The sequence below is a fragment of the Coenobita brevimanus genome, chromosome 101 (genome assembly GCF_032717465.1).
Source record: "Coenobita brevimanus isolate Jiangsu-jjx chromosome 101, ASM3271746v2, whole genome shotgun sequence".
Lineage (NCBI taxonomy): Eukaryota > Metazoa > Arthropoda > Malacostraca > Decapoda > Coenobitidae > Coenobita > Coenobita brevimanus.
The window spans coordinates 59,236,603-59,308,691 of NC_137054.1; the positions used below are offsets into that span (position 1 = coordinate 59,236,603).

The following is a 72,089-nucleotide window of genomic DNA, read 5'->3' on the forward strand; positions in this document are numbered from 1 at the left end:
CCTGTAGGCCAAAGGAAGAGGAAAGAATGAAGTAAAGAAAGACAGAAGAGGCAGGAAGGAAGAAAGGAAAGGGCTGATACCCATAGTAGCACTACACCAAGTAAGTGAATAAAAAAGAATAAGTTGTTCGACAGCTTCAGGAAAAATATATTGGTAGGAGAAGGGATCTTTATTTTGTTTTCGTTGATTTGGAAAAGGCCTTGGACAGAGTCCCTCGAGAGGTGGTGAAGTGGACAATGAGAAAGCTTGGCTTGGAGGAGTGGCTGGTTTGGGTGGTTATGGCTATGTATGTGGGTGCTCACACCCAGGTAAGAGTGAATGGAGATTTGAGTGATGAGTTGTCCGTGAATGTTGGTATGCATCAGGGGTCAGTCTTGAGTCCCATGTTGTTTATCATGGTACCTGAAGCCCTTTCACGTGACTTTAGAAACGGACTCCCGTGGGAGTTGTTGTATGCTGATGATTTGGTGTTGATTGCAGAGAATGAAAAGGAGGCGGAGGAAAGGTTTAGGAAGTGGAGAGATGGTATGAGGCACAGGGGTTTAAGGGTAAATGCAGATAAAACAAAAGTGATGATATCTAGGGTTGGTGGTGGTACTGTCAAAGACGAGGGAGAGTGGCCATGTGCAGTTTGCCACAAGGGCGTGGGAAGTAATTCCATCTTGTGCGGTGTTTGTGATAAATGGGTGCATAAGAGACGTAGTGGTATCAGAGGTAGACTGCGAGATAATGCTGATTTTATGTGCATGGAGTGTCGGGGTGAGCAGGTGGAGATTGTCACGCGTGAAAGGATTGAACTTTCTGGTGAATCTCTTGAGTGTGTGGAAGAGTTTTGTTATTTGGGAGACATGCTGTGTGCTGGAGGTGGGGCTGGAGCTAGCTCTGTGGCTAGGGTGAGAAGTGTTTGGAAGAAGTTCAGGGAGCTCTTGCCTCTCCTGACATTGAGAGGACTCTCCCTACGTGCTAAGGGGTCTTTGTATGCAGCATGTGTTAGGAGTGTAATGCTGTATGGTAGTGAGACCTGGGCAGTGAAGGAGGAAGATATTCGCCGACTCAGACGTACAGAAATGACAATGATTAGGTGGATGTGCAGTGCGTCCCTGCATCCAAGGCCTGGAGGGGCTGGGTTTACGATGGAAGAGTTGAGAGGTAGGATGGGACTGGAGTGTATTGGTGTTGTGATGAGGAGAGGTAGATTGAGATGGTTTGGACATGTGGAGAGGATGGGGGATGATAATTGGGTGAGGAAGGTGAGAAGTGTTAATATTGGGGGTGGGGTTATGAAGGGTAGACCGAGAAAGACATGGGACGAGGTCATTAAGTGTGACCTCAGGGTTAAGGGACTGAACAGGGAGGCTGCAATGGATCGTGCAGTGTGGAGAGCTGCCATTAGGTGACCAAGGCCAACACATGCAAGCATGTTGGAGCCTTTAAAAATGAAAACGAAAACGAAAGTTAGGCTTCTTCAAAATATTAAAGAAGCAAGGAAAATGTTAAAAAGTATATGAGATAAGTAAGGAAGAGGAGGGAAAAAAGAAAAAAAAAGTATGACAAAAAAAAGGAGCAGAACAAGGAAGGTAAGGAAAAGTGCGGAGTGTATAGGCAAAAGTGAGGAAGGTATTGAAGAAGGACAGCATGGGTGAAAACAAGGGAAATATGGAAGATATAAGGGAATGTATGGAAGAAGAAAAACATGGTTGAGAGTGTGCAAGTTACGGAAGAGAGTCAGGAAGGTATGATGTGTTAAAAAAGCATGGTTGAGGGTGAAGAAAAAATGGAATAGTTAGGAAGGTATGAATGAAAAGAAGCACAGCTGAGAGAGAGAGACATGAAACAAAGTTATGAAGATATGGAAGAGAGTAATTATCCTCATCAAACCCAAGCAATCACTGGTCCTCCAGATCCTTGGCTCCATGCTTCAAGATGCGTGTGAATTCCACATAATCGAACATGGAGTTCTTGATTGGCGCTTCCCGATACATCTCATCAACCTATAATGCAAACATCTAGTTAACTCATTTTTCAAAGCAAACACGGGGATATAATGTGACAAATGGAAAGCAAGTTGGAAAAAAAAAAAAAACTATTTGAAAAAGCCCAACCCACCTGGGCTTCTTCTTGTTCTCCTTTTCACAAAATAACCTCCCCCCCAAAAAATAAATCAAAGTTTACCATAGCTTAAACAAGTAATGTTTATACCTAATTATTGACAGTTCAATTAAATTATAATTTTACACAATGAGCTGCATGAGGGGGATGATCATGTTTTGACTTGTCTGTCTGTTACCCCTGGGCTGCTTGCTACAATGTAACACATGTTTCAACATAAAAGCACACCAGGAGTTGACAGAGATCAGTACACACTACATAGTAGTAAGAGAAGCACTAATTTCCTTTGCTGCTACAACACAGTAGTAGAAGACGAGCTCATTGCCTTTGCTGCTACAAGTTTCCTTTGGTAATTTTACACTTATATTTCCCATTTCTCTTATAAGTGAAATATCACTGGTCAGTTTTTGGTAAATTACATAACTCGATTTCAGAACAAAAAATATTTTTTCTGCTTGATGTTAGTATAATTTGCTTCATTTTTGTAGGAAATCACTTGTTTTGGAGAAAGGCCTACCCAATAATATCTCCAAAACAAGTGAACTCCAACAAAAAATGAAGGAAAAAAACTCATCAAACTAAAACAACCAGAAAACCACATTAAACTAACCTAACCTAACCTTACCTTACCTTAAATGTTGTCAGAGTCCCTCATCCAGGACCCTCACAACAGCAGGAAGAGGCCGATGGGGATACTGAATCCTCTGACAATGACATTTAAGGTAAGGTTAGGTTAGGTTAGGTTGGAAATGTGGTTTTCTTATTATTTTAATGTGATCTGAGTGTTTTTGCCTTAATTTTTGTTGGAATTCACTTGTTTTGGCAATGGTCTTTTTTTTTTTTTTTTTTTTTTTTTTTTTTTTTGTCCGACTCTGGGCATAGGCTTCACAGCCTGCTATCAAGGCCCAGGAGTTCTCCTACATACCATACACCTCTACATGTCACCACTTCGGCGCTAACACCCACTGTGCATATTGAATACATGCTAGGGCTGTCTCATACAGGACTGGTGTATTGGTATTAGCGGGGGTATTTTTACATGTCGGCGGGGCTTCTGGTAGATCAGTAAAGCCTTGGGTAGGCCCACCTCCAAAACGAGTGATTTCCAACAAAAATGAAGCTCTAATTCATTAAAATCACACTAAAATCAACCAGAAAAAATATTTTTTGCTCTGAAATTGAGTGATGTGAACTACCGGCATGTTATTCCTAAAAAAGACGAGTGATGGCCTCGTGTTCCATCAGAGCACACCCACTACAAGAGGAAGCCACCGTGCAACTGACTGAAGTATGGGATATTTTAAATTTGAAGATGTGCAAACAGTGTCAACAATTTGATTGGCCCACATTTTGGCTGATATTAAGCTCGTTGGCTGTGAGGTTAAAGCATGCGCGGTAGTCATGTGACGTCACACCTGAAAGCGGCTTGTGGCAGGGCGAAAGAGCTCCATGTAATTTGAAATTGAGGGGAGATCCGAGGTAATTACAGGCATACCCCAGTTAAACGATGTACTGTAATTGGTTAGGTAAAACCCCATCGTAAGATGGGGTATCGTATATCAGGGTACTTTTAACACGTAATGTGAAACATTAACCAGCCTTGGGTTTCCCCCCAAACCAAGCCCAAAACCCACCCAAATGAGCCCAAAAACAAGTTTAAAACCACTCTAAATGGCCTAGCAGCTGTCAAGGAAGCTAACCTAAGCTTAACACCTGTAAATAACTCACTAAAACCAACAAATAAAATCTGAAAATCATCAAATATAAGTCCGGAAAAAATCAAGCTTAGTAAAAATGTACCCCAAAATGACAATGTTCATCCCACCTATGGCTAAAACACACTAATCTAAGTCTAAAAACAGTTTATAGATCAGCCTAAACACACAATTTTAGTCTATCATAAAAATAATTTTTAAAAAATCAAATCCCATCATTAAACCAGAGTTTGGCCATTGTTAGGCAGGGCATGGTGGTACTTCTACCCCCATCGTTAAGCCGGGGTATCACATCCAGGGGTATCGTATATCGAGGTATTACTGTATAGGATTTTCACGTTAAATATACATTTCCGAAAACAAATTTATAGCGGAAAAGATTCAAAATAAGGTGGCTTACTATGTGGTTGTATCAGATTTCCTGGAACGGCTGATGTGATTTACCAAAAATTGGCCAAATCACCTCCCTGTAAAACAATTAACTCTAAGCCCTTGGCCACCCCGTCTGGGATACATGGCGTCTGGCAATGAATGAATGAATGAAACTTCCAGAAGGGAATGTACATATAATCAAATGTACACACCATCTTAACAGTAATAACTGCCTTGGAGTAACAAATCTAAGTCTATCAAATAGACCTTTATTAGAAAAGTATTATTGTGATTTGGTAACATATGAGACAACCTAACCTGGCACAGGCCTAGCTTAAGTACTGGTTGTATAACAAATTAACCCAAATCCTTAACCCGCCCCGTCCCGACCATTTTTCGACATTTTTTTTTTTTTTTGCTAAAACTTTCGCTTTTGGTCAGAAACAATGGTCAGTGGCAAAGAAATTGGTCCCCAGGGTCCATAATTACCCTAACCAGGTATGCCTTGGTCCCACCTGGCCCCGTGTTCTCCGTAGGCGGTCTGAGCCTCTAACGTTTTCTGTGGTATTATAAGTCTGGGAAACCAATGAAAGTAAGTAGATATGTATTTATTACAAACATAAAAACATGTGATAAAAGAGTATATTGGATTTTATACAAAAATAGAGCAGAAATAAGCATTGTACCATCGTGCGAAACGAGCAAAATCGGCCAACTTGGTCACGATGAATCGCTAACATTCTAAAATCATGATACATATCATTTTTTTTACTTACATAATACTTCTACAATAACATTATACCATTTTACATTTTATTGAACTGTTTTTACGTATTCACAGGCCTTTTGATGACATTTAGCGTAATGTTAGCGCTTATTTACGTAGTGAGTGAACTCGCTGTGACTGTTTCAACTCGTATTGTGTTTTTTATACTTACATAATACTTTTCTAATATTATTATACACTTTTCAACTTTATAGAACTGTTTTGAGATTATTTCAGGCCTTACGTAAATATACAGCGTAATAATAGCGCATAATAACACACATGGTGAAGTCGCTATGACAACTATTTCAACTTACAACCTATTTTTGTACTTATATAATAATTCTCCACTAACATTGCACATGTTTACACTGAATATAATTGATATCACATAATTTCAGAACTTACGATGGAACTGAGCATCATATTAGCGTGTACTTACACAGGGAGTGTTATCGCGATATCATTTGTTTCATCTTACACTAGTATTCAACTTATAAAATATCTTACTACTAACATTACAACAAATTTCACTTTATATAATTCCTATCACATACTTACTGACCAGAATGTGGGTGTACTCGTGACATCAATTATTACAACTTACACTATTGTTCAACTTATACGTTTTATTCATGCTAACATTACACCCGTTTCCACTTTATTTCCTTGCTATCGCATATTTACTGACCAGAGTGTTATACTGAGCGTCATATTTTCGCAGATTTACACAGTGGGTGTAGTTTTGATATCAATTCTTTCAACTTACACTAATTCTCAACTTATACATTACTTTTCTGAAAAAATAACACCCGTTTCAACTTTATATTTGACTTAGCACCTACTGACTGGCCTTACCATTATAATGAGCGTCATTTCGCCTTCCCACACAGTTTCAGTAGTGTAGGAAATTATGATACTCCTTGAAACAAGGCTGAAGGCACAAAGCAACATTGCACTCGACACACTCGTACCTTGTGTCTTTTTCTCTGAGTGGATGGCCTGACTGTCGAGTGCTTACATACATGGCAGCGACGCTGGGGTTTACGACGGTTTGGGTCGGAAGGGATTGCGCTGGGATAGTGGCGTCCTGCAAGACGTAGGGGAGTCTGAGCAGCCATGGGGGTGCGGGTGCGGTGTGTGGGTCTTTCCTGGGCATGCTTGGCGATTATTTCACGTGCCAGCTCCCTCACAAACCCCTCAAAGGTCTCAGATACTCCGGTGGTCATTGCGTGCAGGTAGTGGGCGTTCAGGACCGTGATGTCGAGCAAGTGGAAAAAGAGTTTCTTGTACCACTTCATCGTGGTCCTGGCACAGTCAACACTTGAAATCATCGAGTCTGACTGATCAACTTGCCTCATGTTCAGATTATAGTCCAGTACAGACTCGGGTTTCCATACGTTGCGCCTCCTCTCGCTACGGTGATCCACGGAGTCTGTGCGCTGCATCAGGGGGCTGTGAACAGTTGATAGGAGGCAAACTTCCCTGTTGTGGTTCCACAGGGTGGCAAGGATGTTATTGGCCTAGAAGAAAACCACCTCGTTCTTGTCAAGTTTCCTCCCTATCTTGACCATATGGCGACGGTTTCTCTTGACTGTACCACAGACTCCGGTGTCGTGTTGGTGGAGGAACCTAGCGAGAAGAGGGCTAGTGTACCAGATGTCCAGGTACAACACATGACCACGATGAAGGTACTCTTCTATCATTGTCTTCACCACGGCCCCAGAGAGTCCTATACTCCGATCTTCTGTTATATCTGTCTGTGCGCCCGTGTACAAGACTATGTCTTGCACATAACCAGTCTTACAGTCACACATAACAAAGATCTTGAACCCGAAACGGTGTCTCTTGCTGGGTATGTACTGCCTAAAGGAAATATTGCCTCTCCACAACACAAGACTCTCGTCTATGACGAGGTCTCTGTAGGGATAAAATGAGGAGCGGAACATTTCCCGTAAATGATCAAATACCAGCCTAATTCTCCTCATTTTATCTGTGTTATTGGCATTGGCTGGATCTTCTGCATCAAAAAAGTGGAGGCGGCCGAGAATATACTGAAATCGGTTACGACTCATCACCTTTCCAAAGAAAGGTGTGAGGATGATTGGGTCAGTTGTCCAGTAGGCAGGAATTTGGTTTTTCCTTACCACACCCATCAAGAGAACCAGGGCCAAAAATAGGAACATCTCTGAAATTGTAACGGGATAGTCATACTGTTGGGAATGCCTGCTCGTGGTTCCCAAACGTTCACTTTCACGGCGCTGTGATTGTGAAAAGATATTAGTTTGTTCAACTATGCGCCCCACAAATGCCTCACCAAAGAACAAGTGGAAAAAATCCACCCTAGACGAACCTGCATTCACACCTGGAGCCGTGCAACCAGACCGCCACTCCTCAGTGAAAGGGTGAATGATGGGAGTAAAATTACTCCCATCTTCCCAGTTCCACGTGACACCACCGTCTCCAGCCACGTCCCCATCGTCCCCTTCGTCAGGGTGGGGAGGTGAGGGTGGTGGGGGAGGTTGGGGAGGTGGAGAGCGGCGCCTCTCATCACTCGCACTTCTCTTCCCTCTCCCTTTTCCTTTACCCTTTCCCTTCCCTTTCTTTCCTTTCCCCACATCCTGGGGCTGTGGGGAGGAAGTTTGGGAATATTCTGGGGCGAAAGAAGTGCTGGGGAGTGACTCCACCTCCTCTCCCCTAGGCCTACGTGCACCACGTGCTCGTGCTGCCTCCCTCACACTACTTGCCCCTTCACCCCGCACTACCCCCACACCACTCTCACTTTCACCCCACGCTGCCGCCACAACACTTTCCCTTTCACCCAGCAATCCCACCACACCACTTTCCACTTCCCCAGACAAAAGACTTTCACCTTACCTTATATGTCTTCTCGCCCCACCTTCTGATCCTCGTGGTGATATTTTTTCTTTTCCCAACCACGAGGCGATATCACGTCCTAAGCCGCCGTCATCCTCATCGTCCTCATCAGATTCGGGATGGAGAGATAGCCATGCACGTGGTTGGGGAGCAGGCTGGCCTTCCCTTGCTTTACGGTATGTCACATACCGCGTTTTTCGGGGCGAAGGGACCTCCTCATCACTGCTACTTATTTCTTCCTCTGGCTGGACGTAATCGCGATCTACCACATCATCGTCGAGTGGAGAATCACTATCTCCAGTGAAGGCTTCCAGGGCGGATGCAATTTCCTCGTCTGAGAGACCTTTCCGCGCCATGTCTGACCTGGGTCACTACTAGCAGGTGAGTGACCGAGACAAGGGCGGGTGCGGGTCACGCGGGGTCTAGGATGCTGCCCGCCTGGCGGCAGGTAGGGGAGGCTTGGGTACGTGGGCGAATTGAAAATCTCGCGCGAATTTTGAAAATTGTGGAAATTATGAACCTTGCAATTGCAGGACGTTGAAGTACGTCGACGGGATTAGCTGTGACATAACGTGAGGACGTGGAAGTACGTCGACAGGACGCCGCGGGTTAACCCCTTAAACGCGGATCGTCGCGTTTGCGACACTCGGCCAAAAGGACATGACGGCGGGTCGTCGCGTTTGCGATTCTAGTAAATTTTGAATAACCGCGGGCAAGCAGGTTCCAGCTGGTATTGTCTATCAGTACCACCACCCTCTAGCTACAACTAGCATACTTTACCTTTGTACTACTGACCTCAGTTGTTGCCAAATATCGCGTTTTCCCCCTGTCCCCCCCACACCACGGCCCGGCCAGCCTGGCTGTGATACATGGCAGCGCTCTGAGCGATCAGAACTGTAAATCTGCGCTGTCCTCTCACAAGCAGTTTATGCTACTAGGAAACGCTTGTTTCCCCAGTTGTAACACTAGCTTTTTTTCTCACGGTTTGCCCCTGTTTAGCGTCAGTTTACTGCAGGCTTTCAAAGTGACATTATGGCGAGTTCTAGCTCTTCCCAGTCAGTGCAAGCGGCCAACAGGAACGAGAATAAAGTGGCGGACGTAAGGCAGAATAAAAAGCGCGCCGTGGTGATCTTTTGGGAAGTAATATGATTGAAAATAATGTAGTATACATGTTTTTAGCTGTGAAAATGGAAATGTTTGTTGAGTGACGGGAAGACCGCCGCCACAGTGCATGTCGGCCGTACGCTCCGTTGATTTTAGCCTTATTTTCAGTGCTTATTGTACAAATATGGATTCCTAACTACCTTTACGTTGTAGTATAAAGTTTACTGTGACAGAATGAGGCTGTGGTAGAGGGGAAACCGGGTTGCTGGAGGTGTGAAAGTGAAGATTTGGTTACCCAACTTTGCAAGCCTCCACAAGTCCTTGGGTAGTCCAAGAAGGCTCAACACCTGTCTCTGGAGAAAGCTGAATGTGAGTACTATCTGCCATACCAAGTATAATGTTCTAGGGTTAATCTCTGATTTTTGGCGAATATTTTCCTACAGGTACTCAGACCGCGATAAAACCCCGCCACTCGGGGGGGAACGACTGTACACAGCCGTGTTTAAGGGGTTAATAACCAAATGCCACATCTATCAAAAACAAACTTACTGGTAATCCTAAAACGTTACAAAATTAGCTAACGCTGAATATATACAAAATTTAAGCTCTGGTTGTGTGTGTTATAAGTTTCTATGATAATGACTCAAATTACACTGAATCTGTGATTAAATACATTATTTTGAAAAAAATAAAAAATAAATAAAGTGAGTAAAATAATGGGTTCTTTCAAATGGCTTTTATTGAAAAAACTCATGACAAAACCGGGCCACCCACTTTGGTGCCAACCCTGATGAAAGGGAAAGTATGATGAAAATTGAGTATAGTAAACTTTATCTGTCGTTGCAATATCCAGCATTGCTGGCTTGACTCTATTAAAGTAGTATCCTGTATCGAAACGGGACATAACCAGCGTTTCTATGCAACATCTGGCACTGAGGTGTATCAACTGGCTCATAAAGGGTAGCCAACCGGCACTGTATTACCATAAGGTATCATTATTTTATGCTTAATTTTTATCTTTTACCCATGGGAAAGTTGTTTGGGTAGAGGTTCAAGATGAACAGCATTGCAAAATCCGTCTCGACACCGAATATTGAGCTGATGAAGGGTACTATGCAATATCCGGTACTTTGCTTTACGTGACGTAGGGCTTGGCTAAATTATGCCGAATAACTGATAATTTACAGTATTCACTTTTACTTAAAACAGTACTCCAAACTCGGGGACACTGGAAATTTAGCTTTACACGCAGCAGGGAAGGGCAGATGGATATGGTGGCGTGGGTGTGCTGTTAAGGAAAAATGGGTGAAATGTGTCATGAATGTAATGGGTGTGACTGAAGTGATTATAGAAGTGAAAATTTTGTGGTAGGCTCCCATTTTCATTTATAATGGCATATGCTCCACAGGCTGGCTTGGATGATGTAGAAAAAGATAGATTCTGGGATGACTTATATGTGTGGTAAGTGGTATGGGGGATGATGAGGTTGTAGTATTGGGAGGGGACTTAAATGGTCATGTAGATGGTGCAGCTCAAGGATATGAAGGGGTGCATGGGGGATGCACATATGGTACAAGAAATGAGGAAGTAGAATGGATACTTGAGTTTGGGAAGACAATGAACATGATTGTGTGCACCACTCATTTTAGGAAAAGAGAGTGTAGTTTGATTAAATGCGAGTCTAGGGGAAATAGTAGCCAGATAGTCATTTTAGGAAAAGAGAGTGTAGTTTGATTAAATGCGAGTCTAGGGGAAATAGTAGCCAGATAGACTATTTCCTGGTCAGGAGGGCTGATAGGAAGTTTGTGAGGGATGCTGAAGTTATAGGAAGCAAAGAGTGTGTGCAGCAACACAAATTACTATGTGACATTGTGCTTAACCCCCACGTGCCGGGTGACAGCATAGGCCGACACAAAAGGGGTGGACAACCGCCGGGAGAGGAAGGAGCCCCAAATGCAATCCCGCCACAGTTTCAACTGGCTGCCATTTGATCTCATCACCAAAGGGTAGGGAAAGACTCTGCCACCCGACGCATGCATACCTCAGTCTTCGCTGTCACTTAGGTAGGTGCTGAACGATGTTTTCTGAAACCTCTTCGTCTCATTGGACCCCTTGTCTCATCCACCCCTGCCAAGCCTCTACCCAAGGATGCTAGGAAAGAGCTCAGTGAAAGTGCCATAGGGCGTGCCTTGGATGCCACTGTGTCTAGTTTATCTAGTATTGGAGAAGTTATCATGTTGAGTGCAAAGCCAAAGCCAGGGCCGTGCACACAAGCACAAAGACGTCGTGCTTCAAGTGCTAAAAATTACTCATCATCTTCACATCCTTACTCATTAACCTGCAGACCTGGGGATACTTTCATTCGCAAGAAGAAGAGTTGTTGAGTAATATGGTCGTTAATTTGTTTCCCTAACTGCTATATTTTCCCCTGACATGAAGGTTTGAAAAATGGCTATTTTGGGAAATATTGCTGTGGGGAGAGGGAGGCCACGCCAAAAACATTTCCAGCAACTAAGGGTTAGGGAGCAGGTGATGAAGACCTATGCATCTGGGAGGAAAATATGGAAGTTGAAAAATCAAGCACTAGGGAATGCCTTCTATAGCAAGATGAGTAGAGTGGTGGCTGAACAGCGAACTATTGACAGAAGTGTTAACGAACGGTACAGTGCTCTCAGAAACACTCTCCTGAGAGTTGCTGATTCAGTGTGTGGATGAAAAGGGGGCACCCTGTGATATAAGTAGCATGGTAATGGGATGAGAGTTTAGAAGCTGCAGATAAGGAGAAAAGGTTTTTCTGGGAATGGAAATGGGGTGGTAACCAAGAGAAATACTGTACAGGTAGACCCTGAATTACGATACCCCTAGATGCAATACCCTGGAATAGTGATGGGGGTAGAAATACCAACCTGCTCCACCTATCGTAGGTCTACCCCCAGTTTTGTGAATTTTTTTGTCTTTTTCTCTACTGAGTTTGATGATGATGATGACCATCATCATCATCATCCAATCCTACACTGCCCCAGGAGGAGCATAGGAACCCAGAGCTAGGCATGTTGGTCCAGACATTTAAGATGAGAGTGACCAGCCTCACTCATCCCTGAGTGGTAGTACGTGAGCAATGAACCCCAACCACCCTTTGGATAAAAACCTTCACTGGTTCAATCCGATAGGAGTGCCGTAATTACCCACCAAACCATCAGGTGCCAAAATTTGGTTATATGGTTATCACTCAGCGTGGTAAATGGTTTCCTGGTGTACAGGAAACCATTTGGCTTGTCACTCAGTGTCGAGTCACCCACAGGCAGAAGGAAAAGGAGAGAATGAAGCAAAGAAAGATGGAAGAGAGAGTGGAAAGTCACCTGTAGGCAGTAGGACAAGGAAAGAATGAAGTAAAGAAAGACAGAAGAGGATGGAGGGAAAGAAGGATGAAGGAGAGGAATAGGCAGACACCCGAGAGCAGCAATACATCGAGTGAGTAAGTATTTTACACTAAATTTTGTGTTTAGGCTGATTTATCAACTGTTTTTAGACTTACATTAATGTGTTTTAGTCATAGGTGGAGTGAACACTACCATTTGGGGTATGGATTCTCGCCCATCAGATGGGCTACAAAACAGTGTGGACAACTAGGTGACTCAACAAGGAATATTTCGTGTTTGACCACTGAACATCTAACCTATCATGGAATACATAATAATAATTTTAAATAAACATTAATAATTATGAAAGCCTTAAAGAGTAAACATTTTATGCACTGATGAAAACTGTGACATTGATAAATCATGTGCTTACATTTGGACTGTTCAAGGAAGTTGAAAATACAAAGGAATTTCTAAGTAAATGTTGGAAAGTAAGAGAGAAGAAAATAAAGAAGCTCAGCAACCAGAACAGTAGCTACAACAATATAAAGAAGGGCCATTGAAAAGGCTATCCCATTCGCATCATCAATCAATATACCACGTGTTTATAATCGGACTGTTTAAGGGAAAACGCTTTGAAAATACAAAGGAATTTCTAAGTAAATGTTGGAATATAAGAGGGAAGAAAATAAAGGAGCTCAGCAACCAGAACAGTGGCTAAAAGGACATAAAGAGGGGATGTTGAAAGGGCTATCCCGATCACATCATTGATCACATTCCGCGTCCAAACATAAACGATTCTCTGTCAAGACGATTTGCACCTTTGACTATGCTGCGTCATTCATACTTTATTATTATGCATAACAGATGTTTATTTAACTGTCCTGGGACTGTCTGATGGTGAGATTGGATACAGTGCTGCTGCTTCTCTACCGAGTTTGAATACGAGTTGGAGATCGCATTCTCCAGTGACCTTGACTGGGTAAGTGAGAGGGGCACTGGTTTTAGGTTTAGGTTAGCTTCTTTTACAGCTGTTGAGCCACGTAGACTGGCTTTAAACTTTTGGGGGGACTCATTTGGGTGGGTTTAGAACTTGGCTGGAGGGGAAACCCAAGACAAAAACGCATCCCTATACTTTACATGTTAAATCTACCCGGGATACGATACTCCGCCTAACGATGGGTTTTTCCTTAACTGCATTGTTAAACCAGGGTTTGCCTGTACTTAGCTGCCAAGCATAGGGCTAGAAAAGAGGTACAGAGGACAAAATCTGAGTCTCAGAGACTTTTACTGGATAACCTAAATAGTGTTGAAAGGATGACTATGATATTTAAGGTGGCAAATAAGATGGGGAGGGAAAACAGGGATACCATAGTTGAGCAGTGTGTGAAGAATTATGCAGGAAAAGTACAGTAGTGGTAACGAGGACAATAAAGACACCTGGAGCGAGCATTAACCCATTCACTGCATCAGTGTTTGTTTACATGTACATCCAGTGTGCTGCAGTTTTCAAATATTTAGGAAAAAAACACTAGAAAAAAAATAATATTGTCAAAAGATTGTGAAAAAAATCCTGAGTTCAATGGCATATAACACAATATAGCCAACAAAAAAAATTATCTCTAAGACAGGTACGTGAAGTACTAAATATTCCCTGTGCAGTGGTGCCAGGCAAACGATGTGTTATGGTTGCACTGTGTCGTCAGTGTCAATCTTGCAATCAGATAAGGTGTAAATCATCATCTGAACCATCACTGTCATCATCTAACAACGTATCACTATCATCACTACGCTCATCCAGAGATTTCATCCAATATTTGCTTGGGCTACTCCTGGCGGCAGCATGGAGAAGATTTCGTACCATTACCTTCGGCAATTTGTAGGTAACGGAGCTGAGCTCTGCTCCTCATAAAAATGCATAATCTATGTATGGCAATATTCTATAGGGTGCCATGAGTTGCTAGCTGATTTATTTCGTGCCATTTCTGATGGCGGATTTTTTGAAAGCAGGAAATCATATATGATACAGCCGCAGTCAGAGCCATTTAGACTCATATATCATATATGATACAGCCGGAATCAATGGATTAAAACCAGTAGCTGCATGAGGAGTCTGATTGGAATAAGAAAGGTTTGGAGTTGGCAGATCCAGTGTTTGGCCCATGGTCTTTGACTGGTGCTGCTACGGTGAGCAGGGCAATAGGCAGGATGCAGGTGGGGAAGGCAGCAGGTGTGTCTGGGTTGACAGCTGAAATGCTGAAGGCCTCAGGAGATTGTGGGGTTAGTTACTGATTTGATAAAATATGATTATACACGAGTGTGTTCTCCTAGATGATTGGCTGAAGTGTGATTTTAAATGGGTACATAAGAGGAATGTTCTGTTATACACTCGCTCACCACTTCGAAACAGTAAATGTAAGACAAGTGGTAGCAAAGCAGTAGCCTACATTCATCTATCTGATAACTGTGTGAGAAGGATGGGGACAGAAGAGGGAGCGATAGGAACTATAAACTCCCCCAGCCTTCCTCCTCCCTTAACCTGTCCCCTCCCACACAGTGGTACCAGACACTTGAGTGTCTGGCTCCTGCTTCACTAATGGTTGTCTCATGCATAAAGGCGTATAAGGCTGAACTGTCCTCGGGTGTACAAGGGGAAGGGCGATGCCCTGGAAAGAGGAAAAGAAGTTTTGGACCAGATAATGAAGGTAATGGAGAGTGTTCTAGAAGGAATGATAAGAGAAAGCAAGAATATTGGTGAGATGCAGTTTGGGTTTATGCCAGGCAAAGGGAACACTGATGTCATATTCTTTGTTCAACAGCTTCAGGAAAATTATATAGGAAAGGGATCTGTGGAGATGACCTTTGACAGGGTCCCTATGGAGGTGGTGACGTGGGCAATAAGAAAGCTTGGAATTGAGGAATGGCTGGTTAGAGTGGTTCAGGCTGTGTATGTGGGTGCTCGCACCCAGGTGAGAGTGAATGGAGATTTGAGTGATGAGTTTTCCATGAATGTTGGTGTGCATCAGGGGTCATTCTTGAGCCCCCTGTTGTTTATCATGGTGCTCGAAGCCCTCTCACAGGACTTAAGAAATGGACTCCTGTGGGAGATGTTGTATGCCAATGATTTGGTGTTGATTGCAGAGAATGAAAGGGGGGTGGGGGAAAGATTTAAGAAGTGGAGAGATGGTATGGGGCAGATGGGCTTGAGAGTAAATGCAGATAAAACAAAGGTGATGGTGCCTTGGGTTGGTGGAAGTACTGTCAAAGATGAGGGAAAGCGGTCAAAAGCGGTTTGCCACAAGGGAATGGGAAAAATTTCCATCTTGTGCCGTGTTTGTGGTAAGTGGGTGTGTAAGACATTTAGTGATTGAGGCAGACTGCGAGATAATGATGATTTCATGTGTGCAGTGTGTTGGGGACAGCATGTGTTGATTCTCAAGTGTGAAAGGGCTGATCTTGCTGGTCAGTCTTTCAAGTGTATGGAAGAGTTTTGATATCAAGTGGGTGCAGCTAGCTCTGTGGCTAGAGTGAGGAGTGGCTGGAAAAAGTTCAGGGAGCTGCAGCTTCTCCTGACAATGAGAGGGCTCTCCCTCTGTGTTAAGGGATCTTTGAATGCACCATGTGTTAGGAATGCAATGCTGTATAGTAAGGAGACCTGGGCATTAAAAGAATGGACATTTGCAGGATCAAATGTACAAAAATGATAATGATTAGGTGGAAGTGCAGTGCATCCTTGAATGCAAGACCAGGGGAATCTAGGTTCATGATGGAAGAGTTAAGAGGAAGGATGGGAATGGAGTGAATTATTGTTGTGATCAGGAGAGGTAGATTGAGATTTTTTTTTTTTTTTTTTTTTTTTTTTAATACGAGGAAGAAGGAACCAAAGGCCATGAGCCCACAGTAACAGTTCCCTCCAAGAGAAAAACAAAATACAATAGAGAGCCAAATTCAAGATCCGATCATTTTGAGATGCCTGGACACATTGCGTTTGAAAGACTGGAGATCATAGGCAGAAGGAAATACAGACAGAGGGAGACAGTTCCAGAGCTGACCTGTTGCATAAATGAAAGACTGGGAGTAACGGTTAACTCTTGCATTAGAGAGTTGGAGAGAAAAGGGATGAGAGTTTGCTGCCAGACGGGTGCTACGCGCCCGTCGTAGAGGTGAAGGAATACAACCAGACAGTTCAGAGGAGCAGTGACCATTAAAGTAGCAATAGAAAAAGAGATAAAGATGCAACAGAGCGGCGAAGAGACAGAGGTTGAAGGGAGTCAGTAAGAGGAGGAGAGTTAATGAGACGAAAAGCCTTTGACTCCACCCTATTGAGAAGAGCTGTATGTGGGGAGCCTCCCCACACATGAGAGTTGTACTCCACACAGGGGCGGATAAAACCCCTGTATAGAGTCAACAACTGTGCAGGGGTAAAGAAAGAGCGGAGTCGGCTTAGCACACCCAATCTCTTGGAAGCAGATTTTACAAGAGATGTAATATGATCTTTCCAAGATAAGTCCCGAGTAAATGAAACCCCAAGCATGTTCAAGGATGATGCAGGATTAAGCTGAATATTATTAAACATTAGTGGGTATACCTGTGGAAGATTTTGTCGCGTTGATGATGTAAGAACTGAGTCTTAGATGCCTTAAAGACAACCATATTTTTACCCCAGTCAGAGATACGAGCCAAGTCAGACATTAGGTGTGCCATAGCCTCATCCCTTGTTTGTTAAAGTAACTGTTGAGATGGGCGTTGCGGGAACCGAATGGAAAGGTGAAGGGTGGAGTCATCAGCGTATGAGTGGATAGGGTTAGATGTACAGCTTAGAAGATCATTGATGAATAAAAGGAAGAGAGTTGGTGATAGGACAGAGCCCTGAGGAACACCACTGTTGATAGATCTAGGAGAAAAAAGATGGCCGTCTACAACAGCGGCTATAGAACGACCAGAAAGGAAACTAGCGATGAAGGCACAGATAGAAGGATAGAAACCGTAGGAGGGCAGTTTGGAAATTAAAGATTTATGCCAGACTCGATCGAAAGCCTTTGAGATGTCAAGTGCAATGGCAAAGCTTTCGCCAAAGTCCCGAAAGGAGGATGACCAGGAGTCTGAAAGGTAGGTGAGAAGATCGCCAGTGGAGCGTCCCTGACGGAACCCATACTGACGATCGGAAAGAAGGTTGTGATAGGAAAGATGCCTTAAAATTTTTCTAATAAGAATTGACTCGAAAACTTTTGAAATACAGGACGTTAAAGCAATTGGACGATAGTTGGAGGGTTGGGAGTGGTCACCCTTCTTTGGGACTGGCTGAATGAGAGCAAACTTCCAGCAAGAAGGAAAGGTACAAGTTGACAGACAAAGGCAAAAGAGTTTGCCTAGGCAGGGTGTAAGCACAGAAGCACAGTTCTTGAGAACAACAGGAGGGACCCCATCAGGCCCATATGCCTTGTTAGTACTGAGGCCAGTGATGGCAGAAAATACATCAACTGAAGAAATTTTAATGTCAGCCATGAGGAAGTCAGAGGGGGGAAGTGATGGAGGAACAGCACTGGAATCGTCTAAGGTGGAATTGGAGGAGAAAGTCTGTGCGAAGAGATCTGCTTTATCAGTAGAAGAAATAGCTACAGAACCATCAGAGTAGAAAGGAGGAGGGAAGGATGATGAGGTAAAGTTGTTAGAAAGATTTTTGGCAAGGTGCCAGAATGAGCGGGAAGAATTCGAGTTGGAGAGTTGAGAGCATTTAGTATGGATGAAATTATTTTTAGTAGAGCGAAGAACAGACAGGTTTGGGCATGTGAAGAGGATGGAGAATGACAAATGGGTGCAGACAGTGACAAGTGTTAACACTGGGGGTAGAGTTGTGACAGGCAGACCAAAAAAGGCCTCGGACGAGGTCATAGACTGTGACCTCAGGGATAAGGGGCTGAATAGAGAGGCTGCCAGAGTTCGAGCAGCATGGAGAGCCGCCATTAGGTGACCAAGGCCGATGCATGCAAGCATGTTGGAGCCTTTACAAACGAAACAAAATGAATGGAACTTTAATGGGTAATTTTTCTGTAATCAACCATACATTTAAACTCTTGACTCTGAGGATTTATTATTCTTTTTTTGTTATTCTTGCTGCAAGTATATACAGTACCCTCGCGTCCAACACGCGTTAATCCAGCACGATTCACGTCCAGCATGGAGAGCAAATAATTAGTATTATTTAATATGATTTAATTACTACAACACAAGTGTGTTAGCATAACACGCACAGAGCTCCGAGAAGTGGGCGAAATCCGCAGAGTTCACCTCTAGCACGATCACCCCCGGTCCAACGCGGTCATACTGGACATTCCCATGATGATGATAGCCAATGAAAACTTCTGATCAAGTAGCCTTCCCCGCCCGCTATTGTGACGTGATCGTGATGCCGCTCAATTAAAAATGCTTCTGCTGTCACGTGATGTTTTGTTTAAATTTCTCCCGCCACAGCGCCACTCAGTCGCATAATTCGCATTGGAAGGTGCTTTATTCTTGCTGTATTTTCTGCCCTTGTTACTGCATTTTACCCTGCTCACGATGCCTAGGAAGCCTTCTGAGAACCCCAAGAAGCGTCGGCACCTCGATGCTAGAAAGCATCGAGAGGAAGAAAGGGGAGAGGAAAGTTGACATTGCCAAGGCCTACGACATGAATGAAGCCAACGTGAGGACCATAATAAAAAACCAAGACAAGATCCTGGCAGCCGAAGGCTATCACACAGCACTTCATACCAGGTTTGCCGAGGATATGATGGTAAATCGGAACGGTAACGTGGTAAAATTGCCGACGATACCGCGGGCATTTGGAATTCATCTGGATGGATTCCTGCCGAGGATACGATGGGCAAAAGAGTGTGACCAAAACCCAGGCGACTCGACAGAGAATGTATCGTACTACAGCACTGAACATTTGGCCTGACACTGAATACATATTAATATTTTATAATAAATATCAATTGTTTTGAAACCCTTCTCATCGGCATGTGTACCAGTTTATAAACAAAGTTGCTTCTCCTTATTCTCTACCGAGTCAGCGACAGCAATCACTTTCCACAGTCACGAGACGGGGCTCTGGCAACAGTGTGAGAAGCATGCCCTTTGCCGAGGATACAAGGAACGTGTGTGATAACGTCCAAGTTTTGTTCCACTTAAATCTTCCTTGGCCGTTCCTGATACGAGGTACTGTGTGATACCTTACAGAGTGCTAAGACAGGCAGAAGCAGGACCTTCCATGGCTGTGGACGAAGATAGTGATTCTGAGTGTGACTTCGAAGGATTTATGAGGGAGGTTGAGGAGAAGCAGCAGACATTACCCGCTAGTGATGCCAGCAGCCATCCTCCGGGGACCCAGTAGGACTACCTACAGCCTTGGATACCACCTTCCATTCCCAGCAAGCCCACCAACACTATCCTAAAAGGTTAGTTATCATTCATAGCACAGTACCATTTATTATAATTACAATAGTACCAATATATGTATAGGTATATGGTAGGTATTTAGGGTGACTTTTCCTAGGGTTGCTGACATAATTCATTTTTCCCCATAAGCTCTATTGTTTGTCCAACACATTTTTGGTCCAACACGTGACCCATGCATGACAATATTACCGTGTTGGACGCGAGGGTACTGTAATTGTATTAGCCTTAGAAGAGATTGAATATACACTAGTCAATATTTACCTCTTCAGTGGAAGAGGTCTTTCCTAAGATGAATAAAATTGTCTGGAGGTAGCATGAAGAATATTTAATTTAGAAAAAGTCACTGGAAGGAGGGAGATAACAGCATTAAAAAAAAAAAAAAAAGCACTTAATTTTTGTGCAATGACAGAAACTGCACGACTACACAAAAATGACTGGCTCAGACACAAAGGCATAACTCTGCCCCATTCCAGTTCTCCCCGGTTCTACCTAATTCAACTTGATCCCTTCAATCCTTGGTTGATTTGCTACCTTCAAAGAAAAAAAATAACATGCAAGATATCTTGTAATAAACAGACTGAGGAATGTTGTATTTAACCTCTATACTCCAAGAAGACCTAAGCTAAATAAAATTGCTTAATGGTAAGAATAAATACTGGTAAATGGAACTGCATTACAGTATCAGAGGGTTTAAAAAAATAAATTCATTTACCACACAGCAAATTTACACAGTTGATAATAAGTTGCTCCTAAAATGTCTCCAATGTAAAGGCATCCACATACAATATACCAACTCAGTTTTTTTTATTGAGGTGAAGATGCACTTGATAGGTTGGTGACGACTGGCTAAATGCAACATGTCCGAATAACATATACTAACTCAAATTTCTCCATTAGATATATGTTGTCAATTAATAATAAAGAGATTATGAAGTAATGTTGCATTCAGCCAATCATCACCAATCTGTCATGTGCAAAAAAAAAAATGGAGTATAAAACCAGTTTCCCTTCCATCACTAAAACTTACTAGCACAATGTATGGACAGATGATCTTTACTAGGGGTGAATACCTTTGTTTTATGTACCAAGCAAAGGTGACCAAAATGGCCAAATTGTTTTGGCATTGGTCTGCTAAGGGTTGATGGAATGGTATGATGAAGAATAATGAAGAAGGTATGTCCAGTAGCAAAATGTTTGGTACCACTAAGTGGGAATGCCCACTATCAACTCACTTGGTGTACTGCTACCTACAGGTGACCTTGTTCTAAAAAACAAGCTAAATGGTTTCCTAAACACTAATGGTCTATGATCTGAGAACAATGTGTATTTACATAACTCCAAATTTTGGCCAAAACATGTCACCATGCTGTCAAAGCGAATAGAGACATAATAATGGATCTTTTGTTGCTGTAAAACCAAAAATAAAACAAAAAAAATTAATAAGATCTAAAATTAAGGAACAAGAGCTTACGCACATCTTCATCAGTGAAGCGGTCACCCATGGATACAAGGAGGTCTCGCAGGTAGTCCTCGTTGATGTAACCCTGGTTGTTCTCATCGAAGCACCCAAATGCATTCTTTATCACATCTTCTGGGTCTGTGCCCTGTAATGGATAGTGGCAGATGACGAGAATAAAACAGTGCAGCGTCATTTAGAAATCAGTGATAAAAAAAAATTCTGAAAGATTAAGGGACACACAAATACCACATCCAACTCAAAGGTCTAAAAACTTATTAATGGAAAAAAAAAAAAAAAAAAAAAAAGATTCAGTAGTGCTGGACCAAATTACAAAAATCATCAGTAGCATCCAAACCATGATTCCTACATGTAAAAAAAAAAAAAAAAAAAAAAAACCTAATCTGTGTTTCCCCATGAGCAGCATAGGAGCCCAGGGCTAGACTAGTTGGTCCTGACATTTAAGGTGAGAGTGACCAGCCTCACTCATCCCTGAGTGGTATTATGTGAGCAATAAACCCCAGCCATCCCTTGGATATAAACCTGCACCAGCTCAATCCGACCAGAGCACCTTAATTACCTACTAAACCACCAGGTGCCATAATTTGGTTATATGGTTACCACTCAGCATAGTAAATGCTTTCCTGGTGTACAGGAAACCATTTGGCTTGTCACTCTGTGTAAAGTCACCTGTAGACAGAAGGAAGAGGAAAGAAGGAAGGAAGAGAGGAAAGGGCAGGCACCCGAGGGCTGCACTACATCAAGTGAATGGGTCATGAGTGTCCCCACATACCACCTAAAAAAAAAAGGGGGGGGGGGATATAACTACCAAACTGCATAACCCGGTGAAATGAGGCACACAGTCATTCACACATCATCTACGCCTAAAACCTAGGTTCCACCTCACAAGCAAATGCATTTGCATCTGCATACATATACAGTACCATATTTCTTTCTTTGTTGATGCATTTAACATACACCTCCAGTATAGAGTTATTCCACTAACTGCCGTGTCATAAAAAGAACACAACCTTTGTCATATGCATCTCTGTACATTCTTCATCCATCCACTCTGATCCCTTACCAATTCCACAGATTCCTCAACCTCCTTACCACAAGTCTTCACATACCATTACTCATTTATCATAATCATCCAACTTCCTAGTGATCTATGCATCCTCACACTTTCAAACTTACATACATACACCTGACACCTCAGCTATAAATGTCCTCACTGAAATTTTCAACTTTTCCAGGACTCTTGGGCAATCCCACAAATTTAAAAGGTAGGTAATCATAATCCCAAAATACCCAACAGTTCATTATTACACACATCAATATACTGTATCTGCAATGAACACCATCAACAACCATGTAAAGTGGTACCCCTTAACATTTCTTGGGAAAGATGCTGCAAATGGCATCATATCTGTGTTGGACTGAAGTGTAACCGATGACGCAATTTGGGTCATTTAGGACAAAAAATATTCACCAAAAAATTAGTTTGGCATTAAGTGCATCAAACTTAGGTAGATTACAGGGGAAGGTATGTATACATAATTTACATACACATGTATAATTTGCATATATGTTAGTTACAGGTTTAATATTCATACAAGATAAACAAATCACACATATTAGGCATTTTTTTTAGTTTTTGTCGATTTACTCAAAAACTATTGGTCATATTGAAATTCCAAAAACACTACACGAAAGCTCGTGAATTCTGTACCTAGACACACGCTTTGTTCTTGCACAGTGCGCGCAAAATTTTGCACTAGGATGTTGGGAAGTTGCTTGAAACTATTTTTACTCTTGAACAAGTTTATTCTCCCTGCATTTCTGTACTTTTACTCATCAGTTTTGTGTGTTTTTATTAGCTTGTTGTATAAACACCAGCAAAGATGATGGTATACAATTTATACCAATACCTGTATAACCAATTTCCAACAAACCTGGACATGGAAATGTTTTTCTTTGAGCACACAGAAGCAGCCATTGCTGGATTTTCTGCTCTGTTCATGTCCCAGAAACTTACTGAAAACTTGTGGTTCCAGAGAAGGTAAAGAATATCACCTTCCAAATATTCCTTTATCTAAATTTAGTGATTTAAAAGCGACTAGCAAGTGCCGATTGATATCAACACTGGAAGGAAAAATATTATCCGATAATCAGAATCGGATGAGTAATGTTGAAAATAAAAGTACAGTAAAACTTCGATATAATGGACTTCAATAGACCGGAATTCGCTTTTATCGGACTGGAGGAGCTACCGGACTAAATTCCTATATATCAGAAAAAGTCTGATAAAGCCAGAAGCAGTCCGGACTGCCTGACCATTTCAACTGTGTTCACCACAATAAGGTAAATAAAAGACATGTTTATCAGTGTACACTACAGTATTATTATATATATTATACCATTTGATTAATGTAGTGAAGTTATAACACAGTACACTACCACAATGGTAGTCAAAACAGTTTAAAAACCATTCATGTGATCCAGACTAATGTCTGATATATCAGAAAAAGTCCGGATTAGCAGGGGGAAGTCCGGATGTCGCATTTATCGGAATTTCGCATTTTTCGGAATGGTTTAGGCCCCAATTAGTCTGTTAAAGTGGGGTCTTACTGTATACAGTATATACAGGGTATATATACTTGTTTTACCCAGTGACCCTAGACTCTAACACTTATTTCACCACCATTCTAGGTGTGAATAAACGCTAAAATGATGAGTACTTTTCAAAGATACAGTTGTATCCCACACTGTACCGGCTGTCTTTAATGGTAAAATGCCTCAACTACAACATACAGGATATTTTGACAATAATATTATATCACGGGTTAGAATGAAGCTCGACACAAATACGGTGAATTCTCAAATTTCAACAGTTTAGAATTCGATTAATCAAATTTTGATGCATTTTGGAGTGGTCTGCCTACCTCACGTTTCGATGCAAAGCCGCATATTTTGATGCTCTCAGGGCCAGACTCTAACCCAAACAAGCAGTGATAATATTTTTTATGCGAACCAAAATGCTAGAAGTGAAGGAAAATTATATGAAAAAGTATGAGCCTAACCTAATATCATATGTGACGTGCTCTCAGGGCCAGACTCCAACCAAAACAAGCAAAGATAATATTTTTGATGCGAACCAAAATGCTAGAAGTGAAGGAAAATTATAAGAAAAAGTATGAGCCTAACCTAATATTGTACGTGACATGTGTCAAGAAGAGAATGAAAATTAACATCACTTATTCATATGTGGAGCACACAATGATAAGGTTCCGAGACAATTCCCCGTCAAATCAATTCGCCATCAGATAATTCCCCGTCAAAACATGGACGATTTCCCATCAGGACAATTCGCACCCTGGACTATTCCCCATCATTCTATAAAAATACTTACTGTATTATTAATTAATCAATACTTTAACAACTCGAAGATATAACGAGAAATGACAGGAAAAGAATCAACAATAGAAATACTAAAACAAAATGAAGTACAGGTGGTAGCAAATACAGTAGGCAGAATACTGAAACGAAGAGAAGTACAGTAATTATGAATATAAGGAGCAACATAGAAATGAACAATAGACAGAAAAAAAAAAAAAAAAAGTCATGTTGTTTAAGGACAAGAGCTCCCGGATGGGAGTAGGCACCAACAACAACAACAAGCCATGTGCAAGGTGATGTTCTGTTGTCGGCAGCCATTTTGTGACTCTCCTGCCAGCAACCAGCCATCTACAGCCGAGTGCCGCACTTTCAGCCTGTACCTTCCACATGTGGACGTGCATTTCACTGCAATTTAGTTGTATTTTCTTTGTATTTTTGTCGCAACTTACCTGTTTCAAGATGGCAAGCAAGAGTGGTTCTTCGGGTAGCAATGGTAATGGACAAGAGCAGCCTGGCACCTCTAAATCTTCGCAATCAAAGGAGAAATGGCAATACAGGAAAGGGCAGAAATACACCAAGTATACACTTGCTGACAGTATGGCAATACAGTGCAGAACTACAGTTACTTAACCACAATTATAGGGGGTGTGGGCAAAAAATCATGATTTTATGTAGTTAGGTTCAGAGGCCCCGGACCTAAACTAATTTTTCCCATAAGAAGTTCAGTTTAAATTTCAATGATCTGAATTTCATGGTGACTTTTAGGTACCCATGCCCATCGAAATTTGAGAATCCACTGTACCTAAAATGCAGGCTTCTGTGAAGGAGCTGTGGCAGACTGGTGGGAACCTGCAATTCAGGTGTACACATGCATACACTGGTGGTGTTCCATCAGTTATATGGCTCAGGTTTATTATTTAATTTTGATAGTATAAGAGTTGTGTGATTCAGTTTCTTTTCAATTTTTTATTAATCTTCAGTAAAATGTATGCAGTTAAATTATACGTTATATACTGTATACAACGTAATTAATGCTGCCTTTCTTGGACCTCAAGGAATTTAGTGCTAAATTTGAATGTTGCTTGCATATAATTTTATTTAGCTTACATAAAAAAAAAAGCTGGAACTTTAAAAAAGTTATACTAATATAAGAGGCTGCATCGAAATATCACAGTTCCTTTAGCTTTTCTATTTGGATTTTTATTCTACAGAAGTTACAGACTTTTAAAGAAAATGTTAAATGATAAATTCACTGTACCTTAATATATCAAAATGTTATTAAGACACATTAATACTCACAAGTTTGTAACAACTTTGCCACTGGGCAAATATATACTGTAATAACAGGAAACATAAAAGATATACTTTAACTTTTGTGCTTCCCTAAAAGTATGCAACGCACAATTATTAAACAAATAGGAAACATAAGTATGCAACACCCAATTATTAAACAAACAGGAAACATAAAGGATATATTGTAACTTCTGTGCTTCCCTATAAGTATGCATCACTCAATTATTAGACAAATAGTAAACACATAACATCTTGGCTTCAAAATCAAAGCCAACGCTTGGTAATTAACGATACATGAAACGGATAATGTATATAAGCTTCTGGTCATTACCCAAATAATAAAATGCAGCATTTATACTTGAAAGTACTGTACGTAAAAGCTTGGCAAGCCGGCCATTAGCCATAAATTGACATAACATTTATACTGTACTTAAAAGGTACGTAACATTTTGATCATTAGCCAACCCAGGCCAGACCAGCCTGGAGTTAATGCACAGTGGAAAGAATACACCTGTTTTAATCCCTGAGATTGGATTTAACACAGTAGCAGTCAAAGACTGTTCCTTTTATATATCACGATTAAAATTGCATTCCATAAACTAAACCATGAATGACTAAATTCAATGTATACCAACCACATGCATAAGTAGTATTGTGTACTGTACTGGCTCACATTACACCCAAAAATTTCATGCTTTCTAGATTTTAAGACAGCCTTCAGTCAAGAATATCTTATTTACTTTGAAAAACTTAGCACTGGAGTTTCTAACGTTGAAAGTGAGCAGCTCTTTATGGTCACAGTGTCTTCTGCCAAGCTAAATATTCGTCCTGACGTTCTACTTGAATCTGTGCATCATTTACAGACACGAACACTAGTGACTTACAAACAAAATTGCCAAATATCGTTCATCTCCTCGTCTGAGGAGTTACTGTCCCCTTGATACCCCCATCTACTGCCGTCTTTCTTATTATATGATATAAATCATGTCTTTATTTAGACTATAGTGAGACGAGCAACTGTTAAATATTAGCTAAATAAAGAATATAAAAACTAATGGTTGCAGGCATTTGTACACTACCATATTTATGTACATAAACCCACACGGCCACCACACTTACAGTACATACCACCAGTACACAGTATACCTCACTCAACTCATGGCTTTCAGCCTTCATTTCTTTTCTTTCTTTTCCTTCACTCCTTTCCCATTCACCCATTTATTATTCTCATCCTTCAGTCCAACAGCTGCTACATACTTCACATGCCGGAAAACGTGAAGCTGCTACATACTTCACATGCCGGAAAATGTGAAACTGCTACATACTTCACATGCCGGAAAACGTGAAGCTGCTACATACTTCACATGCCGGAAAACGTGAAGCTGCTACATACTTCACATGCCGGAAAACGTGAAGCTGCTACATACTTCACATACCGGAAAACGTGAAGCTGCTACATACATCATATGAGCATTTTTATTTTTTTTTTTATTTTTTTTAATGGGCACATTTCTAATACTGTTTGGCATCTCAAATGAACTATTTCCGTCACCATCCGAGCGTTCCGCCACCACCCATGCATCCTCAGTATTTCCCTATTACAGTACTAGTATGGAGATGAGCAACTTCAGTACTTCACCATGGCTAGACTAAGGTAAATAATGAACTCCTACATGTTTTCCCTATACTTTTCCATGTACTCTTTCATTTCATATGAGCACAGAATTATTTTTGAGAAAAAATCCCCCACCCCCCCTTTTTTTTGGTGTGGGGGGGTAGAACATGAAACCTAATGCAGCAGTTATTGGGTTAATGGTTTTCAGTAACACTTTAAGCTGTAAAAGTGTCAATACAATGAATGAAATCTTCAATAAAGGTCATTTTAATGTTTCTTCCATCCATATCCAATGTCCCGATATCGACAGAATATAATGGAAAAAAAACGCAAATATCGGAAACATGTCAGTTCAGTAAATTGTATAGTATTTAACAGTACTATCTTAATTTCAACAGAAAACTGGACATACTCACCCATAACGCATCATTCTAGACTGATTTTTCAACCAGAATCAATCCCCATTAATAACCAAATAAACTATCCATTAATTTTGACAAACTGAGAACAATCGAATCCTGGTTTTGGGGATACTTTGAAAACCATATCTGCAAATTAAAAGCAGCATTTTCCATAAAAATCTGGTGATATTTTCAATTACAGTAATTAGTTCTCAGCATTGCCTCAGCTGTTCCATCACCAAATAAATGATCCAAGGCTACATAACCATCAGGTGGTTTCCAACTCTGAGAACAACATGAGCAAGATATTAACATTTTTGCAAATTGCTCCCTTCAAAATGTGCCATGGGATTTGAAATGATGTCTATCGGTCACCATCAAATTCTTCCCCATATGGACAGGTTATAATGAAAGTTACCATGCAAAAAGATGTTGATGAACTGAGTGTTAGTGGGGGGGGGGGGAACTCCCTGTCCCCTTTCCTGGTCTCCCCCAAAAATAACCAACTGAATTTTTAATCTGCAAAATTTAATTTAAATTACTGCCAAAGGTCAAGGTCAGAATTTTTCAAATATTCATATCTAAATGTAAAGATGGTTAGAAACGTATCAGCTTAGCTCACATTTTTTTTTTTTTTTTTTTTTTTTTTTTTTTTGAGGGGGGGGGATGTGTTTCACTTACATAAACAAGTACTCTCTTGCTCTCTCTTCTTTGCACATTCACATTCATTCCCACACTTCTTTCACAGCTGCTTGCATTGGTCAGTCACACTCACTGTCACTTTCTTTAATCCACTTTTACTCTCTCTCTCTCCTTCACAGTATCATTAACAATCTCACTCACCCAGTGTCATTTACAATCAATTTCTTACTCTCTTCCACTCTCTCACCCTCACACTAACTTTCTCACCCACTCTATAACATATCTGCACACTCATTCACAAACACTGTGTCACTCATTCACAGTAATGCCTATTCACTCATAGTCACTCACTCATGTCGTCATTTACATTGCCACACTCTTAAACTCTCTACCTCACTTTCTCACCAGTTTCCCTCCCTCTCTCTCTCTCTCTCTCTCTCTCTCTCACCCAGAGTCTCTCTAACCTTATGACTTTGACGCTTATGCTCTTACTGCTTCCAGCAGTTCAGACAAGGTAATGAAAAAATAGTACGCTCTGTGAATTTCTGTTATCAACAGGCCAGACAAATAGCAGTGATTAGCAAGCATGATAAACAGCAGTGCACAGTATTGTTTATAAAGGCTCCAGGATTTCTATTATCAACAAGTCAGACAAATAGCAGTTATCAGTATGCTTGATAAACAGCAGTGTACAGTATTGTTTATAAAGGCTCAAACATGTCTGCATGTGTTGGCCTTAGTCACCTAATAGATGCTCTTCATGCTGGTTGATCTCTGGTAGCTTCCTTACTCAGTCCTTTAGCCCTATATGACCTTGTCCTGGGTCTTTTTCAGTCTGCCACTTCCAACCCAACCCCCAACACTCACACTTCTCACCTTCCACATGCAACTGTCATCCTCTATCCTCTCAACATGCCCAAACCATCTCAATCTACCCCTCCTCATTACAAAACCAATACATTCCAGTGCCATCTGTCCTTTCAACTCTTCAATCACAATCATAGTCCCCTTGAGGCCTCTCACCCAAGGATGCAATACATCCATCCATCCATCCATCATACAATCCTACATTGCCCCATGAGGAGCGTAGGAGCCTGGGGCTAGGCAGTTGCTCCCGACATTTAAGATGAGTGACCAGCCTCACTCATCCCTGAGTGGCATTACATGAGCAATTACCACCCCTTGGATATAAACCTTCACCGGGTCAATCCGACTGGAGCACAATAATTACCCACTAAACCACCAGGTGCCAAAATTTGGTTATATGGTTACCACCCAGTATAGTAAATGGTTTCCTGGTGTACAGGAAACCATTTGGCTTGTCACTCAGTGTAAAGTCACCCACAGGCAGAAGAGGAAAGAATGAAGGAAAGAAAGACAGAAGAGGGAGTGTAAAGTTACCCACAGGCAGAAGGACAAGGAAAGAATGAAGGAAAGAAAGACAGAAGAGGATGGAAGGAAAGAAGGATGGAGGAGAGGAATGGGCAGACACACGACAGCAGCACTACATCGAGTGAGTGGATGGCGAGTGCCCCCACCTACCACAAGGATGCAATACACATCCATTTAATTAATGTCATTTCTGTATGTGTGAGTCTAGGAATATCCCCTTTTCTTACTGCCCAGGTCTCATAACCATACAGCATTGCACTCATAACACATGCTGCAGATCCCTTAGCATGGAGGTAAAGCCCTCTTAATGTTAGGAGGCAACAGTTCCTTGACCTTCACTCACTCCTTACCCTACTCAAAGAGCTAAATTCCAACCCCACCTCCAGCACATAACACATACCCCAAATAACAAAACTCATCCACACACTTGAGACTCTCCAGCAAGATCAATCTTACACACCTGACAATCTCTACATGCTCTCCACAACACACCACACAAAATCAAGATTATTTTGCAGTCTGCCTCAAATACCACAACATTTCTTATGCACCCACTTATCACAAACACTGCACAAGATGGAGTTACTTCCCACACTGCACATGACCACCCCTCTGCTTTGACAGTACTACCACCAGTCCTAGATATCATCGCTTTTCTTTTACCCACATTTACTCTTAAACCCTTGTGGCCCACTCAGTCTCTCCATCTCCTAAATCCTCCCCATGCCTTCCTTTTATTCTCTGCAATCAGCAAGTCCAGCATACAACATCTCCCATGGGAGTCCATTTCTGAAGTCATGTGAGAGATCTTCAAGCATCATGACAATGAGGGACTCAAGACTGACCCCTATGCATGCCAACATTCACGGAAAACTCATCACTCAAATTTCCATTCACTCTCACCTGGGTGCAAGCACCCACATACATGACCATAACCACTCTAATTAGCCACTTCTTGATCTTAAGCCTTCTCGCTCCCCAGGTGCCCACCTCACCACCTCCCTAGGGACTCTGCATCAACAAAAGTAAAGCACAAATCCCTTATCTTTCCTATATGAGGTCCGTCAAAAAAGAAACCAAACTTTAATTTCACACTAACTAGCTGGTATAACGTGATCACAACACGAGTGCTGTGTAGCAGCGATTGAGCTTTAGTCTATCTAACGCTAACCGCATCATGCCACGTCACTTAATCATCAAGGGTACACACACTTGAGTGAATGTATGTTTAGTGCACTTGGCAACTTGTTGCAAGTTGAACAATGAAGGATCTTGAAGAGCAATGTGTGTGCATGAAATTGTTTCAAACTGAGAAAACTTTTACAGTGAAAACTGTTGCCTGACTGAATGTGAAGTTTCTGAAGAAGTATGCATCTGTAAAAGTTTGTGCCACACAATTTTAACCAAAAACTCTGAAGATGCTTTGTTACCACAAAATTTGTGCCACATCTGCTGGCAGATGAGCAAAATGAATACCCTGCCAGTCAGTCAGGGGCTGTTTGATTGTTCAAATGATGATTAAAACATTCTGAAAAATGTCATAACAAGTGATGAAATGTGGGTGTATGGCTACGATGTCGAAACAAAATGGCAGTTGTCGCAGGGAGTTGGAACACTGTCACTGCAACCAAAAAGGGCACATTGAAGTCACTCTAATATGAAGGTGATACTGATTGTCTTTTTTCACATGGTCAGACAGTCAATAAAGAATTTTACTTGGACATCCATGTGTTTGAGGGAGGCAGTGAGAAGGAAGAGGCCGAGGCATAGACAAACAAAGCCTGGATACTGCATCATGACAATGCACCTGCTCATGTGTCACTCCTTATCCATGACCTGGCAAAGCACAAAACAGCTATCATCCTCCAGCTGCCCTACTCTCTGGACTTTGCCCCTGCAAACTTTTCTTTGTTTCCAAAGTTTAAATCCACCCTGAAAGATCACCAATTTCAGAGGACAGAAGAGATAAAAAATATGCCAAGTGCACTAAACACACATTCACTCAAGTGTGTGTACCTAGATGACTAAGTGACATAGCATGATACGGCTAGTGTTAGACTAAAGCTCAAAGTCGCTGCCACACAGTGGTCCCATCATGATCATGCTACACAGGTTAATTGTTGCACTATTTTAAAAGATCGGTTTCTTTGTGGACAGACTCGAATATTTTTCCTGAAGCTTTTGGACAATGAATATGGCATCAGTGGTCCCTTTGTCTAGCACAAACCCAAACTGCATCTCATCAATATTCATTCTATTCCTTACCATACCTACTAGACCTTCATTATCTGGTCCAAAAGCTTCATGCCTCTATAATTTCCTCTTTCCAGGGCATCACCCTTCCCCTTATACAAATTACAATCACACACAGCCAGTCATCTGGGACAACACATTCATATATAACTGAATTTATTAAATTAGTAACTAAACCTATACCCATAAGTCTCCTGAGGCCTTCAGTATTTCAGTAGTCAACCCAAACACGTATACCATCTTCCCTAGCTGCATCCTGTCTACTGCCTTGCTCACTGTAGCAGCATCATTTAAAGGACAAGGGCCAAACACTGGATCTGCTAACACCAAACCTTCCCTGTTCCAGTTGAACTCATTCAGCATCCGGTTATAATACTCTCTACAGCTGTCTTTTATATCTTCACTGTCCACCAGTACCTTTCCTTCATCATTCTTCATGCACTGTTCACCTATAATATCCCTGTTTTCCCCCTTCCTCTGACATGCCACCTTAAGTACCAGATTATATTCTTCCTTTCAGCACTATGTAGGTTATCTAATACACATCTCCGAGACTCAGAGTTTGCCCTGTATACCTCCTTTCAAGCCCTACATTTGGCAGTGAAGTATTCCTCTGTTACCCCCCCTTTTCCATTCCTGGAAAAGTCTTTTCTCCTTAACTGCAGCTTCTATACCCTCATCCCACCCCATGTTACCTTATGTCTTGGAAGGCCCCTTGTCCATCCCCACACTGTTTTAGTACCTATCAAGAGATTGTTCTTGAATGCACCATACTGTTCAATAACACTTCTGTCAACAGCTCCCTGTTCAGTCACCACTCTACTCATCTTCCTATAAAAGGAATCCCTTACTGCATGGTTTTTTAACTTCATTATTATCCTCGTGGGTGCACAGGTTCTCCCCTTCACCACCTACTCCTTAAGTCTATCTATCTATCTATCTATTGCCAGACGCCAGCAATTTGTACTGCTACACGTACTCTTCACTCTCTATAACTTCAACACCCTTCACCAACATCTCATCAGCCCTCCTGACCAGGAAATAGTTAATATGGCTACTGTTACCCCCAGACTCACATGTAATCAGTCTACTCTCTCTCTTTGTAAAATGTGTGTTCCACCCAATCATGTTCACTGCTCCCCAAGTAAATTTTAAATGTATGTATAAACATTTTATCTTGCCCTGTCTCCTCCAAATGTTTATATTCCTTCTTGTCCAACTACTGTGAATTTTTGGTAACTCCCTTGCCTTTTTTTATGAACAGCCTCATAACATATAAAAAAGACACTTCTGTCTTGCTGATACCCCACCCCACCTTAATAAGGTTCCATTCATAGTTTTTTTTTTTTTTTTTTTTTTTTGCCATCCTAGAAGGGTAGTCAAGTCGTACCCCACCTGCTCGTGGTGACCTCGCAGACACCCTGTTTTTTTTTTCCATTTCTGTTTTTTGTGCTTTTTTTCCTTCGGTTTTCTTTTTTCCTCCTAAATTAGGGTGACACAAACGGGGGCGGCGCTTAGTATTGTATATACGTTTTGCTGTTGTTGTCATTTTGTTTTTTTTGTTCTCCCTTATCATGAGTAAACAACACCAGTGCCCTCGCTGCAGTAGGTCTGTAGCAAAAAGTGCACAAGCACTGAAGTGCGCCTACTGCAGCGAGTGGATTCATATAGCTTGTGAAAATTTGGATGCAGGCGACTATCCATTCATGAAGAGGAGCCACCAGCTGGGCTTTCGCTGGCTGTATAGCCAGTGTGTTGCACCAGCAGACGAGGTCTTGGCTGGTGGAGGAAGTAGTACCAAGAAGGAGTATGAAGATAAAGTTATTGGGCCAATCTTTCAAGCAATTAGAGACGTATCAAATAGACTGGAGGCACTAGAGACCAAGGTCTCATCACCTATGGTGGTCACACAAGATCAGGCCAAGTCATTTGCGGATGCTGTTCGTGGGTCTCTCGTGGGGGGAGGGAAGGATCTGCCTGGGGGCGTGATTGAGATCAGTGCTCATGGCCAGAAAAAAGCCATTCATAGTCAGCATGTACTGATTGTGAAACCAGAGAGTGGCGCTAGTGCCCTGACAAATCAGATGGGACCAGAAGACATCAGAGGCATACTTAACTCGGTACCGGTTGACAGCTGCCTTAAGACCAAGGCTGGTGGGCTGGTAATGAAGTTTCCGTCAGCTGAGGCCAAGGGGGAAGCAACTGGGGTGCTGACTGATCATTTTGGCTCTGAGGGCACTTTTTGCATATCAGAGCCAAAGAAAATTCTGCCTAAAATGACCGTGACAGGCCTTTCCTCTTCCTTGGATGACTCTGACATCATCCCAAATATTCTGAGAAAAAACAATAAAATTAAGATGCTCGTTGATCGAGGTTGTACCCTCAACCTTCTCTTCACAAGGACAAGGAATGACACCAAAACTGCTGTCTTGAAGATGTCGCCAGAGGTGAGATCCTCCATTGTAGAACAGGGCAATTACATCTATGTGGATCTTACAAGATGCCGTGCTTTCGATAGATTCTGGGTTACACAGTGTCATCACTGCCAAGGCTTTGGTCATACATTTGAGAGATGTTCTAGGAAAAGTGATGAACCTAAATGTGTCTTTTGTGCTGGAGCCCATAAATCTAAGGACTGTAGTAACAGAAATTCTCCCAAATGCATCAACTGCTCCTCTTTAAGACATCAAGATGCTAATTCAAAGTCACAGGTGGTTGCCCATTTTGCTTCAAGTAGAGAATGTCCAATTATGATTTCTCATAGGAATAGATTGATTGAAAACACCAATTGACCATTCAAAAAACTGACTACGTCCCTCTTGAACCAGTTAAGGATGGGTCTTTTAAATATTCGTTCCATCCGTAATAAGATAGACTATATTAATGAAACCCTAAATCAGCACGAGCTTGACATATTGTGCTTGACTGAAACCTGGTTGTATGAGTCTGATATCGATATTATTCGTAATGCCTTGCCTAAGACACATTCTATTATTAGTATTCCCAGGCCTGCTGCTGACTATCCAGGAGGAGGCGTAGCACTCATCTACTCTGCAGCACTTGCAAACGTTTCTCTCATTGACTCAGACCTGACCCCATCATCATTTGAATTTATGGAAGTATCAATAAATTTCCATCAGAATACCATTAGAATTGCAATTGTCTATCGACCAGGTCATCCGGGCAGAGATCGAGGTTTTATGGAGGAGTTTGGGCAGTTTCTTGAAGGGTTTTCTCTTAAACCTGGAGGACTTCTTGTTTGTGGTGATTTCAATTATTGGGTTGACAGTCCAGAGTCAAAACCATTTTCTTCAGAATTCCTTGAGTTGATCACCCAGAACAATTTTTTCAATCATGTGAGTAATCCAACTCATGTCTCAGGACATGTCCTTGACTTGATATTGTCCCCTGTTGGTTGCAGGCGCGTATCAGATGTGGAGGTTGACTCATTTGACCCCCTCATCTCTGATCATGCTCTGATCACTCTTAGTTTTGATGTCCCAAAATCCCCTTCATATAAAAAGGTCATCAGGTTCAGAAATTACAACAATGTTGACCGCCAGTTGATGTGTTTTGAAATTGATCAACGTTTAAACTCCATCGATTCTTCAAGTCTTTCTTCTGGTGAATTGGCTGATATTTACAACAACGAGCTCAGGTCAATTTTTGACCATTATTGTCCTGAGGTAGTAAAAACAATCACTGTACGTGATAATTCTCCGTGGTATGGTCCATCCATTAATTCTTTGCGTAGACAACGTAGAAGGGCAGAACGTGAGTGGCGCTTGCAGCGGACCGAAGTAACTCGTTTGCGTTATGTTTTTGCGAGAAGAGCAGTCGTTCACACTGTAAAAGCCCAAAAGGCTAGGTATTATCAAAATAAAGTTGATTCATGTGGTGGTGATAAAAAAAAATTGTCTGCAGTTGTGAACAATTTGGTTGGTCGGAGGAATGTAATTGTTAAACTAACTTCTTTATCTGATGCCCAATTGGCTTCTGATTTTGCTTCATTTTTTACAAGTAAGATATCTCGCATAAGAAGTGATTTAGACAGCAGTTCTCCTAGTGAAGTGTACTCAGTTGACTTCCAGCCACGGTGCACCGGGGATCATTTGCTTTCAACATTTCATCCACTGGATGTAAACAAAGTCAAATGTTACATCAGAGAACTTAATAAAACATTTTGCTCACTCGATCCATGTAACATGTCACAACTGCCTGATGTGTATGAGCATGCTGCAGACTTTATCTGCAACATAATAAATAGATGCTTCTTAGAAAGTAATTTTGTGCGGTCTGAGAAACGTGCTTTGCTTAGGCCCCTAATTAAGAAACCTGGCCTTGATGTCGAGAGCATGACAAATTATCGTCCTGTCTCTAACCTGTCTTTTTTATCCAAGATTATTGAGCGGGCCATACTTGACCAACTCTTACCACTACTGGAACACAACAGAGTTGTTCCTGTTGTTCAATCAGCATACAGAAAATACCATTCGACTGAAACTGCACTAATAAGGATTCAGAGCGACTTGGTGGCAAACACTTGTAGTGGGATGTCCTCTCTCCTAGTTCTTTTGGATCTGTCTGCAGCTTTTGATACAGTAGATCATAAACTATTGTTGGATGATCTGTATTTTTATGGCGTTCATGATAGTGCCCTTTTGCTCCTTAAGTCGTATCTGTCGGACAGATCTCAGAGAGTGGTTGTTGATTACGCTAGCTCTGATTCTGCTCCTCTTCTATTTGGAGTCCCTCAAGGATCAGTTTTGGGTCCAATTCTATTTACTATCTACACAAGTAGTTTATCGTCTTTACTTGATGCTCATGATGTGTCCTATCATTTTTATGCTGATGACACCCAGCTCTATGTTAAGATGTCAGATATCAACGATACTAAGATAAAGTTTGAATCTCTAATGTCTGATATTAAGATTTGGATGGCTAAGAGGAAACTTAAGCTGAATGATGGTAAAACTGAGATCATCATCATCAGAGGAAACAGAAGGGGTGATGACACTGACAATGCCCTGGCTTTGAACATTGGCGTGTCACAGCTGCATCCAGTCAGTTCTGTTCGAAATTTGGGTGTTTATTTTAATTCTAAGTTAAATTACAAAGAACACATTAATCAGGTTGTAAGAGGGTGTAACTTGCATATCAGAAATCTGTATTCTGTGAGAAGATTCCTGAATAGACAGTGCCTCCTAACATTGGTCCATGCAGTGGTCTTGTCTCGTGTTGATTATTGTAATTCACTGTGGGTTGGTCTTCCAAATAATATACTAACAAAAGTTCAGTCTGTGTTGAACAGGGCGGCACGGCTTATCTTTGGTCTCCCCCCGAGAACCTCAACTACCCCGTTTCTGATTGAGTTGCATTGGTTACCAGTAAAGGCTAGAATTGAATTTAAACTGTCTTATTAAATTCAAGGTTCTTAAGTTTGGTGAACCGAAGTATCTTGCTGAATTGTTAAAACTCCCATCGACATGCCCGGGTGTGATGTTACACAGTGAAGATGATTCCTTGCGTCTTGATGAGCCAGGAGCCATTCACCAGTCATCTTTCTCTGATCGTTCTTTTGCATATAGAGCCCCTAGATTATATAACAGATTGCCATTGTCCATAAGACAACTCTCTACTGTTGGATCCTTTAAGTGACAGCTGAAAGCCTTTCTTTTTTCAAAATGCTACGATCTGGAGAGAGGTATTATGACAGATGATTATAGGGTTTAATTTTTGCCACTTTCATGTATATATGATGTAGCTTGTATTATATACAAGAAATGTCACAATTCTTGTAATTGTAAAAATAACGAGCGCTAGTGAATTCCCAAAAGGAAGAACTGGCGCTTTTGAGAAACAAAAGGCCAGATTATTATTATTATTATTATCCTCCATTCCCTACCTGTAGACGATCACCAAACAATGTCAGGAACATGGTGAAGTTGATGGGCCCAGGCGCTTCATTCATCATGGCTTCCAGATACTCATCAGTTGGGTTCTTGCCTGGAAGAGGAAACATCTTCTATTAATTTATCTCAGTATGTTCTGGTATGCGATTCAAGTTGGAAAGAAAAGAACTACTTTCACAGAAACTAATCTCAATTCAACTTCAGTCCTTCACTCCACCCAAATCTCCTTCCTATATAGACTGTACTTCTCAGTCTTACCCTTCCACTGCACCTATGACCTACTTTTCTTCTTTCAACATACTGTACTTCATTTCTAAATACAAATGTCTTGAATAATATGCAAGAATAAAGACCACTAGTAACTAGTGCTTGGACTATCACCAACAACACTAAAAGGAATACTGATATACTCGTACCAGCAAAGGACTATGAAAGACAACTATAGTTAATTTCAGGGAGTCTGATGCACTGAGTTTGCCAACTGAGGACAGGTGGAATTGGTAACACTGCACGATGCTCTCGGATGGCGATTGGTCAATTCCCATAATCATTGAACGTGCACCAAATTGACTTTGTATTCCAACCAAAAAGTCCTTGTTTATTTGTAAAATACTGGATTATACAGATACAAATTAATGCAATGAGATCTTTAATGATAAATATGTGCCTTTTAAATGATTAGAGATAAACCTGAACGACACTGATAACAAAACTAAGGTCACAACTGGATGCATACAGACACAGTTAGCGACTGTGGCGGGAATTCGGACTTTCACAGCAATGTGGTCCCGAGGCCCTGTGAAGGTTCCAGTGTTTTTCCCACCACTACTACACAGTGTCACAGTGTACAACATGCCCTTTACTACCTCATCTGCTAATATACAACCTTACCCTAGATATGCTTAGCTTATCTTTTAATAATTATGATTTGTGTAAGCACACACACACACACAAACACACACACAGAGGGAGTCATCAGATGCAGACGTCCGACATCGGCACTCCGTACCAAACCAACACGGCCAGTGGCATTACCTAAATTACTATCTTTGTATGAGTCAAGCTCTGTACCAGATTAGACTAAATGATTTTTCATTATTAAAAGGAAAAAAATAATAAGTTTCAAAAAGACTTGTTCAAACAGAAAAGAGAACCACGAGGAAAAAAATGCTCTGAGTCAGCTGGGTTTGTTTACACAACAGCAACGCGGGGAAAGTGTACATGATCTGTAAGTACATACTGTGTTCTTTTAGTATTGCAAAATGGATACATACTTTAGTAAAACAAATTTGGAAAAGAAAAGGGATAAAAGTAAAAAGCAAAATGATGATTTCTACCAAGAACTGGTTAAGTGGAGACTCACAATAGACTGGTTGAACGTGTACACAAACTAGAAATGGCTTTCAAAAATGAAATTGATGAAATAAAGAAGCAAATGCACTTGCAAAAGGAAGAGATAGAAAAACTAGGAAGGGAGGCCAATAAGAAAGACACAACCATCAGTGAACTAACAGTGGAATTGAGTACGCTTAGGAAGAAAGTGAGTGAAATGGCAAGTACAGTAGTCAATCATGAGAGTGTTATGGAAGAGTTCAAAAATGACACAGAGACAATTACGCAAGCAAGTAGTCTTATGGACCAGAGCAGTGATATTGAGGAGAAGATAACGCTTGTGAATGAAGCTGTGCACAGCTACAAAAATGATGTAGAAACCACGTATGCTGAAAGGGTGAAAGTAAAAAAAGCCTTAGAAACAAGGGGGGAGGAAAAAAGCATTAAAAAGGAAGTGAAAAGAATAATCCAAAACAATCCAAAGTTAGTCAGAGATTCAGTAGAGATAAACAAATCTATAGTAATCACTGGTATAGAAGAGGAAGAAGTAAAAAAACAAGATCACAAGAGACAAAAAGGAGATGGCAAATGTAATCAGCTTACTGAAAGAAGTATCGGAGGAAATCTGTAGTAAAGACATAGAGGAACACAAAAGGTTAAGGAAATACGAGAAAAGCAAGACAAGACCTCTAAAGGTGACTTTCCAGAGTGTACACACTGCGGAAGAGATACTAAAAAATGCAAAGAATCTTATGGAAAAAGAGGAGTTTAAAAATGTATGGATAAAAAGATGCCTAACACAAGAGGAACTGGAATTACTGAAAGAGAAAAGGGAGGAAGCAAAAACAAAAAATGAGGGAAGATCAGAAAAGGAGAAGAAATTTTTTTACAAAGTAATAGGATTGCAGGTACGAAAGTGGTACACAAACAGGATGGAAGAAAAAGGAGGAAGGTAGTAGAACCATGTCATGACAAGTATATAAACAAAATGATAAAGTTGATGTACTCAAATGTGGATGGAATGGTATCTAAATTACTAGAGATGAATGATTATGTCAGAGAAAATGAACCACAAATAATATGCCTAACTGAAACAAAATTAACATCAAGGATATCCAATGACACTCTAATCTTAGAGGAATACAATATATGGAGAAGAGACAGAAATTTAAAAAAAGGACGAGGAATTATAATATTAACCAAGAAAAATCTAAAAGTCAAGGAAATAAACCTAGATATACCATCACAAGTAGAACTGATTGCAGTAGAGATCAACACATCTAAAGGTAAAGTAATTGTAGGCAATTTGTACATGCCACCCAGATCAAACACATGGGAAAGAGACGAATATGAGGACCTGGCAGAGAGTACAATTCAAAGTATAAGATCATTACTACATAAAATGGAAGAGAAATCGGAAAGAATTATACTAACTGGGGATTTCAATACAAATATAAATTGGAATACTCTAGGTATAATTAGCCAAGAAAGCTGTTGGGACCAAAAGCTCCTGGATCTAGTACAAGAGTTTTTCCTAACGCAACATGTGAGGGAAACCACCAGAAAAAGAGGACGATGTACCTTCAGTGCTAGATCTAATATTTATTAGGCAAGTAAATGATACTGACAGTTTAATATATCACCCTCCACTCAGCAAAAGCGTTCATGCAGTACTAAATTATAACTTCAGGGTAGCATATGACATAGTAAACAGCAATGACAGTTACAAAAAGAGCCTAAACTATAAAAAGGGAAATTATCAAGACCTAAAGAAGTATTTCTTAGAAGATGATTGGGAAAATGAGCTTAGAGGACAAGATTTAAATGCTGTATATAAAAAATTCTGTGAATTTTATGAAATAGGAGTCCAGAAGTACATCCCACAGCACAAGGAAGCAGATAAGAAAATACGGAAATGGTTCAATACAGAATGTAAAAAATCAAAAGAAAGAAGAGATTTGTTGTGGAATAGATACAGAAGACACAATAGTGAAAGGGCGTATAATAATTACAAACAGGCAAGAAACGACTATACAAGAATAAGGAGGGAAGCCCAAAAACAGTTTGAGGAGGATATAATAAATAAAAGTAGTGATCAACCAAAGCTGTTTTACAGCTATATCAGAAGCAAAACCAAAGTAAAAGATATAATACAATCCATTACGGACGAGGGAATCACTTATACACAAGAGAAAGGTATTTGTGAAGCACTAAATAAGAATTTCCAATTAGTTTTTACAGAAGAAAAAAACTTTGAGAGGGACTATGTGGAACACGCATGTCCACACATACTACCAGATATACAAATAGCAGAAAAAGTAATACAGGAGGAGTTAAGTAGATTAGACAGAGGAAAAGCAAGTGGTCCTGATGAAATTTCATGTTGGGTACTACGAGAATGTGCAAAGGAGTTAAGTAAACCATTATTTTTAATTTTCAAGAAATCCTTGAGTCAAGGTAAACTACCTGATATCTGGAAAAAAGCAAATATTGTCCCCTTATTCACGAAAGGAAATAGACAAAATCCACTCAACTACCGACCAGTATCACTGACCAGTGTTGTAAGCAAGGTATTAGAAAAGCTTATAAGAAAAGCTTGGGTAAATCATCTAGAAGAACACAGTATGATAACAGAAAGACAGTTTGGTTTCAGAAAAGGAAAATCATGTGTTACTATCTGTTGAGCTACTATGACAGAGTAACAAACACAATACAGGAAAGGGAAGGATGGGTGGACAGCATCTATTTAGATTTCAAGAAAGCTTTTGACACCGTACCACACCAAACACTTTTATGGAAACTGTACCATCAAGGAGGAATTCGAGGCAAACTGTTTTGTTGGATGCAAGACTTTCTCATAAAAAGAGAAATGAGAACAGTACTAAGAGGAAACTACTCACCATGGAAAGAAGTGACTAGTGGAGTACCACAGGGTTCAGTGCTGGCACCAATCATGTTTTTAGTGTATATAAATGATATAAACAGTAACACTGGTAATGAGAGCTATCTAAATATGTTTGCAGATGATGCAAAAATACAAAGGAGAATTACTAGCACAGACTCTTGTAGGGAGCTACAAGAAGAACTAAATAAACTTCATGAATGGAGTAGTACATGGCAAATGGAATTCAATGTGGACAAGTGTCATGTAATCAAGTTTGGTAAAAATGGAAAAAGACCTGATTGGGATTATAAGTTAGGAAATAAAACCCTATACACATCTGAAAGAGAGAAAGACCTAGGTGTGATTATCAATAACAGACTATCTCCGGCTGACCACATCAGCGAGAAGATACGGAACATGTATACACTGCTTGCAAATATGAGAATAGCATTCACATACATAAATGAAGACATGCTAAGAAGGATAATAACATCATTCATCAGACCAATCCTGGAATATGCATCAGTAGTCTGGAGTCCTCATCTCAAAAAGCATATAGACAAGATTGAAAAAGTTCAAAGGGCCACTACAAGATGGATACCAAGCTTAAGGGACCTAAGCTACGAAGAAAGACTAAATAAACTGAATCTACCAACACTACAGGAGAGAAGGAAAAGAGGTGACATGATAATGCTATATAAACGCATATCAGGGAAGGAGAAAATAGACATAAATGATTACTTAACATATGGAGAAGCATCAGCAAGAGGACACTGCAAAAAACTGCATAAGAAGAGAGTTGATAAAGACGTAAGGAAATTCAGTTTCCCAAACAGAGCAACTGATCAATGGAATGCACTACCAAATGAAATAGTGTGTGCCAAAACAATTCACAAATTTAAGGATATGTACGATAAATATGGTTTAAGACACGGGACAGTACGAGCTTGACTCATTCCTGTAAAGATACAATTAGGTAAGAACACACACACACACACACACACACACACACACACACACACAGCACAAAAAAGGAGATAAGAAAATACAGAAATGGTTCAATACAGAATGTAAAAATTCAAAAGAAGAGATTTGTTGTGGAATAGATACAGAAGACACAATAGTGAAAGGGCGTACAGTATAATAATTACAAACAGGCAAGAAACGATTATACAAGAATAAGGAGGGAAGCCCAAAAACAGTTTGAGGAGGATATAATAAATAAAAGTAGTGATCAACCAAAGCTGTTTTATAGCTATATCAGAAGCAAAACCAAAGTAAAAGATATAATACAATCAATTACGGACGAGGGAATCACTTATACACAAGAGAAAGATATTTGTGAAGCACTAAATAAGAATTTCCAATTAGTGTTTACAGAAGAAAAAAAATTTGGAGGGACTATGTGGAACATGCATGTCCACACATACTACCAGATATACAAATAGCAGAAAAAGTAATACAGGAGGAGTTAAGTAAATTAGACAGAGGAAAAGCAAGTGGTCCTGATGAAATTTCATGTTGGGTACTACAAGAATGTGCAAAGGAGTTAAGTAAACCATTATTTTTAATTTTCAAGAAATCCTTGAGTCAAGGTACACTACCTGATATTTGGAAGAAAGCAAATATTGTCCCTTTATTCAAGAAAGGAAATAGACAAAATCCACTCAACTACCGACCAGTATCACTGACCAGTGTTGTAAGCAAGGTATTAGAAAAGCTTATAAGAAAAGCTTGGGTAAATCATCTAGAAGAACACAGTATGATAACAGAAAGACAGTTTGGTTTCAGAAAAGGAAAATCATGTGTTACTAATCTGTTGAGCTACTATGACAGAGTAACAAACACAATACAGGAAAGAGAAGGAAGGGTGGACAGTATCTATTTAGATTTCAAGAAAGCATTTGACACAGTACCACACCAAAGACTTTTATGGAAACTGTACCATCAAGGAGGAATTCGAGGCAAACTGTTTTGTTGGATGCAAGATTTTCTCATAAAAAGAGAAATGAGAACGGTACTAAGAGGAAACTACTCATCATGGAAAGAAGTGACTAGTGGAGTACCACAGGGTTCAGTGCTGGCACCAATCATGTTTTTAGTGTATATAAATGATATAAACAGTAACACTGGAAATGAGAGCTATCTAAATATGTTTGCAGATGATGCAAAAATACAAAGGAGAATTACTAACACAGACTCTTGTAAAGAGCTACAAGAAGAATTAAATAAACATCATGAATGGAGTAATACATGGCAAATGGAATTCAATGTGGACAAGTGTCATGTAATCAAGTTTGGTAAAAGTGGAAAAAGACCTGATTGAGATTATAAGTTAGAAAATAAAACCCTATACACATCAGAAAGAGAGAAAGACCTAGGTGTGATTATCAATAACAGACTATCTCCGGCTGACCACATCAGCGAGAAGGTACGGAACATGTATACACTGCTTGCAAATATGAGAATAGCATTCACATACATAAATGAAGACATGCTAAGAAGGATAATAACATCATTCATTAGACCAACCCTGGAATATGCATCAGTAGTCTGGAGTCCTCATCTCAAAAAACACATAGACAAGAATGAAAAAGTTCAAAGGGCCGCTACAAGATGGATACCAAGCTTAAGGGACCTAAGCTACGAAGAAAGACTAAATAAACTGAATCTACCAACACTACAGGAGAGAAGGAAAAGAGGTGACATGATAATGCTAGTGCATATCAGGGAAGGAGAAAACAGACATAAATGATTACTTAACATATGGAGAAGCATCAGCAAGAGGACACTGCAAAAAACTGCATAAGAGGAGAGGTGATAAAGACGTAAGGAAATTCAGTTTCCCAAACAGAGGAACTGATCAATGGAATGCACTATCGAATGAGATAGTGTGTGCCAAAACAATTCACAAATTTAAGGATATGTACGATAAATATGGTTTAAGACACGGGACAGTACGAGCTTGACTCATTGCTGTAAAGGTAAAATTAGGTACAATTAGGTAACACACACACACACACACACACACACACACACCTCACTGGGGCAAATACATGCTATTCTCTCTCTCTCTCTCTCTCTCTCTCTCTCTCTCTATATATATATACATATATATACTGTACATACACATTTTCATTACCTTCCTAGGTAACAGTAGCTTTAAAAATCTGCATTTGTTTGTATTCATGGTCAAATTCAGTAAAAATTTTTCTTATGTTAATAAGTTTGGTGTTTGACTGTCCTGAACATTTTCACGAGTATCATTTGAGACAGACAGATAGACAAACACCCTATCCCTGGCCATAATGTAACCTCACCTCAAGCATGACGTATCTCCGTTCCCTTGACTGAGAGAAGCCGGGAAAGTAATGGATTACATCACTGTAGAATGAATCAGATTTTGATTAATGGTGGAAAAAAGGAAAGTAAGATAAAAGCAAACCCCATGAGAAAATAATAGCTGAACTATGCTGCCATAATAAAACCGTGTGCAGTGTGAATGAATAAAACATAATGAAATGACAGTTTAAACAAATACAGTAGACCCTTCTTATCAGCGGAATTTCCATCTGCCGATTTAAGTTTCGTTGGGTCTGGTTAGTACTTGGATGGGTGACCGCCTGGGAACACCAGATGCTGTTCTCCCTACGTGTCAAGTGGGGTTGGTGGAGGATTAGTGCCCCTCCCTGTAAAACAATTAACTCTAAGACCTTGGCCACCACGTTTGGGATACATGGCGTCTGGCAATGGATGGATGGATGGATTTAAGTTTCCGTGGATCAAACTTATTTTAATACTGTACTATACACTGTAACTTAATTTGAAATTGGCGCACAACTCACTTTTCTTTTGTAGCTACAGTTAGCATACTCGCACCCACAGGCATTCCCACCACTCCTCCAGTCTTATTGTAAACATCAATCAGTTTGTTACATCGTCTTCGCCTTTCTCGTGTTTACAGCTCTACTGTACTTCATTATGTAAGTGAAAAATGACTCCCAAGAAACAAGTTAGGATAAAAGCAATCCTTCTAAGGCAAAGAGAGCCTAAGGTGTTATCTGGTGTCCTATCAGAAGGGTCAGACTAGACTCACAGCTTACCTACTGTGCCGCCACACATCTCATCGCCTTACCACATTGGCATTGTAGGAACTGCACTACAATCATCGTTGTCATCATACGGCAATCATTGTCATCTATACAGCAATCATCATCGTCATACAGCAATCGTCATCATTGTACGAAGGTTACGAAGAGAACACACAGTCTTTTGGTGAGTGTTAATATGTATTTGTAATATTTTAAAGTATGTTTTTATTTTTTCAGGATGTGCTTAGCTTATGTGGAAATAATATGCCATTTTGTGATAATGACTTAGGTATCCATGGGATTTGCCTTCCGTGGAGGTTCTGTGAAACCTAACCCCTGCAGATAACTAGGGTCTACTGTAAATCAGTCAGTGAGTGTTGTTCGTATGCGTCCAGTTGCGACTTTACTTAGTTTTGTTATCAATGTCATTCAAGTTTATTTCTAATAATCTAAAAGGCGTATATTTATCAGTAAAGATCTCAGTGCTTTAATCTGTATCTGTATAATCCAGTATCTTACAAATAAATAAGGACTTTGGTTGGAATACAAAGTCAATTTGGTGCACGTTCAAACACGACTAGAACTGACCAATCACCGTCTGAGAGCATCGCTTAATGTCACCAGTTCCACCTGTCCTCAGCTGACAAAATCAGCGTGTCAGACTCCATGAAACCGACTATGGATGAACAGTCTATCTGCCATTAAAAAGAATTTTTACCAATATGCAATGTACGGTTTTGGGACTCCCCCCCCCTTAAAATAAAAATATATAAATAAATAAAAAAATAAAAAATAAATAAATTAATAATAAAAATAATCTTGTACTACACCTATAGGGATACTGCACCCCCAAGAGTATAGTAGACCCTTGATTTAATGACCCACGATAGACCAAATATCGGATTTAATGGACATTACCGATGTTCAGATTGCAACTTGGAATGTAATGGATGCAAATGATAAGTGAAAGAGAGAGAGATTGTCCAGGTGCTTGTGGGTGCAAAAGTGTACATATGCAGATTAACATAGACTAAATGGAGAGGCAAGAGCATGAGAGAGTGGGGGTATGGATGGGATATATGCACGGGAGTAAGTGAGAATGAGTGGGCAAAAAAGGGTGTATGTATTGTTTTGTGCAAGATGGAAATAGAATATAGGAGACTATGAATCAGTTGGTTCAAGGATTGTGTGGGTAAGATTGAAAGTAGGACTATAAATGTGGGCGACTCTGTGTGTGTATGCTCCAACGGAACATCATGCAAGTAGAGTGAAAGAAGAGTTCTGGACAAATGTGGAGGGATGCATGGAAAAGTTTGAGAGGATTGAGAGTGTTTTTGATTGGAGATATGAATGGAAAAGCAGGGAGTGTGAAGGTGGATGGAGTATCCAGTGAGTGGGTTGTGCCCTCATAAGTGGATGAGAATGGCAGTGCTCTAGTGGACATTTGTGCGGGGAGGGAGTTGGTGATAGCCAATACCCTCTTTAGACACAAAATAGGTATACATGGTGAGTGATGAGTAGGGTGGGTGGTGAACTGACTGAACGAAAGGCAATGATTGACTATGTGTGTGTGGATGAGAGAATGAGAAGGTATGTAATGGATGCAAGAGCATACAAAGGCTGGGGAAGTGGACTTTCGGACCACCACTTGGTAGGGGTGAAAGTCAAGGTTCAAATGCAATGGAGGTTTAGATGGAGGGAAGGACAGGAGGAAGTAACGGTAGTCCATACGAGGGTAAAAAAAAAAAAGGGGGGGGGGGCCGAATATAAGAGAGAGGTGGAGGGTAAATCTGATTTGGAGCAGATAGGGAAGGTAGAAGGCGTGTGCAAGATGTTCACAGAAGAAATCTGTGCAGCATGTGAGGTGATGTGTAGGGGTGAGGAGATGATGTAAGGGGGTGCAAGGAACAGCATGGTGGAATGAAGAGGTGAAACAAACTGTGGCACAAAAGAAGAAAGCATATAGTGAGTAAATAGGAAGCAGAGGCAAGAAGGAGGCTAAGAGACGGAAGAGAGAAAGTTGAGAGACGGAAGACAGAGTTATATGTAGAGAGGAAGAGAGAGGTGAGAAGAATATTGAGAGAGTAAGGAGAAAGTGGATAAGGAATTTGGAAGGAATATGAGAGTAAAATGGAGGGAATGTAAGAAAATGGTCTGGAAGGAGGTAGACAGTAAGACAGGGTGATAAAGAAGTTAGTAGGGGAGTGAAAGATAAAAATGGTAGATTGATAATGGAGAAGGGGGAAAAAGTGAGCAGATGGAGAGAACACTTTAAGAAACTGTTAAACACACAGAGTGAAAGTAATGCGAGTATGAGTGGCTGGGGAATGGTTGGAAGAAGGAGGGAGGTGAGAAGGGAGGAAGAGACCAGTAGGATGGAAGTAGTGGAAGCAGTGAAGAAAGTCAAAATGATTGAGTGTGTGGTGAAATGTTGAAGCACAGAAGAGAGAGAGAGTAGTAGAAAGGATATGGAAGATGTGCAGATTGGCCCTGAAAGGAAGGTAGAGTCCCAGAGGATTTGAAGTCAGGTATAATTATTCTCCTATACAAAGGAAAAATGAAGTGTGTGGTAATCATTGGGCATTTGTCTTCTTAGTGTATTAGGAAAAGTATATGGTAGGACACTTACTGACAGAGTTAGGGAAATAACAGAGGAATCAGTTGGGGAAGAAGGAAAGGAAGAGGTTGTGTAGATCAGATATTCATCCAGAGGTCTTTAATGGAAATGTTTCTAGGGAAGGGACAGAAGTTGTATGCAGCCTTCATGGATCTTGAGAAAGCATATGACAGAGTGGCCAGACAAGGAATGTGGAAAATTTTAAGAATATATGGAGTAAACAGGAACTTGTTGAATCCCGCGAAGAGTATGTATGAAGGTGCGAAGGCTGCAGTGCATGTGGATAGTGAACTGGGTGAATTTTTCTGTCTGAATGTTGGATTGAAATGGAGATGCATCATATATCCATGGTTGTTCAATCTTTTTATGGATGGGGTTATAAAGGAGCTACAAAGTATGGTAGTGGATGCTGGAGGGGCCCTAATGAGAGAGGGCAGCATTTGGAAACTTCCTGTGCTGTTGTTTGCAGGTGTTACTGTGTTAAGTGAAGATGAAGGGTAACTGCAAGGCTTTGTGAATGAGTTTGGGAGATTTTGTAAAAAACAGACTCTAAAGGTGAATGCTGGAAAGAGTAAAGTTATGGTCTCGAGAGGAATGAAGTCACTGAATGTACAGTGAGGTTGGATGATGATTAAATGGAAAATGTGAATGCATTTAAGTACTTGGGTAATGTGATGAGTAAGAATGGAAGTTCGGAGGATGAAAAGCTTGAAAAGGAAGAAAGGTTGCTGGGTCTTTGAAAGCAGTGATGAGAAATAGGGAAGTCAGCATGGTAGTAAAAAAGTTGCAGCATGATAGTATTGTGATACCAACTCTGACATATGGAAGTGAAGTTTGGACCTTTTTGGAAGGACACAAGTCAAGAGTGAGAGCAGTGGAAATGAGTTATTTGAGAGGAGCATTTGGATTTACATGGAGAGACTGACTGACAAATGAGTACCCGGTATGTGAAGAATCGTTGTGGTGTGGTGTGGATGTGACAGAAAATGTTTGGAGAAATACACTGAGGTGGTATGGCATGTGGAGAGGATCGAGAGCGAGAGACTGACAAGGAATGTGTATGTGAGTGAGGCGGAGGGGGGGAGAGGGAGAAGGAGGCTGAGGATGAGATAGAGAGGAATATGAGAGGGGTATGTGAGCTGAGAAGGAGTGCAATGAAACTGCAGGGGACAGGACGTCATGGGGGCAATTTGTTTGTGGCCACCCCTAACGGGACTGAGGCTCTGGCAATAGATCTTAACATAGATGATGGCCATCGGACTTCAGTTGCCTGTAACAAACCATGTCTGTTAAATGGAGTGCAAAAGGTCGCAATACCTGTGCTTCCTACCCTTTTTGCTCCAACCTGGCCTGAAATTGTCCTCTCCCTACTGTGACTACTGAGTTGTTATAACAGACTATTTTAATACTGTATTGTACTACTCATGAAGATATGCTATGACAAGGATGTGAAATTAGATGCAAAAGGGCAAAACCAAGAGCCACTGGATATGCTCTGAGATCAGATAACAATGTTATTTAGGCCATTTTAATTTTTTTTTTTTTTTTTATGTATTTATCACCAAAATATGTGATGGAAAACTAAAATATGTGGTTATAATCAGTGCTTTATTTCCATGAAAAATTGAGGACAACAAAATCTGAAATGAATAAATGATACACAACCAATCCTGCACCCAAGGGGGACAGGGGTGGATTCCACCTGAAATCTATTGACATTTCAACACAATAGCCTTATATAATACTAAATGATCAGTTGATCACTATCAACAAGAATGGAACATATGATTAACTTTTTGAATTAACTAACAATTCCCCCCTGAAATGAAATTCTGACTACAGACCTGTATACAAAACATAGTACTATAAAATATACATAGCTCAGACTGCTGAATGATTGTAAAAGCAATTTGTAACCACAATTTTGTTCAGAGCCGCTGATGCAAAGCTACCAAACTGTCTCGTACACATCCATGGTAGCAGATGTGGCGAGTCATTATCAGAGATCATATAAAAATGTTGTTATTTAGTCCATTTTAGGTACATCTCTAGCAGAAATAATAATTTATTAGTTCTATCTATCTATCTATTGCCAGACGCCTCAATCCTGTTTGGGGTGTCCATAAACAAATCACCTCCAAGTCGCCCTGTCCCCCGCCATTTCACTGCCCTGCTCCCAACTCACACCCCCCTCTCTCATATACCTCTCCACCCCATCCCTCCATCTCATCCTCGGCCTCCCCCTCCCTCTTCACATACTTTTCCTGATCTCTGGATATAATGGACTATCATGTTTATCAAAGCAGGCTCCCTCCTCCCCCAAATTAGTCCGTTATAACATGGGTCTACTATTATAAGCCAAAAGTGCCACAGCCACCTACAGACAACGAGTACTTCACCTAACTGCATCCCCTCACCTGGTTGATTCTACCAAGGTTCCAATGGCTGGATCTTGTAAGACGTTTTGTAAAGTCTGACAATGAAACACGCTCAGTCATTTACATACTAGGCTTTGTTTGTCATCTCGTGGCTCCTGACAGGGTTAGCTTTAAGCCAACAGGATCAATTGCTCCCAACTGGGCCTCACGCCTAAGGGGGTCCTGCAGTAGGGAGCCAGGGCAGGCCTAATCTGCTCTAGTCTTGTAAAGTACACACAACACCACACTGCAACTTACCCTACACCTAACACCACATTGCAGGTTTTATGGAGAACTATGTACTTTTCAAAGGTGATCTATACATTTTGTTTGTTTACTTGTAGGCTTACAAGTACGCAATTTTATATTAAAAAATAGCTTAGATTCATTTGGTCCATTAACTCACAAGCACTTTTTAAGTGCACACTTTGAGTGCTTTCCATTCTACCACAGAGATATACAGTCTATAGCAGAGTTTATTTATATCTATGATTCTACAGACCTTGGCTGTGAACCTGGGGGCCCCACCAAAAAAGTTCCAAGTTGGGCCTTGCAGCTCTTAAGGCCAGCCCTAGTTCCTGACCACTAAGGCAGGTCATGGATGCAGGCCTGTTGTTAAGATATCATTCAAGGGGAGGGGTCTGATCAGATTCTAGACAAATTTCCATCCTACAAAATGCCTGTGTAGAAAAACTGTAGCTAACACTCCATTATGAGGTCCACTGCAGGACTGGACTTTCTCCTTGACACTGAAGCAGAGAAAGGTGATGACCACATCAAAGTCTAGGAAGATAAACTAACAGAAGTCCATGCCAAAAAATACATTCAAAAGGATTATACTGTAGTACATAATTGTGTACAATGCCAAGAGATCAATGATGCAAAGGATAAGGGTCATAAATAAGGCAGTACTTGTATAATTACCCAAGCCTGAAGACTTCAAAAACACTTGTGTCATGCCCTTTAATCATCCATACAGTGTTTCCCTCTCTCACTACTTGGCTTGAATATGACCTCAGCCATCATGAATGCAAAATGTAGTGAAACTACTCAATATACCATTCTTGAAGAAGCAACTAAGTCAACCAGCCTGGCAAGACTAAGTTTTAAATTGGGTGTGTGATGTTTGTAGCCAAGGTAATATAGTTGTATGAAGTGCACAGCTGTGGTAACTGATGCTTTGTACCATACCTCATCTCAAAAACAGCCAAATATACCCATTTTAGGCTACACAATTCTGGCACACTAAATCAACAGTAATAAAAAATGAAGCAGTGAAACAGTTACTGATAAGCTCAGTAGTAGGGACAGCATGGAGTCTGTACTGAGCTATGCGTACTAGTGGTGGAACCCATTACATGTCACCTTCAAAATATGGATGAGAAAGTTACCACATCTATGCACTTCAAGTATATGACCATGGCTACAAACACCACACACCCAATTTTAAAAGTTAGTCATCCCATGCTGGGTGACTTAGTTGCTTCTTCAAGAAAGATATATTCTTGAATAGTTTCACTACACTTTGCATGGAAACATCATAACTATATTTTAAATTATAGCCTTAAACTGCATCTTGTGGCACAGACAAGCTAAAGAATAAATAAATATATAATTTTAGCAATAAATCATGTATTTAAAAAAGCTACAGCACACAATAGCACATTACAGTACATACCCAGGGACGCTAACATATCATGGAGATCATCCTTGTCAATAAACCCATCACGGTTTTGGTCAATCATATTGAAGGCCTCCTTGAACTCTTGGATCTGGGCCTGGTCAAACATAGCAAACACATTGCTGGTGGCGCGCTGGGCCCTCTTCTTCACAGTCTTCTTTCCGGCCTTACGTGAAGACATTCTGCTGATATGGGGCCGAGAAAAAGGATACTAGATACTTTCAAGGAACTCTGAGGTGTAGGAGAGATTAAGATTTGTGATGTGGACAACTTATTCAAAATTGCGGGAACACTGTTATGAAGATCTGCAGAGACCACATAAAGCAGATACTGATTACATGAGACAAAGTCATCAAACCTGGAAATAGTATTTCTCTGCAGCCATTTCACTCAGTAAAAGGAACTCTTGCAGTTGTTGCCACTGTTCATACTTCTGTGCAATCAACTATACTTATTACCATCAATGATACCATTTTGACTCCTGGCAACCCCCAACACAATATGAAAATGGCAAGACAATAATCCAGGCTAGTGTCCTTACATGCTTCAATAACACAGTCGTTCCTCCTCTCTCTCACTAACACAGTATTCTGCAAAGCTCTTCTTCCACATGACACAGGCTTCCTTTTGCTATCTATCCATTGCCAGATGCCTTAATCCCATAAGAGATGGCCACAAACAAATCACCTACATGTCACTCTGTCCCCTACCATTTCACTGCACTGCTCCCAGCTCACACCTTCCCCTTTCATTTACTCCTCCACTCCATCCCTCCATCTCATCCTTGGCCTCCCCCTCCCTCTCCCCCCCTCCACCTCACTCACATACACTCTCCTCATCAGTCTCTCACTCTCCATCCTCTTCACATGGTCAAACCACCTTAATGTGTTTCTCCTAATGCTTCCAATTACATCCAGACCACAACACTCCTTCACTTCCTCATTTGTGAGTCTGTCTCTCCATGTGACTCCACATGCTCCTCTCAAGTAACTCATTTCCACTGCCCTCACTCTTAACTTGTGTCCTTCCAACAACGTCCAAGCTTCACTTCCATACGTTAGAGTTGGTATCACAATACAGTCATGTAGTAACTTTTTCACTTCCATGCTCACTTCCCTGTTTCTTATCACTGCTTTCAAAGAACCAGCAACCTTTCTTCCTTGCTGTACGCTTTCAAGCAATTCACCCTCCAAACCTCCATCCTTACTCATCACACTACCCAAGTACTTAAATGTGCTCACATTTTCCAATTCCTCACCATCCAACCTCGCTGTACATTCACTGACTTCACCTCTCTCAAAGACCATCACTTTACTCTTCCCTACATTCACCTTTAGATTCAGTTTCTTACACACTCTCTCACTCTCATCCACCAAGCCTTGCAGCTCCCCTTCATCTTCACTCAACAACACAAAATCATCTGCAAACAACACTACAGGGAGTTTCGAAACATTACCCTTTCTCACCAAGGCCACTCCAACATCCACTACCCTACCTTGTACCTCTTTTATTACCCCATCCATGTACAGATTGAACAACCTTCAAAGAGAAAAATTCACTCAGTTCACCATCCACACGCACTGCAGCCTTAGCACCATCATACATACTCTTCACAGCATTCAACTTCCCATATACTCCATATATTCTTAATACTTTCCACAATCCTTGTCTATCCACCCTGTCATAAGCTTTCTCCAAATCCATGAAAGCCACATACAACTTCTTCTGGCATGCATTAAGTGTAATTATCCGGAAAATAAAGACAGTGAACTTAAGAAGCCAGTGTTTATTTACAACGCCTGTGTACTTTACACCTGAAGGCTGACCATAGGAGGAACAGCTCACTGGGCAACGTCCTACCTGTACTGCACTACTGCTGTTGAAGCCTGTGGCAGTGTGGGGTGGGGACATAACATAATGATAAAAATATAAAAAATTACACTGGTCAACAACCAATTATCATCAGGCATGCGTTGTGGTGTGGTTTATGTAGTTTTGGCTGCCGATTTAAAAAATGTAATCAGTTTTCCTGCATCACATCTAGTTTTCCTGATGTGATGAAAGTTGTATGCTAACATATACAGTAACCCAATATCGCCTGGATTGCTATAAAACTTATCCAGATCGCTGTATGTGTATTTATATAATTGTATACTGTGCGTGTTGTGTAACAGCATAATCGTATGTATATTTTGATATTTTTCGATGGTCCTGTCACAAGTTTTGGTAACTATGATTTTCTGCATTAAAAAGCTCTGACTGATACAAATCTCGTTTTCTTTGTACCATTGCCTAGAATGCCTTACATACTACAGAACTGAAAACAGCATGTATCTGTAGCAGAAAAAATGAGATGTGCAAAAGCAAATTTGTAATCTACATCAAAAATTGATCTTAAAAAGTTGCACTGCAACCTTAAAAAAAAAAAAAAAAAAAAAAAAAAAAGTTAAATTTTGTTGGCCTGTGTTATAAGAAGACTTGGCAAGGTGCTTCTGCTGCTTAAAGCAAAACGTATGTTTACCTAAAACTTTTTATGTTTCAGAAAAATGATTAACTGACCATAATAATATGTAAAGATACATCAACTATGCCTGTGTAATTTCTGAAGCAAGGCTTAATGTGCTTGCTTTCACATACTTTCTAAACAGTTGTGAGAGGTAGGTCAGCCACCTGTACCTGCCTTATCACCATCTGTCAAAACTTTACCATTAAATACCCTTCAGATGGTACCATACTTTGACTGATGTACCTTCCCATTCACCAACGAAGCTCACAAAGGTATATGAGCAATGAAATCGGTTGTGGGGAGTAAGTATAGAGAGATGACTAAGCATTAATAATATATGAAACCAAGACATTTTTTTTCAAATTCAATAACCCCATCAGATCTGTCTCTCGCTCTCAAATCCTCAAACGCAAAATCACGGCTTGCTTATGGATCCTGAGATGTACGAGGTAAAAAAAAAAAAAAAAAAAAAATGATACCGCGCGGTGCGAGGGTGTGGCACTATGGCACTCCACACCAAATACCCAGGTGACACATCCTCAAACCTACCACCTTCTGTACCACTCCTACCTCTTTTACTCCTACTTTTCTAGCCTCTGTGATACTGAATCATCCGTATACACAAAAAAGATGGTATTCTGGAGGTACTTACCTGGTTTGTGAGGTGGTTGAAACAATAATGCTTACAGCGAAAGAGGTGCCTGTTGACTAAGCACTCACTTGGTGGCGTCGAACTGCCATCTGCCGGGCCCTCGCATCATCTCTACGTTCCACTATCTTCGTTCACTATTAGTCAGCAACCTGCTTCTATATTGAGGAATAGAAGTTTAATTAAAGTTTTGTAGGGCATTTTGTGACATCATAACGTTAAATCACATTGTCAAATAGCCGTAGGGTATTCCAAGACCAAATGTGTACCCTAATTATACTGTAGACGATGCTGCTGGTAAAGTCGACTGAATAATTCTGAATATTCTGGGTCACCAGATTACAGTGATGTCTGCTAACAGATGTCAAATTTTGTACCATCTTATATTAAAAACACTGAATAGAGAGGAATTAATCAATACTGTTAGCTGCTCATTGATATCAGGCTTAATTACTTACCTATATTTCTAATCAGACAGACCTTTCTCAGTCATGCTGTCACAGATGTTCTCTTCAGCTTTCACATACTGTGTTGAGTCACAGGTCAATTTCTCGTGACCCCAGAGACCTTGCCACACTGACATAATGGTGGATGGGCCATTACTGACAGGAGTTACAAACCAGTTTACCCAATACTTAATGAAGATGGCAAGGAGTCATTAATCAAGAAATTAAAATTAAATTATATACTAGATTACTGATTATCGCACTTGCGTAATAATACTGTCGTCTTCAAAAGAGGTAATGAATTAAAGCCTCCTCCGATTACTTTAATTTGCTTAGATGAGGTGTGACCTTCACACCTGGGAGGGGCTGAATCTGTTGCGAGCAGGACGAGAAGCTAAACATATAACCACCGCCTTCAATAGTGTCTGCCTTGGCAGCTGTTGTTTGTACTATACTAAGTTTGGTGTACACCAAATACCTTATATCACAACCAGTCTGTGTGCAGAAATAAGTGTTTTGAAAAAGGTAAAGAGGGTTACGTATATTGAGCACTGTAGTGGTAATTGCTTGTGCTTAGCTACACAATGTTCATGAATGCACAAGGAACCTTATGCACAGACAGCACTGCAGCCTTATCCCCCCTATCTTCACAGATGGGGAGGGTTCGTTCGTTCGGAGATTTCCTGCACATATAGTGCAGGCCGCGACATACATTAGCCCGGTCAGTGGGGTATGGGCTGATTAAAAAATAGTAAGTGGGGAAGACAGGACCTGGGGATTGCCCAGCACACACGTCCTGTCTCCTGACTGGCTTTGTGGTGTGTAGATGGGGAGGGTGGGCAAGGAGGGGCCAAGACCTATTCGAGGGGATGGGGGTATATTACAATGTACACACATTGAATCAACGGAATTCCAAAAGAGGGGAGGGGCAAGGGTCTGACTGGGGGACAGGCCTTCCTTCCCCGTGAATACGCCACTGTGCACGAAGTAGCCTATCTCGTACCACATTCCTTTGGAACAGAGTATTAAGTCGGTGATTTCTTATGGTAGTGGGACCGATTTTGTGCAGAAAGCATACTGATATCGCGCATTTAACAGGGTATTTAGGCTATAGTCTCAAAGACCAGAAATGAATGGGGGCAGGGTGACTCGGTGGTAGAGTGCCTGACTCAAGACTAAAGGGTCGAGAGTTCGTGCCCCTCCCGGGTAGCTGCCCTGCTGGGAGAGGTAGCGTGCTCCCGTCACCTAGCAGGGCTATATGATCTATCAAGGTCTAGCATGGGGTTTCCCCATATAAAAAAATCAAAAAATAATTCCAGGAATGTACCGGGTATTTTGTCTTTGAGTTAGTTGTTTTACCGGGAGAATCACTAACCTCCTGCCATCCCTTTATTAAGGCCCGATTCACACGACCCGATTTGGTTCTGACAGGCAGGCCGCCGGCTTGATGCCGTCAGAACGTTGAGTATTCAAATGACGCATTCACGCTTCATCCAGCATCACCAACTGAGGTTGTTTGTCCCCTAGTGTCTGAGAAGCCCCTACCCTAGTGGACCCCCCCCCTCGCCCCAGTGTCTCCCCCCCCCCCAGTGTTACCTCCCTGTGTGGAATAGTGAACTTCCCACCAATAAGCTTACGCATGGAGTGCATAGTGCTAGGCCACGGGTTGCCCCCAAGTGTGACTATCCCCCCCGGTGTTACATACGGACGGACAGTATCAGTGCCGCACCCCTTCCCCACCCCTTTGCTTTGGCCATATGAAGTGAATAGAAAGTGATACATGAGGTATACTCCCAGCTTCATGTCTCGTAAGAAAAATACATCACCACTTCCCCCTCCCCCCCCCTCAGTCCCTCACGCGTGGATAGATCATAAGTGCTATATTCTCTCGTCCTATGTAACGCGCACATAGAATCAGGATACCTAGGGTATCGTCTGTGTCACGCCGATGCATATAACTAGCATAAGAGGCCATTTATGTTACGTGAATATGTATAGAAGGACCTGAATATATACTGCCATCTATGTCACGCGTTTGGGTATATTGAGATATACTTGACTGTCTTTGTTATATACCTGTGTAATGCTAGGTGTTTTAGGGTCGGCTTCCCATCCCTCTAATGCCTAGTGTGTAGCTGGGTTCTCTTTCTAGACCGGAGCTTAGACAAATAGGAGAGAGGCAGGACACAAAAACTCAAGACAACAACCTTACATATGTATTGCTAAATTCTGCAATGGAATGGGTAGATGTCACAGGAGTAATTATACTGAACAAGTATAATCCTTAGGCCTAGATTACGGGTGTTAGTATCACACAGGATACTACTTAGGACAAGATCGGGTATGGTGAATAGCAATACAATCAGGAGTCTTAGGGCAGTGAAGCTAAACACTTTTGCTTGGGAAAGTCTAGGTTTTGCTCATCGGGTGGAGTTCGTGGCACCGTTTTCACTGTTGGCAGTCTAATTGGTTTGTCTGTCGTGTCGTTAATTATTGTTCTTACACTGGGGCCTCCGTATGATCTTAAGGTGAGGCTATGTCACCATATGGTAGCATGTTCACTTAGACAGACATTTATTTCACTGTCCTGCCGTATTCACTGTTTCACGGTTATCTTATTTATTCCACCTTTCTTTTATATTACTACTGGTGCTTTCTCACTGACTTCCCATATACTGATAATTCACTGTTCCTCCCTTGTTTCACTATCACTGATACTGTGCTTTCACTGTCACTCACTTTCGGGACTGGGCATAATGGCAGTCATGTACAAGGGCAGCGGGAACGACTCAGCCTCACTACTGGTGGGGCTGAGTACCGCCAGGGGCCTCCGTATTCAGGGGCCACGGGATCACGCGTAGGGGTGTCCTCTCTCGTCCGGGGCTGCTGGTGGCGAAAGGTCCCGCACTCTCGGGGCTTGGGGCGGGAGTCTGGCCCTTGGGACTGGGGCCGAACAGCTGCCCGAACCTCTCGTTCAGGCGCCTGACGGAGGACGAAGATCTCCGGCATCGGGGTGTAGGGATGTCCCGCCCGGGGGTCCCGGGGGCAGTCTGGAGGTCCCGTGGGCTGCAGTCTCCGGTAGTTGGGGACGCCATCAGGAGTGGGCTGCGGCGTCGGCCTTCATCGGGGTCCGTTAGGCAAGTCCTCTCAGGAACCAGCTGCAGCGAGAAGAGCCCGGGTGTAGTCACAGGGCCTCTCCAGTAGTCCTCCAGGCTGGGGTCTCCCTCTTGGTCATCGTCTCGTGGGTAGGAGCCAGCACCTGATGGAGGAGCAGCTACCAGCCATCTCCTGCTGTAGGGGCTGGCTACTGGCCATGGCCCTCTAGGGGCATGACTACCAGCCGTCATTAAGGCCTGGCTACTGGCCGTGGCCTGGGGAAAGGAGCAGCTACAGGCCGACTCGGGCACCTTTGGAGCGTCTACTGGCCGTCTCCTGACGAAGGCAGGAGCAGCTACCAGCCATCTCCTGACGAAGGCGGGAGTGGCTACCGGCCGTCTCCTGCAGGAGGATCGAGCGACTACAGGCCGTCTCTGTTAGGGCACCTTCAGAGCGGCTACCAGCCGTCTCCTGATGAAGGCGGGAGCGGCTACTGGCCGTCTCCTTATTACCTCCAGAGTGGCTGCAGGCCGTCTCCTGCAGAAGGGTCGAGCAGCTACAGGCCGTCTCTGTTAGGGCACCTTCGGAGTGGCTACCGGCTGTCTCCTGACGAAGAGAGAAGCGGCTACCGGCCGTCTCCTGACGAAGACAGGAGCGGCTACTGGCCATCTCCTGATGAAGACAGGAGCGGCTACTGGCTGTCTCCTTATTACCTCCAGAGCAGCTACCGGCCATCTCCTGTAGGAGGGTCGAGTGGCTACAGGCCGTCTCTTTCAGGGCACCTTCAGAGCGGCTTCTGGCCGTCTTCTGAAGAAGGTGGGATGGCTACCGGCCATCTCCTTATTACCTCCAAAGCGGCTGCAGGCCGTCTCCTGTAGGAGGGTTGAGCGGCTACTAGCTGTCTCAGGGGTGCTGACTGGAGCTAGAGTAATAGCCCCACCCCGTGGTTGTCAGTGGTCAACTTGCCCGGAAGGTAGTCTCGTTTTCCAGCTATGGTGGCGGCGGACGAGCTCCTGGTCATAGAGGCGCGTGGCCCGGGCGGACTTATGTCCCTGTCGCACGGAGTCAGGTCGCACTGTATTTGCCCCTCCCTAGGCTCCTTCTGGGGGTGTTGGGCTGCCCTCTGTGAGACTTCACTGCATTTTTAATGTGAAAGGCCAAAAAAAATATTGTATATAGGGAAGGTGTATACTGTTTACTTGGTACTGTATAAGGAAGTACTGGATGAGAAGTTGTTGAATGCTGTGAATAGAATGCATGAGGCCTTCAGTTTGTGTGCGAGTTCTTTGATCTGAGTGTTGGACTGAAGCACGGGTGCATTATGTCTCCATGGCTGTTTGATTTGTATATGGATGGAGTTAAAAATGAGATACAGGGTTGGGCAGTGCATGTTAGAGCAGCTCTAATGAGAGAAGGCAGCATTTGGAAACTTCCCGTACTGTTGTTTGCAGATGATACTGTATTGTTTAATAAAGACGATTGGGAACTGCAAGGCTTGGTGAATGAGTTTGGGAGAGTGTGTAAGAAATGGAATCCAAAGATGAATGTAGAGAAAAGTTATGATCTTCGAGAGAAATGAAGTCACTAAATGTACAGTGAGGTTTGATAATGAAGAAATGGAAACTGTGAGTGCATTTAAATATTGGGTAGGACAGTGGATGTTGAAGCATCTAATGAGGAGGATAGGGCGTGGAAACTTCCTGTACCAGTACTGTTGTTTGCTGATGGTTCTGTAAAGATAAATGTGAGCTGGGAGGCTTAGTGAATGATTTTGGGAGTGTATGTAGGAAACAGAATCTAAAAGTGAATGTAGTGAAGGTAGAGTTATGTTCTTTGAGAGAAATTAAGTCACCATTCAGAGTGAGGCAGTATGGTGAAGAAATGGAGAATGTGAGTGCATTCAGGTACTTTAGTGTAATGAGTAAGGGTGGGAGTTTAGAAGATAAAGTGCATGAAAGGGTGCAACAGGGAAGAAAGGTTGATGGTTCACTGAACACATTGATAAGGGATAGAGAGTTGTGTATGGAAGTCGCTGCATGACAGTACTGCATGACAGTGCTGTTATTCCTTGTTGGAAGGACACAAGTCAAGAGTGAGAGCAATGGAAATGAGTTATTTTAGAGATGCATGCACAGTTACAGGGTGAAACACTAAGGCAGACAAGCAAATGAGGAAGTAAAGGGGCATTGTGGTATTGATGTAGATATGATTGAAAGTGGTAAGAATGCTTGGCCATGTGGAGAGGATGGAGAATGAGGGACTGACTAGAAGATTTTATGTGAATGAGGAGGAGGGGGAGACCAAGCATGCGATGGAGGGATGGAGCGAAAAGATATTTGAGAGAGTGTGTGTGTGTGTAATTTGGAGGGAGGGTAGTCAAATGGCAGAAGACAGGGTGACATGGAGGGCAATTTGTCTGTGGTCGTAAACCCACCCCTTATGGGATTATGGCATCTGGCACTAGAATTGTAAGAACTGTAGAGAAATGCTTACTGAGGAATGTGCATGAAGTATGGAGAGTGGATATGCAAATAATGGGACTGGTGAAAGTTATAGTAAGGAAGTCTGTGGACGAGAGGTGAGATTGGATGCACATAGGATGGCAAGAGAGTGTATGTGAGAGTGAAGGTGGTAGGTGGTGTGGTAGGTCAAGGAGGTGGAGAGATATCAGAAATGAATCTGTGAGAAAGTTATATAAGAAGATTGAAGCTAGGGAAGTGATAGAGTTTGAACTGGTTGGATGGATTTTGTATGAAGTTTATGAAAAGGGTTTGACACCCCATTTTTACTTGACAGTCATGTGAGGAAGGCCATGCCTAGGAGGATTCAGGGGCTCAAATGGTAAGTGAATGGGTGTGAATTTTGTTCTGTTCTGATATATATTTTTTTTTAATGCAAGGAAGAAGGAACCAAGGGCTAGAAGCCTGCAAGATTGTTCTCCCCAAGAAAAAACAAAAGCAAGATAACAGAGGGCCAAATCAGAGATCTATTCATTTCAAGAAGCCTGGACACACAGCGTTTGCAAGACTGGAGACCATAAGCAATAGGAAATACAGACAGAGGAAGATGATTCCAGAGTTGACCTGTTGCATACATAAAGGACTGGGAGTAATAGCTAACTCTTGCATTAGAGAGTTGGGCATAAAGAGGTGAGAGTTTGTTGCTAGACAGGCGCTACACACCCATTGTATTGGTGGAGGGATGCAAGCATAAAGTTCAGAGGAGCAGTGACCATTGAAGTAGTGATAGAAAAGAGATAAAGATGCAACAGTGTGGCAAAGAGGCGCAAGTTGAAGGGAGTCAGTAAGAGGAGGAGAGTTAATGAGACAAGAAGCCTTTGACTTCACATTGTTGAGAAGAACTCTATTTTGGGAGCCTCCCCACATATGAGATTTGTACTCTATACAAGAGCAGATAAAATCCATGTATAAAGTCAACAACCGTCCAGGGGTAAAGAAAGCACATCTGATCTCTTGGAAGCAGATTTTACAAGAGTGGTAATATGATCTTTTGAAGATAAATTCCAAGAGAATGAAACCCCAGGTATGTTTAATGATGATGAGGGATTGAGTTGGATATTGTTAAAAATAGAAGATACTGCTGCAGAAGATTTTGACAGGTTCAGAGATGTAAGAACTTAGTTTTTGAAGCATTAAAAATAAACAGATTACTGTTACCCGAGTCAGATATATGAGCCAAGTTAGACATTAGGTGTGACATTGCCTCATTCCTTGTTTGCAGAAGTATTTTTTTTTTTTTTTATGTGTCTGACTCTGAGCATAGGCTTCACAGTCTGATTCCAAGGCCCAGTAGTCCTCCTGCTTACCATAAACTTCCACATGTCATGGCTGAGTTGGAAGCTGCAGCAAGAAGGAAAGGTACAAGTTGACAGACAAAGGCAAAACAGTTTACCTAAGCAGGGTGTAAGCACAGAAGCACAGTTCTTAAGGACAACAGGAGAGACCCCAACAGTCCCATATGCCTTGTTAGTACTGAGGCCAGTGATGGCAGAAAATACATCAGTTGAAGAAATTTTAATGTCATCAGCGTATGAGTGATGAGGTACCTTAGAAGGTCATTGATGAGAGTTGGTAATAGGACAAAGCCCCCGAGGAACACCACTACTGATGGCTGTAGGAGGAGAATGGTGGGGGTCTACAACAGCAACTATAGAATGACCAGAAAGGAAGCAAGAGGTGAAGGCACAGATAGAAGGATAGAAATCATAAGAGGGCTGTTTGGAAATTAAAGGTTTATGCCAGACTCAATCGAAAGCCTTTGAGATGTCAAGTGCAATGGCAAAACTCACCAAAGTCTTGAAAGGGGGATGACCAGGAGTCTGAAAGGTAGGTGAGACGATCGCCAGTGGAGCATCCATGGCAGAACCCATACTGACGTTTGGAAAGAAGGTTGTGGTAGGAAAGACGCTTTCAAATTTTTTTGTTAAGAATAAATTCAAAAACTTTTGAAATACAGGATGTTAGAGCAATTGGGCAATAGTTAGAGGGCTGGGAATGGTCACCATGCTTTGGGACAGGCTGAATGAGAGCAAATTTCCAGCAAGAAGGAAAGGCACAAGTTGACAGACAAAGGCAAAACAGTTTACCTACACAGAAGCACAATTCTTAAGGACAACAGGAGAGACCCCATCAGGCCCATATGCCTTGTTAGTACTGAGGCCAGTGATGGCAGAAAATACATCAATTGAAGAAATTTTAATGTCAGCCATGAGGAAGTCAGAGGGAGGAAGTGATGGAGGCACAGCACTGGATGTTAGAGCAATTGGGCAATAGTTAGAGGGCTGGGAATGGTCACCATGCTTTGGGACAGGCTGAATGAGAGCAAATTTCCAGCAAGAAGGAAAGGCACAAGTTGACAGACAAAGGCAAAACAGTTTACCTACACAGAAGCACAATTCTTAAGGACAACAGGAGAGACCCCATCAGGCCCATATGCCTTGTTAGTACTGAGGCCAGTGATGGCAGAAAATACATCAATTGAAGAAATTTTAATGTCAGCCATGAGGAAGTCAGAGGGAGGAAGTGATGGAGGCACAGCACTGGATGTTAGAGCAATTGGGCAATAGTTAGAGGGCTGGGAATGGTCACCATGCTTTGGGACAGGCTGAATGAGAGCAAATTTCCAGCAAGAAGGAAAGGCACAAGTTGACAGACAAAGGCAAAACAGTTTACCTACACAGAAGCACAATTCTTAAGGACAACAGGAGAGACCCCATCAGGCCCATATGCCTTGTTAGTACTGAGGCCAGTGATGGCAGAAAATACATCAATTGAAGAAATTTTAATGTCAGCCATGAGGAAGTCAGAGGGAGGAAGTGATGGAGGCACAGCACTGGATGTTAGAGCAATTGGGCAATAGTTAGAGGGCTGGGAATGGTCACCATGCTTTGGGACAGGCTGAATGAGAGCAAATTTCCAGCAAGAAGGAAAGGCACAAGTTGACAGACAAAGGCAAAACAGTTTACCTACGCAGAAGCACAATTCTTAAGGACAACAGGAGAGACCCCATCAGGCCCATATGCCTTGTTAGTACTGAGGCCAGTGATGGCAGAAAATACATCAATTGAAGAAATTTTAATGTCAGCCATGAGGAAGTCAGAGGGAGGAAGTGATGGAGGCACAGCACTGGATGTTAGAGCAATTGGGCAATAGTTAGAGGGCTGGGAATGGTCACCATGCTTTGGGACAGGCTGAATGAGAGCAAATTTCCAGCAAGAAGGAAAGGCACAAGTTGACAGACAAAGGCAAAACAGTTTACCTACGCAGAAGCACAATTCTTAAGGACAACAGGAGAGACCCCATCAGGCCCATATGCCTTGTTAGTACTGAGGCCAGTGATGGCAGAAAATACATCAATTGAAGAAATTTTAATGTCAGCCATGAGGAAGTCAGAGGGAGGAAGTGATGGAGGCACAGCACTGGAAATGTGTAAGGTGGAATTGGAGGAGAAAGTCTGAGTGAAGTGTTCTGCTTTGTTAGTGGAAGAAACAGCTACAGAGCCATCAGAGTGGAAAAGAGGAGGGAAGGATGATAAGGTAAAGTTGTTAGAAAGGTTTTTGGCAAGGTGCCAGAAGGAGCAGGAAGAATTTGAGTTGGAGAGCTCAGAGCATTTAGTATGAATAAAATTATTTTTCACAGACAGCATGATTCCGGGCAGAAATATAAAACAGATGAGATTCAGGGGTGGGTTGGCTCCAGTACTTTTTGTAGGCCCTCTTAATGTTGTGAACAGCATTAAATAAGCATGATTAAACCAAGTTTTTTTTGTATTAGTCAATATAAGAGAAAAAAATATATGCTTCCGTGCCCAAGAGAATAACCTTAATGTGCAAGGCACACTTAGATATTTCTTGGCCATGGAAGCAATAATCATTCCAGGGAAGGTCAAAGAAATACTGCCTGAGGGCCTCCCAGTCAGCAGCACCAGAGTATCACAGCCACCATTTATTGGGAGGGTCCACAGGCATTACTGGAGCAATAGAACAGGTTACAGTGATAAGGCTGTGACCAGAGGAACCCAACAGAGAGAAAAGATGAACAGCATAGGCAGAAGGATTAGTTGTAAAGAAGAGGACAAGTATGTTCGAACTCTCTTCAGAACAGTGAAGGATATTGGTGGGGTGCTGTGCAAGCTGCTCTAGGTCATTAAAGATAGAAAAGATGTAGGCTTGTTCACCAGGTGGACCAATGAAAGGAGAGGAGAGCCAGAGATGGTGGTGAACAGTGAAATCACCTAGAATGGAAATTTCAGAGTAAAGAAAAATTGATAAGGTGTATTCCATCTTAGAAGTATGATAATCGAAGAATTTTCCATAGTCAGTAGAATTAGGGGATAATTATCCCCTATGCTATTTACTTAAGTAAATAGCAGAGATATATTTAGTCAGAATGACAGGATAGCCAAAGCCAGAGAGTAGAGAATTCAAAAGATTCAAGTTCAGGAACACAAGAACAAGATATGTTGATGCATACATATACACAGCAGCCATTTTCAGCTTTGAAGTGAGTATTGAGAATGTAGGAGGGTACAATTAAGGGTTTGCTATGTCACCTCAGACAACTGAGTCTCTGACAAATAAGTGAGGTTTACAGGAGAGGTGGTGTTCAACCAAGAGAAGTTAGAGGAAAGGCTGTGAGTGTTGCTGAAATGAAGAAGTAAGTCAGACAGTGGTTCCAGGCATTTTGCACTTATGTTTTTCTATTTTCTTGCTTTCTGGACCTGACCTTATCCCATCTTTGGGTGGGGAAAAAGAGGAGGGATGATGATGATGATGATATAAATTTAACATCCAGTCTCATCTTCTCCACTTTGGGGCATAGGGACACGTGACCTGGCTACCATATATAGATTTATTTAAAGATGGGAGACAAACCTGGCAGCATTTCACATGACAACAAAACCTCCAGTTACCTTGGGCATTGATCCCATTGCATGTAAGGCTCAAACATCACTCTGTTCAAAGTACTTTAACACTAGACCACCAGGCATCTACAGAAACATAATCATAAAATGAGCTTCAAAATATGGCATACTAAAATAATTTCTGAAAATACAGTTAGCACTAGGGAAATAAGATCACTTTTTACTTTGTTCATTTTTCTAAGCTTATCATCATAAACCGAGGTTAAGACAATACAATGCCAGCAGATTTCTCTTGTTTATTACAGATCACACTCTCACCCATCCTTCATTCATCAATCACATGGTTTATTGAGTCTTCGTAAAGCTAAAGCGACGCAACCACTTAAAATGAATCTCTTACCCTAAAAGATTTCTGTTTCAAAATAGAATATGCTCTCATATAAAAGATACACAACACTTGTATTTGTCTTCCTCGGTTACCCTTTGTGCACGTATGGAATCTGGGATGGGAACAAAAATATGATAGGCAAACACTCAAGCTTGGCACACACTATCAGTTAAAAAGGATAAAAAATAAATTAACATAGTTTATCATTCCTCAGCAAAACACTATGCAAACCTCAATGAAGTTATATCCTATGTATATAACTGGATACTTTTCTCATATTTGCACATAGTCATGAGTGTATGTTACTCAAAATTGGCATATCTACAAATGAAAATCTACTGACATCAGATTCATCAATCTGTATATATATATATATATATATATATATATATATATATATATGTAAACTTAAATACTTATACAGTATTGTAGTCAAGGAAAGCACTGAATGTGTTAGACAGGATCACCTGGCCCTGCTGGTGTATTCCTAAACTGGTGTACAATATTCCTTTCACCTATGCTCACACCTGTGGCAGATATTTGCTTTATGGAGCTGGCAGGCTGGCTTAATCTCAACAGCAATGACAATTCATTTTTAAATTCAGGTTTGCTGAGTCTTGGTTAAGTTGCAGTGTATAAGAAAATATATACAGGGGCATCTCATGATCAGTACGGGAATGGTATATTGGCAGATTAATCAAACTGTACAAGTGTTATGTACCATCCATTCATTCTTCACAGAGCTAGGAGATTCAAATGAAGAGTGCAGTGTCATTGTGAATTCATAAAATCTACTGATACAAAAAACTGTATAACCTACATTTTACAAAAATGCCAAGTGATAATGAAAACATGCCGTTAATGACAATGCTCAACCTGACATCCTAATACAAACTTCAGAACACCCTATGACTGAAGCATTGATGAGACATTAATAAATACATTATATATATTAATAATAAAAGCAGGTACTGGATAGTGTATGTGTGTATATATATATATATATATATATATATATATATATATATATATATATATATATATATATATATATATACATATATATATATATACAGTAATTATATCTGGAAGGTACTGCACTGTAGCAACAATAATTTTGGGAAGCTTTATATGGTTTACAATGATTAAATTAGAAAAAATATTAGTGAGAATTGAATAAATGTAATTATAATCTGGAAATGTGTTCACAAAAAGTTTAAATAAATGAATGAATAAGTCATGTCTCCATGGTTGTTCAATCTGTACATGGATGGGGTAATAAAAGAGGTACAAGGTAGGGTAGTGGATGTTGGAGTGGCGCTGGTGAGAGAGGATAGTGTTTGGAAACTCCCTGTACTGTTGTTTGCAGATGATACTGTGTTGTTGAGTGAAGAAGAAGGGGAGCTGCAAGGCTTGGTGGATGAGTTTGAGAGAGTGTGTAAGAAACGGAACCTAAAGGTGAATGTAGGGAAGAGTAAAGTGATGGTGTTTGAGAGAGGTGAAGTTAGTGAATGTACAGCGAGGTTGGATGGTGAGGAATTGGAAAATGTGAGTACGTTTAAGTATTTGGGTAGTGTGATGAGTAAGGATGGAGGTTTGGAGGGTGAAGTGCTTGAAAGGGTACAGCAGGGAAGAAAGGTTGCTGGTTCCTTGAAAGCAGTGATAAGAAACAGGGAAGTGAGCATGGAAGTGAAAAAGTTACTACATGACAGTATTGTGATACCAACTCTAACGTACGGAAGTGAAACTTGGACATTGTTGAAAGGACACAAGTCAAGAGTGAGAGCAGTGGAAATGAGTTATTTAAGAGGAGCCTGTGGAGTCACGCGGAGAGACAGGCTGACGAATGAGGATATAAAGGAACGTTGTGGTGTGGATGTGGATGTGATAGGAAGTGTTATGAGGAATACACTGAGGTGGTTTGGCCATGTGGAGAGGATGGAGGGTGAAAGATTGACGAAGAGAGTGTATATGAGTGAGGTGGAGGGGGAAAGAGGGAGGGGGAGGCCAAGGATGAGATGGAGGGATGGGGTGGAGAGGTATATGAGAGAGGGGGGTGTGAGTTGGGAGCAGGGCAGTGAAATGGCGGGGGACAGGGAGACTTGGAGGCGATTTGTTTGTGGCCACCCCAGCGGGATTGAGGCGTCTGGCAATAGATAGATAGATAGATAGAATAAGTTTTCAAGCTTAAATTTAAAAAAATATGTATATAGATAAATGGTGTGTGCATGTACTGAAGGTAGTATGTACTATATATAAACAACAGTGGATCAGGGTGCTCTTGAAGCTTCCGTTCCCTTTCATTGTACAGTAAGTCCCTGGTCTCCTGTACTGTAATTCACTCAGTGCAGATCAACAGCAGTGAAAAATCATCAGCAAAGAGTACCTACATTGTGTGGAACTACTCTGCCATCTACTGAGGCATGACTAGCTAGGACGTTCAAATGTGCTGCTCCCAACCTTTACTGATGGCCAGCCTTTTCTGTCACTGTTGGTTCAGCACTGTCCTTAAGACCACCCAGTATAGTAGCCATTTGTCTGCTCTTTTTTACCTTTCTGGCCCAGAGTTATTGCTTTTTCTGTAGTGTTTTGGAGAGCCAGAGACTATACGGATCAACAGTCAGTTTTGTCTATCACAATTTCTTGCTTGTTTTGGGTGGTCTTCTGTGTAGGTGCTCTCTCCTTGTAGCTGCAGTCTAAGGGCTGCTTTGTTTACCCTCTTTTCCTTCTTTTTTCTCCTTCTTTGCATCCTTCTGTTGTTGTAGCCTTTTTCTTGCCTTTTCTGTGTTTTTTCTTTTTCTTCCATTTTGTTTTGCTTTTTGGTATTTTAAAGTGTGCAGCTGTGCAGTCCCCTACTGTGTGTGCATGCACAAGGACATCAGTATGGCTTCACTTTTGCAGTGTATCATTTTTAAGGCATTGCTTGTCCGGTGCAGCCACTCTCGCGCAGCTAGCCCGAGAGTGGCTGCACTGGACGTATCCTTACTATACCATCTTTTTCCCATGTTGTTCCCGTGCTGCAGCATGCCCCTCATTCCTGTGTTCAGTCTTTCTGCCCCAGGACATATTCTCCTAAGTTGGTTTTGCAACATTGGCAGTGTCATATCTAGAATGCAGTTTCTCCTGTCTGTGGTGAGATTCCCTTGCTTGGTCAAGCTTAACCACCAATCAGTCCTATCTGGCCCACTGTCTAACCAGGCTCTGCTCTTCTTTGACCGGGATATGCTGTAGTGTCATTTCCCTGGTTCTGCTTGTCCTTGCAGTGCTTGGGTGTTCTTGGTTGTCAGTTTGCCCACAGAGGTCTCCTAGGTGATCTGTCTCATGTTGCCCATTCTAGGCATTTCATCATTCTGCTGTAAAGCATTTTTTTTTTTTCCCCTTCCCCTCTTTGAGCAAGCTGTCCCTCCAGTATAAAGGCATTCTTCTGTATGCATTTCCTACCCTATGGTTTCTCTACAGTTAAAATGGTGTGAGCCTCATTCCTTATCCTGTAGGCAGGAATATTTAGACAATAAAAAACAGCCAAGATTTTCAGTGACTCCTGTCCCTCACTTGAGATGCCAAATATCAGAAGCAGTGGCAAGCTTCAATGTTATTCCTTGTATTGATATGTGATACCCAAATTTCACTGTCTTCTAATATTTACTTGAAAAATCTCACTGCCACACTTGTCTTCCCCATACAGTCCTTTTGAAATATAAATCCCTGTCTCATTATGGGAGCCCTATCAACTTTTCTTCCAAAAGGAAGAAGCAACTGGTGCTGGGATGGGTCAAGTCCACCCCTGGGCCTCCAGATGGGCATGACCAGACATTATGTCCCCTCAGCATTGCCAGCAAATAATCCCAAGAGGTCCTTTATGCCCCAGTGACAAGAATTGAGGATGGTATGCTTTACACATCCCTAGCAGTCAGCATCACTTCAAGCTGAGTGCAGTATTACTGCTTCTACTTCAACCAAGGGAAAGTCCCTCACAAAACCAACCCAATAGTCGGTCTGCAAGTTAGTTAACCCATTTGCACCCAGTGTCCTCAGTATAGGATGGATCTGGGCATTTTCAAAAGATAATAAAGAAGGGAACACCGGGGTAGAAGCCTTTGAGCTTCGTGACTAGAGCCGGTAGGCTGAGGGCAGTACACTTAGTACCCTTCCAGCACAGTCCCTCATGCAGGTGCCCTGGGAGCTAATGGGTTAAGCACTAGCAAATCTATCAGTTTCTTTAACCCATTTGCACCCGGTGTCCTTAGTATAGGATGGAACTGTGCATTTTCAAAAGTTAATAAAGAAGGGAACCCCAGGCTAGGGACCTATGATCTTCTAGACCTTAAGCTGATAGGAGGGGGGCAGTACGCTTAGTACCTTTCCAGCACAATCCCTCACACAGGTGCCCTGGGAGCTAATGGGTTAATAACTCAAATAGCTAATCAGTATGTAAACTTAACCCACAGTGCATCTAAACATGGGCAAGCAAAGCCTATCTACGTAATCAGCTCTCCA

General features: G+C 41.5%; 1 protein-coding gene across 1 annotated transcript; it reads right to left on the minus strand.

Moving 5' to 3' along the window:
• Window positions 1-1,886: 1,886 nt before the first annotated feature.
• On the minus strand, window positions 1,887-53,305 carry LOC145414875 (myosin regulatory light chain sqh-like). Its single transcript, XM_080284294.1, has 4 exons — window positions 53,122-53,305; window positions 38,096-38,196; window positions 21,215-21,343; window positions 1,887-1,991 (listed from the first exon to the last, which is right to left on the minus strand). Exons 1-4 carry the CDS (start codon window positions 53,303-53,305, stop codon window positions 1,887-1,889), a joined length of 519 nt encoding a protein of 172 aa, XP_080140420.1.
• Between the last annotated feature and the right edge of the window lie 18,784 nt (window positions 53,306-72,089).

Excerpts from the sequence above, each read along its gene's own strand:
- LOC145414875 (XM_080284294.1), bottom strand. The coding sequence starts at position 53,305 with ATGTCTTCACGTAAGGCCGGAAAGAAGACTGTGAAGAAGAGGGCCCAG. Across the intron at positions 38,197-53,121 it reads TGATATGTTAGCGTCCCTGG|GCAAGAACCCAACTGATGAG; the intron begins GTATGTACTGTA and ends TTCCTCTTCCAG. Across the intron at positions 21,344-38,095 it reads TGTTTGGTGATCGTCTACAG|GGCACAGACCCAGAAGATGT; the intron begins GTAGGGAATGGA and ends TATCCATTACAG.